This window comes from Helianthus annuus, chromosome 15 (assembly GCF_002127325.2).
Source record: "Helianthus annuus cultivar XRQ/B chromosome 15, HanXRQr2.0-SUNRISE, whole genome shotgun sequence".
Taxonomy (NCBI): Eukaryota; Viridiplantae; Streptophyta; class Magnoliopsida; order Asterales; family Asteraceae; genus Helianthus; species Helianthus annuus.
The window spans coordinates 47529552-47601640 of NC_035447.2; the positions used below are offsets into that span (position 1 = coordinate 47529552).

Below are 72089 nucleotides of genomic sequence, written 5' to 3' on the forward strand. Positions count from 1 at the left end.
TAATTAGTTATTTCAAAACACACACACACACACTTTGTATCTTCCTGCTTCCTTTGTTTAAAACAAAGATCCATGAAGTATTCTGAAAGCCAAACATATAAAAATTGAGAAGGAAAGTGGATCTCATTTCAACATACATGAAAAGCAAACACAAACCCATTGTTGGCATAAAATATATAAAAACAAAATGCAGCATGAGTTTATATTTGTAGATCAATGCATAAAGGGGTATACCTGAGTGTCTTTTGCTTGATCGGTAGAGAAAATGACTGGGAGGATAAGGTTATGAGATTTGAAAAGCACAGGAGGAACTCCAAGCCACAAGTTATTATATCATAGTACTTGCAAAGGGGAAGGGTTGTGATTGTAAATTTTTGTTGACTCAAAACCAAAAGTCTTTTTATACCATTATTTTTATATTAATAAATAATTAATTTTAAAATCTAAGCACATGAGAAAATGAGATAATAAAATACAGATTGATTTGGTTATGTAATAAACTAGTTTTTTCCCGTCCACGTTGCGGGGCAATATACCCAATATTTCTCTCTCATAACATGTATGTCTGTATAGAGGGCAAAATCGTAATTATATTTTGAGTTGGAGGCGAAATCATAATTTTAAACTGATAGCAAAATCATAATTTTGAGCTTGGGGGGGGGGGGGGGTGGGGGGGATCATAATTTTATTTTGAACTGTGGGCAAAAAAGTAATTTTGAGCTGAGGGCAGAATCGTAATTTTAAGGTAGAGGGAAAACCAAAGTTTTATTTTGAACTGGGGGCAAAACCGTAATTTTAAACGAATGGCGAAACCGTAATTTTAAACTGAGAACAAAATTAAAGATGAGTTTTTGAACCGAGGGCAAAAGCGTAATTTTGAGCTAAGGGCAAAATTATAATTTCTTTTTTGAGCTGGGGGCAAGAACGTATTTTTAAACGAAGGACAAAAGCGTAATTTTAAATTAGAAATAAAATTAAATTAAAAAAATGTTGGTCCAATGGAGGGAGTGCCAGGCAGCTGCCTGGCACTATTTCCCCATCTTCTAAATGTATATGTAGGATAATGTATTGCTTTTTAGGTGATAGTTTTAAATTCTTTTTACCAAGTTAGTTTCTCACATAAATGGCGGTACACCGCGGCAATGGAGGTTATGTCGCCCCATTGGTATTTTTTTTACTCATTTTTATATATTTATTTTTATTTTAAAGTACATCACTTGTAAAACTTTTATACTAAATTTTATATATTTAATTATATTTAGGTATATGTCAGTTATATGAAAAACGTTATTTGAGAAATCCCACTTGGAACGACATTCAACAAATATACGAGGTGCATCTAGAGAAGCATGGAATACCCGGCGTGATTGGTAGTTTGGATTGTCGTGAATGTCGTTGGTATAATTGTCCAACCGCATGGTGAAGTCAACATACACGCGGTGACCAGAAAGGACGAACTTTGGTTTTACAAGCGGTTGCGTCATACGACCTTTGGGTTTGGTCGGCTTTCTTTGGTGTAGCCGGTGTATGAACGACATTAATACCTTCGAGTGTTCACCATTGTTAGAGAGCTACATTTCTGGAACGATACCAAAGGCCGGTTTTCATGCAAACGGGAATGACTACGAGCGTGGCTACTATTTGGGCGATGGTATATATCTGGAGTATTCGAATATTGTTAAAACGTTTTCTAAAACGCTCGATGTGAAAAGACAATATTTTAAAAAACTACAAGAGTCCTCGCGAAAGGACATTGAGAGGTGTTTTGAGGTTCTTCAACAACGATGGCATTTTAGCAGAAATCCTTGTCGTATGTGGCATAAGGATAGAATTTGAATGATCATGTATACTTGCATCATTATGCATAATATGATCATAGAGGATGATGGAAAAGCGATATGCCACAACTATTTTTCGGAAGATGTAGTTGAAGGAACCCAAGCAACAATGGAAGAGAGAATCTTAAATACTCAACTATTATGATCTAAGGATATACATAACGCGTTAAAGGCGGATTTGGTCGAGCATGCTTGGGCGATTCTCCCAATTCGACACGGTGGTGACGTCGAAGAAGATTCCGAGGAAGAAGTTGAGGAATTCGAAGCCGGGAACTTTGCAGACGAAGGTTTAGATGATGGAGAAAACGAAGTGGAAGAAGGAGATAATGACGATGAAGACGAAGAATACACGTATTGCTTTTTTATTGTAATGTTTTTTTAATTTAATAAAAGTGTTTTTTTATATAATTTAGAGATTAAATGAAAAAAATAGAAAAATGTTTTTTAAATAATTAATAAAAATGAAAATTAATGATTAGGTAATGATGGGTATGGGCTTTATGACTACACGCTCTAGTGATATAACGCCTCATAAAGCCCCCCTATGACGTGGCGTGCCACTTTTCGCATAACGCCCCCAAAGGGCCTTTATGACTACACATGGCCTAATAAAGCATTCTTATAAATGCCACATGGCATTCTAATACTATTAAAACATTCTTATTAATGCCACATGACATTTTCTCCACTAACTTAGTTAATATTGCTAATTATTATATCTAATATTTAATATATGCACCCTCTTCTAGGGATGGCAATCGAACCCGAACCCGATGGGTAAACCCGAAACCCGACACATCTGAGATGGGTTTAGGGTCGGTTAATCGGGTTTGGTACTAGTTTTTGTTTTTTTCGCAGGTTTGGGATAAGTTTGGGATTTGGTGACATACCCGTTTACCCGATATAATTTCTTTTATATTTTTAAATATGTAAATATATAATACATCCTTTTTTCTATACACATAGATATTTTATCCCGTATACATTATAGTTATTTGATATATTCTTTAGTAATAATACTAAATGTAACTCATTAGAAGTTACCCGATGGGTTTTGGGTCGGGTATACCCAACGGGTAAACTTTTTAAAATTAATGGGTTATTCGAAACCCGGCATTATACCCGATGCCCGATGGGTATTTACCCGCTAGAAACCCGATGGGTTTTGGGACAAGCATATCTAATTGGGTTTGGGGTTGGGAATACCTAAACCCGTCCCAAACCCGACCCATTGTCATCCCTACCCTCTTCTTTAATATTTGAGTCTTATTAATGTCACATGACATTCTTTCCACTAATTTAGTAAAAATATTGTTAATATTACTAATTATTATATTAATTTAATATCTAATATATGCACCCTCTCCTTTAATTAATTAATTAATAATAATATTTGATATCAGATTAATAGAAATAAATTTATTATAAATATTTAAATCTAAATTTACATTTATGTTTAAAGTATATATTGCAACATAATTGAATTATAAACCCAAAAAACATAATTAGTTAATAATTTACCATTTACCATTTACCATTTACCAATACATTAAAAAGAGAAGTGAATGAACAGTAATAATAAATAAATATTAAAAAGAGAATTGAGAATAGTATCGGGTACGGGTACCGGTATCAGATTTATCAAACTGAGTGTATTTTCGGTATATGTTCGGCACCGGTATTCATCGGGTTTTACCCTCAAATACCGTTGTCGTACCAGTACCGACCGTATCAAGCCGTACTGTACCAGGTATATTCGGTACCGGTACCCACTTTTGAGGATTTCGGTACCGGTTGGTACCGAGCTCATAAAATCCTATAGCAATGCAAGCAATTGCACATTTTAGATTACTTTTCATTGTTGGGATTGAACCTTATCAGAGGAACAGATAATTAAAGCCAAAACTAGGTCATAATAGTGGATCCAAAATAAGCAGTAGTTATGTATACAAGTCTCTCCCCTTGAAAGTGGTTTCAACATCTGATGACCTCCAATCCACTGATCTTTACAAACTGCTGACCTACAACTGTTGATCAAGTCAAAGACTAATGAAGACTAAAGCTCTGCTGATCAATTTACTGCTATGGGTCAAGCACTGCTGAATATATCGAGTACTGCTGGAGTCACAACAGTGGAAGGATAAAGCAGTAGTTTAGCTTGTTTTATGTAATGTATTGTAATCAGTAGTTAGCACAAGCAGTGTTTGTTTTAGATCAGTTGTTAGAGTTTGTTAGGAGGTCAGATGTCACTTTCATGGTGACGTCAGCAAAGATGCCACAGTGGTTTGGGCGTGCCTATAAATAGAACAGTACCCTGTACTGTTCTATTAGCTCTCTTTATCACTTTCATTCCTGTACGAATAATCACTGTGAGCTCAGGATGAGGGGGAGTTTGTTACATACTTGCATATTGTAATTGAATCTTGTAATAAATTCAAGCATTCGGTTCAATGTTAAACTTGTATGTTGAAAGCATTTCTCCTGTTTGATTGTGTGCAAAGTTTGTTTCCATTTATAATCCGCTGCATTACTTGTTCATCTTTAATCTTATTTCAAACGTAAAACACAATCAATCCAAACTCAGATCCTAACAATTGGTATCAGAGCTCGGATAGTCAAATTTGATTTAACAATCATTTTGACATAAATAGTTCAGCTCACAATCGTTGATACTGATAGTTGTTCGTTTTGTTGAAAAACAGAGTAAGGTTTAATCACCATCAAAGTTGATTAATCAGTGCCTGTAAAACAACCAGGAAACGTCACAATCACAAGATGATAAGAATAACATCGGTTCACTTTTCAAACCACCCATGCTTAAACGTAATGAATACAACATCTGGGAGAGAATGATGGGTCACATCCTTGCTCAACAGAATACCGGATGTTGGAGATCTGTTGTTTTTGGACCACATGTTCCAATGGTGCCAAGTGTTGAGGATACAAAGAAGTTTGAAACTAAAAAACCTGAAAACTATACTGAAACTGATTTTCAAAAGTTCGAACTCGATGCCAAAGCATTTAGCATCATTGCATCTGCATTACCCAATGAAATTTATGCTGGGTTGTTACACTGTAACAGTGCCAAGGAATTATGGGATGCACTTAAGGAACAATTTGGGGGAACTGAAGAAGTAATTGAAAATAACAGGGAAATTCTGAATCAGCAGTATGAAACCTTTTGTCATATTAAGAGTGAATCATTGACTCAACAGTTTGAGCGATTCAGTTGTCTCATTAGTGAGCTAAGGCTTGTTAAGGTTGTATTTGCTAATTCTACACAAAATAACAGGTTCCTTAGATCACTACCAGAAAAATGAGATACAATTAATTTTGTAACTAGAAACTCTGCTGAGTTCAAAGATCTGACACTGACCCAACTTCATGGTAGACTCCTGACCTATGAAAGGAGTTAAACCAGAAAAAGAAGTTGCAAGAGTCTGGAAAAGTTGCTGATGACTATTCATTTGTCAGCACAGCTCTTTTTGGTCAGGAAGAATCTGGTAGCAGTAGTAAGGATCAGAGTTATGATCATTTCATTGACATAACTGCTGGTGGTAACTTTAATAACTCTGATTCTCACTCTGCAAATTATGATTTTACTGCTAATTGTGAAAACCAGATGTCAGATAACTTGAGCTTTGAACTCAATGACTTACAGCACTTTGATCCAACTGATCTTGAAGAAATAGACATTTTGCACCAATTGGCTTTGCTTAGTGTAAGAACAAGCAAATTCTATAAAAGGACATGGAGAAAATTCCCAGGGTTACATGGGAATTTAAAAGTGGGGTTGGATAAGTCAAAGATCAAGTGCTATAAGTGCAATAGGCTAGGACATTTTACTAGGGAATGTAGGAGTCAAACCACTGGTCCAATTGTTACTCATCCCAGCTCAAACCCTAGACCACAAAACCAAAGCACTGTGCACTATTCCCATTATACCCCTGCTGCCCATGTAAACACTACTCATTATGCAAACCTTGTTCCTGTGCATTATGTTCAAACCACTGTCCCTCAAATTCAGTATGTCCAGGCTCCTGTACCTCAGGTTCAAGTGCAACCAGTTGCACCACAACAAGCTGCACCACCAGCAGTGGTTCAACCAGATCAACAAAGTTTTTTCACCCAAGGCTTTGTTGACTGGAGCAGTTTGCCAGATGAGCTAGGTGATGAAAATTTTGCTCTTTATGCTATTAAAGATGCTTCTAATGATGAATTTTGTCTTATGGCATTAGAGTCAATACTAGAAGAGCTGGATGCTGAAGAAGGGCAAGCAAGTGCTGAAACAGTGGATGAAGTTGCTGAAGCAGTGGTTACTGCTGTTGCTGGTGAACTACTGCTGGGAGAAAATTCAGAAACCCTGATTGAACCACTGTTTGACCCCTGGTCCAAAGGGGAAGAAGAAAAGGAAGAAAAGAAAGAAGGTGAGAAAGAAGAAAGAGCTGATGAAGAAAATGATCATCAATTTGATTGTGCTATTATGGCTGCAGCTAGGGTATCATCTCAGGTTCTTGAAAATCTGTGTTCAGGCAAATGCATCATAGCATTTGCTAACATTAAAGAGGTGAATGAAAACCTTAGGGATAGAGTGTTGAATGATGAAGTCAAATTTGAAAAGTCTTTAAAAGAACTTAAAAACAAATTGGCTGAAAAAGACAAAGAAATTTGCAGTCTCAAAAAAGAGCAAAGCATAACCAAGAATCAACACCAAACTATGGTAGAAAAATATCAGGTTTGCAAAAAGGAGTTTGAATCCACCCAAATCACTTGTGAGAAATGGGTGGAGTCTTGCAAAGGTTATGAGGTCATGCTTGAAAAACCGATCAAAAGCAATGTGAAATTTGGTGTTGGTTTTAGAAAACATGATGAAATTGAAAACAACGCTTTAAAAGAATCTGTTCAATCCATTGTTGAAATTATTCCCACAAACAAGGATGGCCAAGAGGTTAAAATAACTGACAAACTTGGTAACAAAATAACTCTGAAAAGATCTGTGGGGTCCTCAACTTTTGAGGAAATTGAAAAATACCAATTTAAACCCACATAGTCTGATGAGTGTGACATCCTTGAAAACTTCAAACCAATGGATTTCACAACCACTGATGGTGTAAAAGCTCCCAAGGAAAAAGTTATTCCTCTCAAAGATATCCCAACAGTGGTTCAAAACTCTGTTGCTAAGGAATCTGAAAAGAGGAAGAAAAAGGAAAAATTAAAAACCTGTTTTGTGATTTCAGTGAAAAGAAGAATCATCTCACAAAAGACTGTTTTCATCTAAAAGTATATGATATCAACAAAACAAGTGTCATTGCACCTGCTGAGAGCTGCACCATCTGTGGTAAAACAAACCACAAAACTCAAGAATGTGTGTATCTCAAAAACTTTGATGTAAAAAAGGATGAGTACACTGCAAAAACATCCTTAAATTCATCAACATCATCTGTCAAATTCACCAAAAATCAACCACTGTTTCTGCCAGTTCAAACAGCTGTCACAAAACAGCTGAACCAAACATCTGTCAAAAGAGATGTTCAGGTGACTGATGCACCCCCCTGCCTGTCACACCCCCAAAATCCACTCGCGGAGTATCACCGCTTGGAGGCGTGACTGACCAAGATCAAGCCACCAATCATTTTGAACATAACGTATAAATAAAAGTAGTTTATGAAATCCAACACAATACAATTGGTGTCCACACAATACATAGTTTAAGTTGTAAGCGGAAGCATAATGTTTAAAACCATAACATAAGTTTAAGCGTTTCAAATGTTTAACATGGCACACAGCTGTCCATGTCCCACAACGACTCTTCCCACTCCGATGCAAGCTCCATAGATACCTAACGACCTGCAAGGCATGTAACAGAGAGTCAACAACAAAGTTGAGCGAGTTCACAGGAGGTGTTTGTTTAAAGTAGTTTCTCAAGAACTAAGAAGTTGTTTGCAATATGGTAATCAACTTTCCTGGTTTTCCAAACCATGATCAGTGGGGGCTACCCCATGTTATAAATCGCTAGACTAGATGCATATAATGGTGTCCTTCCCAAACCGAGGACAGAAGTATGTACATGAGTACATAGGTTTATCGCAGGCGTCCTTCCCAATCCGAGGACGGTGTACGTATAAGAACACGTAGGTTTTGCGCAGGTGCCCTTCCCAAACCGAGGACAGTGGTACGTAATGAGTACGTAGGTTTAGCGCTGGCGTCCTTCCCAAACCGAGGACGGAGGTACGTATAACAATACGTAGGTTTAGCGCTGGCGTCCTTCCCAAACCGAAGACGGAGGTAAGTAGTCTAGTAGTGGCGAAAGTACAAGTTCCGTTCTAACTATTTTATCCCATTCCCAATCCACCGGGAATCCCATGCCTTAAGAGTGTGAACTCACATTGGTTTGCTCGGTATGCTAAATTACGTGCTCACAAATAATCAGTCAAGGTCGAGTTATGGATTTCGAGTGAGAATGATCGAACAGGGAGGATCTAGCTTCCAAGAGAAGGGCTGCCGTCACACAGAGGATAGGGAGAGACTCTAGGGTTTGCAAGAATGACAACTCACATAACCTACGTCCCTTAAATACGTAAACTGTAATTGTTGGGCCTTAACTGGGCTTCGGAGAAACCCGGGCCGGCGAAACACCCTGTTTCATCGAAGTGTAGACGGTGAAACACTCCTGTTTCGTCGGAGTGTAGATGGCGAAACACTTGGGTTTCGTCGAACCCATTCAAGGTGTAAATAGTAGTTTTTCAAACAGGTTACATGTTATATCACCAAACACCTTAATCACATTAAATAGATAACATATCAAACAAATATCTCAACATATAATCCCACGTATACAATTACAAGGCAAACAAGTCGTGTAAGCAAACAACTAACAATTAACGTGCAATTTTCGTGAAGATGGAATCTTGGAAACTCGAGTTGTCACATTATCCCCAACTTGAAAGAAATTTCGTCCCGAAATTTAGCATACGGTTACTGAGGAAGCTAGTTAAGTTGCGTGGTTTACTGGTTTTCCTGGGGTGTCACATCATCCCCCCGTTGATTTGGAATTTCGTCCCGAAATTCGGCAGTAGCTTCAGCCTCAGTAGTAATTTGCATTGTTCCCGAACTACTGGGGATACTTGAGTTTCATTTGGTCTTCTCGTTCCGAGGTGAACTCTAGGCCACGACGGGAGTTCCAACGAACTCGAACAAGAGGTATTCTGGTGCTTAAGAACCTTAACGTCTCGGTCCGTGATTTCAACTGGTTCCTCGACGAATCGCAACTGTTCGTCAATAGTGAGCTCCTTCAAAGGAACTACGAGGGTCTCATCTGACAGACACTTCTTCAGATTTGACACGTGGAAAACGTTGTGAACTCCACTGAGTTCTGTGGGTAGGTTTATCTTGTAGGCCACCTTGCCTATTTTCTCTATGATTTCGAAAGGTCCAACGTATCGTGGGTTAAGTTTGCCTCGTTTGCCAAAACGAACTACACCTTTCCAAGGTGAGACTTTGAGTAGCACTCGATCCCCAACCTGGAACTCGAGTGGTTTCCTGCGCTTATCAGCATAGTTTTTCTGACGGTCACGAGCTGCCGCCATTCGTTGTCGTATCTGAGCAATTCTTTCCGTTGTGTCTACCACAAGTTCTGGGCCAGTGATTTGGCTGTCGCCAACTTCTGCCCAGCAGAGAGGTGATCGGCATTTACGCCCGTACAATGCCTCAAATGGAGCGGCTTGGATGCTGGTGTGGTAGCTGTTATTATACGAAAACTCCACTAGCGGGAGATGCTTTTCCCAGCCGTTACCAAAGTCGATTACACATGCCCTAAGCCTGTCTTCAAGGGTTTGGATGGTGCGATCAGACTGCCCATCTGTTTGCGGATGATAAGCCGTGCTCATGTCTAGACGTGAGCCAAAGGATTTGTGCATAGTTTGCCACAATTCAGAAGTAAAACGTGCATCACGATCGGAAATAATAGAGGTTGGCACCCCGTGCCTCGAAACCACTTCTTTTAAGTAAACGTCTGCTAATGTAGAGAACTTATCTATTTCTTTGATAGCCAAGAAGTGTGCAGACTTTGTGAGTCGATCCATGATCACCCAAATAGTATCATTCCCACGTTGAGATCTAGGTAAGCCAGTAAAAAAATCCATGGAAATTTGTTCCCATTTCCATTGTGGTATCTCTGGTTGTTGGAGTAGGCCCGATGGTTTCTGATATTCCGATTTGACCCTTGCACAAGTCAGACATTTGCTAACGTAAGTTGCTATGTGGGCTTTCATGCTAGGCCACCAATACGTAGTCTTCAAGTCGTGGTACATCTTATCCGAACCAGGATGTACCGAGTAGCGAGACTTATGTGCTTCATCCATCACAAGCTCACGTAATTTTCCATAGAGCGGGACCCAGATGCGTCCTGTTACATAGTAGGCGCCGTCTTCCTTTTGTTCTAACCGTTTCCTTGATCCGCGTAGGGCCTCAGCCCTGACGTTTTCTGGTTTCAATGCTTCTACCTGAGCATCTCGTATCTGGGAAGGAAGACTAGACTGAATGGTGAGTTGTAACGCACGCACGCGTTTAGGCGTAGTATCTTTTCAGCTGAGGGCGTCGGCCACCACATTGGCCTTGCCCGGATGGTACTTTATTGCACATTCGTAATCATTCAGTATCTCGACCCATCGACGTTGTCACATGTTCAACTCCTTCTGCTTGAAGATATGCTCGAGACTCCTGTGATCGGTGTAGATGGTGCACTTGGTACCGTACAGGTAATGTCTCAATATCTTAAACGCGAAAACAACAGCTCCCAGCTCCAGATCGTGTGTAGTGTAGTTCCTTTTGTGAAATTTAAGTTGGCGTGACGCATAAGCAATGAATTTATCCCGTTGCATCAACACGCAACCCAGACCCTGAATTGACGCGTCGCAATAAACCACAAAATCGTCTGTGCCCTCTGGCAATGAAAGAATCGGTGCGCTACAAAGTCTATCCTTTAGGTGTTGAAATGCAGATTCTTGTGTCTCACCCCAACGGTAGGTGACTCCTTTCTGAGTTAGTGAAGTGAGAGGTTGCGCAATCTTGGAAAAATCCTTGATGAACCTTCTGTAGTAACCTGCCAAACCCAAGAATTGGCGTATTTCCATTGGTGTGCGAGGTGCAGGCCAGTTCTTGATTGAGTCTACCTTGGATAGATCAACATGAATCCCATCCTTGTTTACCACGTGGCCTAGAAAGTGGACTTCACGAAGCCAAAAGTCGCATTTCGAAAACTTAACGTATAACTGTTCTGTTCGAAGGAGTTCTAAGATAAGTCGTAGATGATGCTCGTGTTCCTCCTGACTCTTAGAGTAGATCAGGATGTCGTCGATGAATACAATAACAAACTTATCCAAGTAAGGCTTGCACATTCTGTTCATATGATCCATGAAGACTGCAGGTGCATTTGTCAATCTGAAAGGCATAACCAGGAACTCATAATGCCCATAACGAGTCCTGAATGTTGTCTTAGAGACATCCTCATCTCGAACCCTCAACTGATGGTAGCCTGACCTCAGGTCAATCTTCGAGTAGTAGCTCGACCCTTGCAGCTGGTCGAACAAGTCATCAATGCGTGGAAGTGGATAGCGGTTCTTCACAGTCACCTTATTGAGTTCACGGTAGTCAATACACATTCTGAAGGTACCGTCCTTCTTCTTCTTCACAAATAACACTGGAGCTCCCCAGGGCGAAGAGCTAGGATGAATAAAACCCTTTTTCAAGAGTTCTTGTAATTGCGTGGACAGCTCTTCAAGTTCTGATGGGGCTAAACGATAAGGTGCACGAGCTATTGGCGCTGCTCCAGGAGCTAGCTCGATTTGAAATTCAACTTGACGATGGGGTGGGAGACCAGGTAATTCCTCAGGGAATACCTCAGGAAAATCATGTACAATCGGGATATCTTCGATCTTCTTTTCTTTCTTCAAGGTGTCAGTAACAAGGGCTAAAATAGCAGTGTGACCCTTTCACAAACACTTCTGTACCTTAAGAAAAGAAATGATGCCCACCACAGCACCACTCTTGTCGCCATGAATCACTAAAGGTTCTCCATTTGAACGAGGAATGCGGACGATCTTCTCCTGACAGAGGATCTCTGCTCGATGACGCGATAACCAATCCATACCAGTAACAATGTCGAAACTACCCAAAACAATAGGAATGAGGTCGATAGAGAAGGTCTGACCAGCTAAGAAGAGATTGTCACACCCCCGAAATCCACTCGCGAAGTATCACCGCTTGAAGGCGTGACTGACCAGGATCAAGCCACCAATCATATTGAACATAACGTATAAATAAAAGTAGTTTATGAAATCCAACACAATACAATTGGTGTCCAAACAATACATAGTTTAAGTTGTAAGCGGAAGCATAATGTTTAAAACCATAACATAAGTTTAAGCGTTTCAAATGTTTAACATGGCACACAGCTATCCATGTCCCACAACGACTCTTCCCACTCCGATGCAAGCTCCATAGATACCTAACGACCTGCAAGGCATGTAACAGAGAGTCAACAAAAAAGTTAAGCGAGTTCACAGGAGGTGTTTGTTTAAAGTAGTTTCTCAAGAACTAAGAGGTTGTTTGCAATATGGTAAATCAACTTTTCTGGTTTTCCAAACCATGATCAGTGGGGGCTACCCCATGTTATAAATCGCTAGACTAGATGCATATAATGGTGTCCTTCCCAAACCGAGGACAGAAGTATGTACATGAGTACATAGGTTTATCGCAGGCGTCCTTCCCAATCCGAGGACGGTGTACGTATAAGAACACGTAGGTTTTGCGCAGGTGCCCTTCCCAAACCGAGGACAGTGGTACGTAATGAGTACGTAGGTTTAGCGCTGGCGTCCTTCCCAAACCGAGGACGGAGGTACGTATAACAATATGTAGGTTTACAAAAGGATCCCACATGTTTATGAGGTTTACAAAAAGACTTCTAAACCAAGAGTGAACAGGTATCCTTTTGGCTATCAACATGTGATTGGTCAAGACCCCCAACAGTGGTTAAAGAAAAACATTCCCAAAAACGTTCAAACCCCTGAGCTAACCACTGTCCATCCACCTGAACTCATCCCAGACACTGTTGAGACCCCATCCAAAGCCTTGTTGGCTTTGGAGACCCTAATGAACTAATCCTTTTACTTCATGTGCAGGGAGCTTCTACATTCTTAGACAGTCTTTGGTATGTAGACAATGGACTCCAGGCACATGACAGGATGTAAAGCCCTACTCAAAGATTTCAAAATCCATGGAGGGGGTGATATATCCTTTGGTAATAATAGTAAAGGGAAAGTTCTGGGGTCTGGTACAGTACAGTCTGGTAATGTAAAATTTGAAAATGTCAATCTAATAGACAATCTAAAGTTCAACCTCCCGAGTGTCTCTCAAATGAGTGATAAGCGCTATGGCTCATTCTTCACAAAGGATTGTTGTAAGATTGTTGGACCAGAAATGGTTGAAAAGATTGAAGCAATAATAAAAAATGGAAAAACCAAACTTGTTGCTCAAAGAAGTGGCAATGTTTATGTGGTGGATTTGTCAAAAGAGAGCCCCAGGACTGATGTCTGTCTATTCACAGCTGCCTCAAACAAAGAGACAGAATTATGGCACAGGAGACTGGGGCACACAAATCTCAAGACAATCACTGCTATTTCAAAACAGGGGTTAGTAAGAGGTTTACCTCAAAAACTGTTCACCTGTCCTGAGCATTGTGTTTCCTGCCTAAAAGGAAAACAACATAAAAGCTTATACAAATCAATTGAAGAGTCCAAAACAACCAAATGTTTGCAAATGCTTCATATGGATTTGTTTGGCCCAGTTAAAGTCATGAGTCTTAAGAAAAAGAGATATTGGTTGGTTATTGTTGATTATTTTTCTAGGTTTACATGGACTTACTTTACACTCAAAAGATGAGACTGCATGCATTCTGCAAGACTTTGTGAAACAGGTTGAAAAGCAGTTTGACTTGCCAATAAAAATCTTTAGAAGTGATAATGGCACAGAGTTCAGGAACAAGGAGTTAGATGATTTCTGTGTGTCAAAAGGAATTATAAGGCGGTATAGCATTCCAAGGACACAAGAACAAAATGGGGTTGTTGAAAGAAAGAACAGGACTTTGATTGAGGCTGCCAGAACCATGCTTGCTGATTCAGGTTTGCCATTAACTTTTTGGGCAGAGGTAGTAAACACTGCTTGCTATGTCCAAAACAGAGTTTTAATCAACCCTAGGCATCAAAAGACTGCCTATGAACTGCTGTATAAAATAAAGCCATTGATTTCATATTTCAAATTTTTTGGCTGCCCAGCTTCATTTTAAACTTAAAAGATTCTATCTCAAAGTTTGCAGCCAAAATTGATTGTGGTTATCATCTGGGATACTCAACCACTGCTAAGGCCTACAAAGTGCTTAACACAAGGACTAAGACAGTGGAAGAGACTTTGAATGTAAAGTTCAATGAACTTTCATCAATTAAAATCCTAGCAAATCCTGCAGATTTATTTGATCTTGATAAATTCACATTTGAAAGTGTTGTTGTCAAGCCTAACAATGCAGGTTCGTCAGAAAATTCATCATCAGACTATGGATATGAAATCATCATTCCACAAAAAAAGTCTGCATCAAGTGGAAGATCAGCAGATGTTCAAAACAGCTGTCAAAGTTCAACCACTGCTACCTCAACAGTTGTTGACCAAAGTAGCCCATCAACCCCTGCTTCCACATCATCAAACACTGTTGATAAAAGTCCTCAAACAGTGGATCAAAGTCAGCATGTGACCACACCATTACCTCTTATTCCACCACCTTTTGAAGCCACTGCTGGATCATCAAAGTCACCAGCAGTGGTTAGCTCAGATGATTCACATCTGCAGCCCTCCCCACTTAATGTCATTGTTCCATACCAAGGAGATCTTATCTTCTTGAAATCTCATCCACCTGACCAAATCATTGGCAACATCAATGAAGGGGTGCTCACAAGAAGTCAATCCCAAAACATTTGTCTTTTTGCTGGCTTCCTATCTCTCCATCAGCCAGTCAAGTACCAAGAGGCACTAAAAGACAACAGCTGGGTAGAAGCCATGCAAGAGGAGCTCCAACAGTTTAGAAGACAACACGTTTAGAAGACAGCAGCTGAGTCCTATTGGCACAAAATGGGTCTTCAAAAATAAAACTAATGAAAGGGGTATTGTTGTCTAGAATAAAGCCAGGCTTGCGGTTCAAGGGTTCAGACAGGAAGAGGGCATTGACTACGATGAAACATTTGCCCCTGTAGCAAGATTGGAAGCTATCAGACTATTTCTGGCCTTTGCTGTCAACCACAACATCAAGGTGTATCAAATGGATATCAAATGTGCATTCCTCTATGGTAAGATTCAAGAAGAGGTTTATGTCTGTCAACCTCCAGGCTTTGAGGATCCATTTAATCCAAATCATGTCTACAAGAAGCTTTGTATGGCCTGAAACAAGCACCAAGGGCCTGGTATGAAACTCTTTCCACCTTTCTACTTTCCATTGGTTTCACAAGAGGTAAAATAGACAAAACACTGTTTCTAAAATGGAGAGCAAAGGATTTGATGATTGTCCAGATTTATGTGGATGACATCATTTTTGGAAGAACATGTAACAAAATGTGTGAAGAGTTTAGGAAACTCATGACAACTGAGTTTGAAATGAGTGCAATGGGTGAACTCCAGTGCTTTCTTGGTCTCCAAGTAAGGCAACTGTATAATGGTACTTTTATCCATCAAGGCAAATATGCCAAAGAACTTTTGAAGAAATTTGAGATGGATGATTGTAAGCCATGCAGTACACCCATTGCAACCAATAAAATAGTCATGTTTGATGAAAAGGATGATTTGGTTGATCAAACTCTGTATAGAAGCATGATTGAGTCTTATTGTACCTAACTGCATCTAGGCCAGACATCATGTTTGCAACATGTGTTTGTGCAAGATCCCAATCAGTCCCTAGAAAGTCAAACCTTATTGCTGTAAAAAGGATATTCAGATACCTAAAAAGTGCTCCCACACTTGGTATCTGGTATCCAGCTGATGGTAAAATTGAGCTTTCAGGTTTCTCAGATAGTGACTTTGCTGTATGTGACAAGACAAGGAAGTCGACTTCGGGAGGGTGCCAATTCCTAGGCTGTTGCTTAGTGTCTTGGCAAAGCAAAAAGGAAGCAGCTGTTTCCACATCTACTGCTGAGGCAGAGTATATAGCTACTGTAAGCTGTACAGCCCAACTGCTTTGGCTTCAAAATCAGTTGCTGGATTTTGGTATCACTGCCCTAAAGACACCTCTCATGTTGGACAGGCAGGCAGCAGAAAATATCATCAAAAATCCACTTTCCCATTCAACCACCAAGCACATTGACATCAAACATCACTTTGTGAGGGATTGCTATGAAAAAGGTTTGATTTCTCTGCACCATGTTCCAACTAAAGATCAGCTGGCAGATGTGCTAACCAAAGCATTAGACACATCCACCTTTGAAAGCTTGATCTCTAGGATTGGCATGCTAAACATGGAATAACAGGTAAAATCCTGTTTTTCTATGAATAAAAGCATTAAAATGTTTTCAGAAAATCAAAAATCCATCCTTAAAAATAGTTAAAAATGAATTTTTCATTAAATCCTTAAAAGTCTGCCATAACCACTGTCTTGTTTAAACATCTGTCCTACTTAAAAATCTATCCACTGCTGAAAGTCAACCCTTGCTCTCTCATTTCCTTGATAAGCACTGTTGTTCAAAATCAGTGTTTTATCCACTGATAGTAAAAATTACCCACTGCCTTCATTATTACCGTTACAACCACTGATCTTGTTCCATCAGTGGTTTTCATAAAACACTTGTCCTTCATTTCATCAGGGGTTGGCACGTGGACAGTACATAGCGGTCAGATCTTTTGTAACCGTTGCCACGTCAGCATTCACTTTTTCCTTTATAAAACCCTTCTCAAAACCCCCAAACAGGGTTTTACTGTCGAAACGAATTTACAAAAATTCCTTTCTCAAAGCAGTTTCCATCTCTTTCTCTCAAATCCTTCATCAATCTTCTTCTTCAAAATGACAAAATCAAAGTCATCTGCAAAATCCACTTCGAAATCATCTTCTAAAAAGGCCACTCAAATGGCTACCACAACCATTGAAATTCCATACAAAGCTCCTCACAACTATTTGGGTCTCCTCACAAAACCCGGCACCATCGATACCTTCGATTCCATTATTGACACTATGTCGTCTTCAAAGTACAAAACTTTGTTGATAGCAGATGCTCCGATTTTCCTGAAAACCCAGAGATAATTTTGGAAAAATGTTACTCTTGAAACACAAGGTGAAGACATCATAGCCATTAATTCTTCTCTAATGGGTAAAACAGCCAAAATCACACCACAATCCATCTCAGAGGTATTCGAACTTGATGATCAGCAAGGTAAAACCTTTTTCCCTAAAAACGAATACCAAACTGATTTTCTTGAAAGGGGATATGCAGAACAAATGAAGAAGGATACCTTACAAAAGGGTAACTTCCCTCCTGCAACAAGATTTTTATTTCATACCCATTTGATGTGTGCGTCAAACAAAACAACTTCTTTTAGTGAGATACCATTGAAGATTCAATACCTGGGATATGCCATTTTACAAAATGAAAATTTTAACTATTCCCAGGAAATCTTTGATGACATGGTCAAAAATGTTTCAACAAAATCATTTTTATTATTTCCAAGGTTCTTAAGTTATTACTTTCAAAAGAAAGTTGGAAAGGATGATGCACATGTGCTCACCCAAGGTGATTCTTTTAAAATAAACAGCTTAACTACTGAGACTTTCACAAGAATGTCAACACCTTGCAAAACACAAGCAGAGGTGCCTGAGCAGAATTTAGCAGCTACCACTGCTCCTCAAGTATCTACTGCTGAGCCCACTGCTCCAGGTGATCACAATAGCAAAACAAATGTTGTGAAACCCACACCTAAAATCATTAAAAATCCAAGACAAAAGAAAACACAAAAGCCCCCCAAACCTACAAAAAAGGCAACTCTGGAAGTGTGAGATCCCAGAGCAACTGCCAGTGACCACACAAAAGTCACAAGAAACCACTGCTGCTACTTCCTCACAGCAGATGGTAGAAAGATCTCAACCCATGCCTGAAACTCCTCCTACTTCTTCTAAAAAAGAACAGGTTGTACATATAGGGACACCACAATATGATGCTCTGGAGTCACTTGTCTCCATCATCCACAGCCCAATGCCCGGGGCAAATTCGCTTTCTACACCCAACCTCACCTCCACAATTCCCCCACAAACAAAAGTATTGTTGGATGCTCTTGATTTGAATCAGGCACAAGCCAGTCCTTCTCAATCACCTGTCAATGAGAATATACCTCAACAAGTGACTGGGTCTGATGTTTCAGTCATTGCTAACCCACCAACACAACCTGAGGAGGTTACACCCCTTGAGTTACAAGTAACTCTTGGTGGTAGTACAAGTGAAGCAGCCACTACAAGTGCTGAACCCACTGGTTTGCATTTGGACAGTGGTTACATCAATAAGACTTCCTTGGAGGCAATTTCTTCTCTGGGAACTCTTGTGTATCCAATGTTCACTGGTTCACTAAAAAGTGTTTCTCTTTTTGAAGGAAGAAGTCCCCAGTTCCAAGACAAAAGGGCATCAGCAGATGATTTCTGGAGTACACTTCCTGAGTCAACCACTGTTAGTGGGAAATCAGATGATCCCATTAAGTTGGGTGATGGTTTAATGTACCGAGGATTGACGGAGAGAGTTGACAAACTAGATACCTCTATTGCAGAAATTAAAGATATGCTGCAACAGCTGTTGAAAGTTCAAAAGGTACCAACCACTGCTGCTCCAACTCAAGCACCTGCACAACCTGCACCTGTTGCAAATGAGTTATGGAACTTATTTCAACCACTGCTCATCCATCAAAACCAAGTAGCTGATCAGCAACATGAGATTCAGATCTAAAAGTTCAGAAATCTCATGGAATCAAGGTTCAAAGATACCCAAGCTGATATCAAGGCTATAAAAGCCCACATGCTGAACACCACAGGCATTGCTCCTCCCACTGTTGTCTTTGTGGATAATCCACCAACAGCTAATGCCAAAAAGGGGGAGAAAATAAAGCAGTGGAAGAAAAAGGGATATGAAGATGGGTTGTACATTGATGGGTCAAATTCAAGCATGCTCAAAGACATCCCTTTGCCAGATGGGTTCAAAAAGATTGATGTTACCACTAATGCCATTTCTAATGCAAAAGCAGAGATAAAAAGGGATAGGGAGGCAAATGATAAATCCAAGTGGGATGAGGAGAAAAGAGCTTTCTTGGAGCTGAATGAGCAGGGTATTTCTGTTAGTGCATGCATCTGTCGACTTCGTCTTGTATCGAGTCTTAGATTACACTGTATAGATCAGGGCACGTTTTACGAGAAAATAGGAAAGTGTTAGTGAGTTTAATGCTGATTTCGCTCCTAGATTCACATTTAGGTGATTTCGCCCGAAATCACATGTTTGTGATTTTGCTCCTGTTGTCCTGTGTCATCTCGGGCGAAATCAGGTGACTACATATATGTCACCTGGAGCGAAATCAGTAATGATTGCCTTGTATTCCATACCGAACTGTTGCCGGTGTGAAGACTGAGTGTAATTGTTGTCAGATCAATACAATCAGTAGTTAAAGTGAAGAATCAGTTGTTACTAAGTCTATTTCTTGTTTTCCGCACCTGAAATAGACCAGAACCTCTCTGAACGACTCATTTGGGTCAGCCACACGATCCTACAATTTCTGAGCCAAAAGATGTTCAAAATCCTGAGCCAAAAAGAAAGAATCCCACTAGAAAAGTGAGAGAACCCAAACACACACCATCCAGACCTACAAAGCAAACTCCTAAACCTACCAAAAGCCTCATACATCAATCTTCCACCCAAACAACTGATGTAACTCCTACTGTATCAACAACTGTTGGTACTTCAGTGGTTTCAGCAGTTGTTAAACCAAATATCACCACTTCAACCACAACAACTACTCCCACTATAATCACTGCCCCACCAGATATTCCATCACCACCAAAACTACCATCACCACCATCACCTTCGGCCAAAAAGCAGAAGATAGCTGATGACACAACATCAGTTGTAATGGCAACAGTGGTTGAAACACCAGTTGTTTTAACAACTGTTAGTCAGCAACCTCCCACTTCAATCACTCCCACCACAATATCAACCACTCAAATCACCACCACTGAACCATCCAAAACATCATCAGCCTCTCCTCAACCAAAAAGGAGAAGGTTAATTCTGAAAGATGATGATCCTTCACCTCCACCAACATCTTCACAACCTTTACCACTTGTTACTATACCAAACCATGTTCCTCTCTCATCAGCTCAAGTTCAAAAGCCAATCACTGATATTGCTCCTGCAGGTGTCCAATTTCCTCTAGAGCTTATAGCAGTCAGAGAAGAGATCAAATCCTTCTACTATGAGGATGATCCTGCTAAAAGGAGTTTGCCATCAGTTGGAGGATATCCCATGCCTAACAATGTTGAAGAATATTTGAAAATTAAGGCTCTACAAGCAGAGGATATCTCCAAAAGAGATTCACAAGGGAAGACTGACAAAGAAATTCAACAGCATTATCAATTTCTGCTCACACAAGTTAGATCTTTGGAGCAGTTTACAAAGAATATATGTCAGCAATTGTCAGAAAGAGCAGATGAATCCCTGAGAAAAGATTACATTGAAAACATCATGGCTTACAAGAAATACAAGGGAGAAAAATACATGTACAAAGAATGGACCATTCCTGAGCTTGAAAGAAGCAGCCAGGATTCAAGACATGATCAAAAATAAAGTTAAACATACTCCCCCTGTTTGGGTAAAATACAAGAAGGATATACCTGATAAGGTACTAGAGCTGAAGAGAATGAAAGAGGAATTGATCACTCTAGAAATCAAGTGTTAAGGTGGAATGAACACAAAGTCAGGGCCAGCTACAAAAGGTTGGAGGTATTAAGAAATAAAAATCCAAACATTCCACAAAAACCTGACTATCCTGAAGCAGAGGTTTCAACAAGAGCATCAAAGCTGCAAGTCAGGAGATCCATTGCTCCGGCTGGTGCTGTCATCTATAAAAGAAGACAACAAAAACAGTTGGATGCTGAAACAGTGGAAGAATTGATGGCAGGAGATGACCTTGTAAAGGGAATCAAGAAGATGATAGCAGAAACTCTTGGATTAAATCAACCTGCAAGCACTGCTCAGTCAGTCATCACCAGGCCAGCATCTCCAAACTCCATAAAAATCTCCCAAGAAACCCACCAGACTCAAAAGTACTAAAGTGGAAAACTGACAAACAGACCCATGTACTAACTGTGATCAAGTCTAGTGGAGAAGGGAAGAAAATAACAAGGGAACAATCACTTGGCATAAGTGTTGAAGATTTGCAGGATCTGCTTGATCTTCCACTTTGCAGGGATGAAGATGATACAGATGCCTTAGACTTTGAGTTACAACTCAAAGGGAAAATAAGGGAAGTGTTGATGAGGCAATAAAGTTCCACAATAATGAAGGGTTTTGGCATTATCTGTTCCAGGGGGAGATTGTTGGGATTGAACCCTATCAGAGGAACAGATAATTAAAGCCAAAACTAGGTCAGAGCAGTGGATCCAAAATAAGCAGTAGTTATGTATACAAGTCTCTCCCCTTGAAAGTGGTTTCAACATCTGATGACCTCCAATCCACTGATCTTTACAAACTGCTGACCTACAACTGTTGATCAAGTCAAAGACTAATGAAGACTAAAGCTCTGCTGATCAATCTACTGCTATGGGTCAAGCACTGCTGAATATATCAAGTACTGCTGGAGTCACAACAGTGGAAGGATAAAGCAGTAGTTTAGCTTGTTTTATGTAATGTATTGTAATCAGTAGTTAGCACAAGCAGTGTTTGTTTTAGATCAGTTGTCAGAGTTTTTTAGGAAGTTAGATGTCACTTTCATGGTGACGTCAGCAAAGATGCCACAGTGGTTTGGGCGTGCCTATAAATAGAACAGTACCCTGTACTGTTCTATTAGCTCTCTTTATCACTTTCATTCCTGTACGAATAATCACTGTGAGCTCAGGCTGAGGGGGAGTTTGTTACATACTTGCATATTGTAATTGAATCTTGTAATAAATTCAAGCATTTGGTTCAATGTTAAACTTGTATGTTGAAAGCATTTTTCCTGTTTGATTGTGTGCAAAGTTTGTTTCCATTTATAATCCGCTGCATTACTTGTTCATCTTTCATCTTATTTCAAACGTAAAACACAATCAATCCAAACTGAGATCCTAACATTCATACACACAGTAAGTAAACTGTATTTCTTTTGAATGAGGTTTTATATACACAACAACTTATTTTGCTTTATTTTTTGTCTTTTTACATAATGAATGAATTGTAGTATGTAAAATTAACTTGGATATTTAGATTATTGATGAGCAAATCGTATCAAATCATGTAATCAAACCGGTACCGAATTTACTATACCAAATCATTTTCGGTACCAATTTGGTACCCACCTTTTGGCGTTTTCAGAATCGTTACTTTCAGTTCGACACCGGTCTAGCACCATACCTATATTTATTGCATACCGTATTGTACCGAGAATTTTCGGTGCCGGTACCTAATTTCGATGATTTTCCGGATCGGTACTTTCGGTGCCGTTACAGGTATCGAGCTCATCCATATTTTAACGTGTTAGCACCGTAATAACTGAACTAAAAACAACCGAATTTCCAACGTGTAGGACGTGTGGGTCCTATTATTATATATTAGGTTATTAAAATCGCTTTTCTTAGGACGGATTGACTATCCTTTTCACAACATTTTTATTTATGTTTTGATATGCGGTGTCTGCTTGCCGTTACTGACACGCGTTTTGCTGTCATTGGGTCCCCACCGCAACGCGCAGGCGGAAATTTTACTAGTATTATTAAATATCATATTAAGAGATGTAAATTTATTATAATACCTAAATCTAAATTTTGCATTTATGTTTACTAGAAATATTGAAACATAATCCAATGAATTATAAACCCACAAAATTTATCATCAATAAAGAAACATGTATCAATACACGACTTAGCAGTGATATTTGGATTTATAATTTTATATTTTAATTGATTTTTAAATAAATACTAAAATCCATTTTGATTTTAATTATTTAAGCCAGCCATATATTTTAGGTATTATTTTATGTTGATTAACCTAACACATTATAGATAAATTTATAGAGGATTAACAACATGCAATGAAATTAATAAAGAATGTGTATTTCATGTGTTGATGATAAAAATTATGTAATGTTAAAAAAATGCATACCTGAATTATTTTTCAAACATACAACAATATAAAATGAAGAGTAAAATGCACGGATAGTCCGTGTGATTCGGTGAAATTTCACCTTTAGTCCCTAACTTTTCAAAATTACATTCTTAGTCCCTGTGGTTTGACAAGTTGTTACTCAGATAGTCCCCAAAGTGGATGGAAGTTAGTTTTTCTAGTTAAGTGGGTGTGAAATGACAAGGACTATCCGAGTAACAACTTGTCAAACCACAGGGACTATCCGAGTAACAACTTGTCAAACCACAGGGACTATCCGAGTAACCTTCATCCGCTTTAGGGACTATCCGAGTAACAACTTGTCAAACCACAGGGACTAAGAGTGTAATTCTGAAAAATTGGGGACTAAAGGTGAAATTCACCAAATCACAGGGACTATCCGTGCATTTTACTCTAAAATGAATGTACAATTACACCAATCTCTAAATACTTCTTTGTACACGATATTTGTTGTTTTATTCATAATTTAATGAAGATCAAATTTTGTTTATAACAATTTATTCTAACAAATGATTTTAAAAAATTCCATGTGTATAACCATTTTTTTCTTAATAAAATTTCCTAATTTTCCATATACAAATTAATATTTTTAAACAAATATAATAATTATTATCAAATTCTTTGAGATAGACATATGCCTCCTAAGTCAAGTATATTTAATTTAGATCATTTATATTTTTAATATAAAAACCTATACTTAAGAATATCCCTATCCCTAATTGTATATATTGTAAAACACCTATTACTTACCATATAACATAGCTATTCAAATTTCGAGTTAATACTACAAATGCTAAGTTTTATGGATTAAAACATAAATGTTTATAAACTAGATTATGATATGACACTTAATTATTATTTGCCTATAATATAGGATTTAGAAGTAGTATTAACTTATTGTTTTAGTGTATATATATATATATATGTATATATATATATATATATATTGAATAATAGGGATGGGTTAAGCAGTTCAAAGTTGATAAAGACGATACAATTAGAAAAAAAAAAACAATTGTTGTGCATAAAGAATTATTTAGAAATTTGTGTATTCTAATTGTTTTTTTCTTTTTCTATTGTTGTACATAACAAAAATACTTCAGTTTTATAACTTTTTATACATAGTACAAAATTATATAATTTCAATTAGACACGTTATTGTAAATTCCGTACATATATTATATTTTTATTTTTTTATTATACAACCCCATATAATACATGGGTCTATAACCTAGTATTTAATGTATTACCTGCCAATTAGAATAATTGGATGGAAATTTGTTTGGATTATTGATCTAATTTCGTAGTTTTTTTTCACAAATACTCTATAAGTATGCAGGTACCATAGCAAGTTTGATGTAAGTTGTATGCCGTGACATGTAACGCCTCGCTTTTTTAGAACTTTCCTTATTTAGAAACTTTTGTTTGTATTTCTATTTATGGAGACTTGTAATCCTTTGTATTCGTCTTTCATTTCCAAGCATTATAATCCGAGACTTGAATCATAATAAAACTTGATCTTTTTATACATGGTGTTATACTTATTTCATACATACTTGTTATGCAATACCTGTTATCATGGTTGCAAAAGTCGCTAGGCGCTCCCTAGTCGGATTCGGGAGTACTCGTCTTAGGCGGAGATTACTCAGGGAGTAATTGGCCTGGGAGACCAGTACTCGTGCCTTGGCAGCCTACCTTGTAGCGAGTACTCGGGGAGTACTCGGAGCCTAGGCGGGACTTTTACAACCATGCCTGTTATACGTGTAAACTTGATACATTCATACGCAAACACATACTTGGTTTACATGCAAATTCAGTTTATACCTACTTTTATTCATACATTACACTTATACATTGCACTTACACGTTTAAAACGCTTAAAACCGACAAATTATACACGAAATCGGTCAAAACCCAACCTTCAGAGTGATTGGACCTCTCGTGCAAAAGGGCTCCCTTTCGTGCGAATGGCCCATCCGCCCGAAGCCCATTCGCCCAATCCTATTCGTTCGTAAGCCCATTTAACCCTATAAATACGAACCCTCACCCTCGTTTCTCACCTTCAACATTCCGAAAATCTCTTTTAACTACTGAAATCGAGCATTATCAGCTGAACACTTCCAGAACCATTCTAAGTGAGTTCTAAGCTCACTAACTTTACTTTTCTCTTATTTCCTTCTACTTTTCTATTACTTTCTTCATCTTTCAGCTACCTATCCTCTTGGGAGCATTCACAGATTTGCCATGGGAGTCTAAACAATGAAGCTCACCATTGTTGAGGTTTAAGCTAAGGTTGAAGTTCTTTATTTCAGAAATTTTATAAACAACAATCTGACATTGGCAGAATCATGAACCTACCGAACTCACAAGCTAAGTCTATAGTTGTGGGTTAGTGTTGAGGTTGATTCCAGCCAACAAGATGAACTGTTCAAACAGGACCATTGGCACGAATGGCAAGCCATTCGCACGAAGGGACACACCCTTCGCGCGACTGGACCAGCCATTCAAAGGAAGGGTACTGTTTCCATCTCGTTCCGAAAATTTTCTAAGTGTTGAATGCAACTCAGATCCCCATTTTCAATGTGGACGATTCTGTGTTAACAGAGTGTGAACCGTGGAAGCCTTGGCTTCCAATCTATTTCCACCGCCTCACTTAAACCTGCAAACAAACACCCAAACTGTTTCCTAGACCTAGAACGAGTTAACCCCGTCCAGCCTCCAACACTTGGTTCATTCCTTTCATGTTGAGACGACACACCCGAGTTATCCTTGTTCAGCTGTTTGGTATGTAAATTCTATTATTTACTTTCTGTTTTTCATAACCAACCGTTTTGTTAACTTAGTTAACAAACTTGTGCTTTGGTGAACTTACGATGAGGTTATTACCTCCATACATGACTTCTGTGATCTATATGACTATAGGACTATTACTATACTATATGATACAATATAAAGCATAACTGGACTCACAACGTAACTATTTAATAGTTAAAAATGTTTGAAATGAAGTTCTGTCGCACAAACAGCCCCCATTCGCGCGAATGGAATTCCCACTCGTGCGAAGGGTACTGGCCATCTGTGCCAACCATCCATTCGCCTGAACTAGATTGTGATGTTCGGTTTCCGTTTATTTCAGTTCTACGTTCCTCGTTACTGATTCTATCGGGCAAATCAAGACCCATGAAATCACTATAACTTAGTGTCATAACGAGTGCCTAGACGAAATATAATTTGTGTTTAATCATACTTTCATACTATGTACTTATGTACTTTTTATTCCAAATCCAATTCCTCTGATCAAACTCCAACAACTCACACCTTTCGTTTTCCCAACTATAGGGTAACCTCGGTGTTCCAGCACTCTCGTCAACTACTCATCAACTCGCGGGAATAACTAACGAAGATTAGCAAAACTGTGAGTATTCTCAAACGCCCTTTTTCATTTTACACTTTTAGGTGCAAAATGTTTACTTATCAACCTACACAGTTACACTTACATTTTATGCAATCACACAAATAATCCAACCATGCATGTTAATACTTTATACTTGATTCGTGTTTCTGGAACATTCTTATTTAATAAACTTATCATTAACTTCGTACGAGCCTCCACTTAACATGTACAACACTATAGGAGTAACGCACCACCCGTAGTCTTGTGGTCATGTTAAGTCTTTAAAACAGAACGGTCCAATTGTTGCTACAGTAGGATTACGGTAGCGGTAATCAGAGGGGTTGACACTTTAATCGCATGACAGTTGTACGTTAATCTTGATAATTAAGTTTGCCATGTGGATTCGTTTAAATCATTTTTATATTTATGCTATATTAAACTTGTATACTCGCCAATACATTTTGTATTGAACCAAACTTTAAAACACGTTGCAGGTTGATGACTTGATAAACTCGGAATCTAGTAGGGATGTTTTACAAACACCTTTAGATATACTTGATTATGTTGTTGCACTTGTTGTATTTTGTTGTATTTTTATCGAACATGTTGTATTTCGAATTTCAAATGTTGTATTTGATTTCGTATGTTGTAATATGACAATTTGTTATCAATGAAATGAAATCAGTTTTTGGATTAAATATTGTTGCAATAGTATTATGAAGTCTCGAACAATCTCGTTTTCGTCTCACTTCGATGTTTCCGACATCAGTTGGGTGTGACAGGACAAGTGAAACAATATACAATCTTCCTAATTTAAAATGAGAAAAATGATATTGATTTTGTAATATTTGAATTTTGCTAGTGATCTCATTCACTATTTTTGTTAGTAGATGTAAAAATTGATCAGTTTGGTTATGAGTCAAACTCGTGTTGGGAAAGTATCTGGTTTTTTGGACAATAAATAATTGCAATTATATATATGAGTCATATAGATAAGTATTTATGAGTTTGTGTTTTATGATAGAAGAGTATCACAAACGAACCAAAACACGTCTGTGCTAAGATTAATGAGATGTCGATGCTCGAAATTGAATGGTTGAATTGGATATTTCTCAACTTTGATGACTAGTAGAATTTTTGTCTTTATGGTAAAACGGTTGTTTTATTTAGACTTTTTCAAAAATCATTATGAATGTTTTGATAATGGCTCATGTTTATATTTAAACTGAAAATTAATGTTTTATTTAACTAATGAAATTAATGTAATGGTTTTTAAATAATGAAAATTAAATATGAAATTTTGGTTTTTAAATATATAAAAAGAAACATATGATTCATTTTTTGATAGAGAGGGAATATGTGTGCAATAGAGAAGAGAAAAAGAGAAATACAAGAAAAATAACTTTGTCAAAAGGTTTTATAGTATTTAGAGGAGAGTAATCTCTAATACTTCTCCACCATCATCAACTTCATCTTTATATTTTTTTTCACATAAATCAAAAAAAACTTTAACTGGGTGTAAGCTTGGGCGCGTGAGCCATCTTTGGCAGCACACACATTGTTCCTGTCGTTGTATCTTGTAAGACAGACGTGTCCGTCTAAGAAGAGACGCGGAATATGTTTTTAGGGACTCGTGTCAAACACAATCCACAACCATTCAACAATCTCGGTTTTTTAGTTTTTGCGGCCAATGATTATTCAAGTAGCTTGGTTGAAGTCCTTGTAAAATACTACGCTTAGAATCATTTTATTTACATAAAGTTGTAGTTTATGTTAATTTTCTTTGGGACATTTATATACAACTAGTTCTGAGTTTGAATTGATTCAAGCATATTTTGACAAATAAATCAAAAGGGGTTTTGTCAAATCGGTTTATGAGGAAAAGTTAATGATTATTGGACGGGGTTTTTGTCAAATCGGTTTATGAGGAAAAGTTAATGATTATTGGACCAAAACAATTAACAAAGATATTTGTTATTAAAAAGAAAAACAAGGTATTAACTATTTGATTATAAGCTAACCCGGGTTTATTTATTATAATTAAGAAAACACTTATTAAAACTAATTAAGTAGTTCAATGTCGGCCTCTTGCCGTTCTCGACGCTCCACTTCTCTCTTTTTCTTTATACAAACACACACACACATATATATAGGATAAGTATCTGTTAGGAACTACCATTTATTGCGAGAACCTTGGTTTTAAAAAGCATATAGGCGCACAAAAGCGACGAGGTCTAAAATTGAGGCGCGAAGCGCAAAAGCGGTGGGCTTTTCGTACCTAGGCGCAAATATACAACATTTTACTTCCTTTAACCAAAATATAGCTATAAATAAGGCTTTTATACCATTTTACTTGCATGTACAAGTCAAAAAAATCCAAGGTACAACATTTTTCTGCAGTAAAACGCCTCAGATACATGAGGTGCGCGCCTCAGGCCAAAAAGCCCCCCAAAAAACCTTAAAATCTGCGCCTTTTGGATGCTTCTTGTAATTACACAAGGCGCTGAGCGGAAAAGCCTCAAAAGTTGCGCCTCAGGCGCGCATTTTAAAACCAAGACGAGAATCGCGATAACCAATGTGAACACAACCAAAAATACCTAAAAAATAAAAAAAAAACACACAAAATAATTTTTTTAATTAAAAATCGTTAATTTTCGTATCTAAAAAAATTGACGAAATTAGCGATTTTTAATAAAAAAAAAAAGAATTTTTTTTAGCATTTAGTTGTGGGTTTAGCTTTATGGTTTAGTTTTTAACATTTAGGTTGGGTTGGGTGGGGTGGGTGGGGGGTTTAGGTTTTTTTAGGGGTGGGTGGTTAGGTTTTGTGAGAGTTTTTTTTTTTTTTTTGAGGTATAGTTTTTTGTGGGGGGAGGGGGGGGGGGTGTTTAGGTTTTTGGGTGGTGTTGGGTGTTCAGGTTTTGGGTGGTAGTGCAGTGGGTTTATTTTGTTGTGTTCACATTGGTTCTCGTGGTTCTTGCATTAAGAGGGGTCCTCAAATGAACCCTACCCGGGTTAGGATAAAATGAGAACTAACTTGAGTTGTGAGAACCATGAGAACTATGCCATTTAAAAGGTTTTTCCAAAAAAAAATCGCAAAAATCTTAAAAAAATCACTTGTTTCAATAAAAAAATTAAAAATGTTGTATGCACAAATTTACACGAGGTGTAAAAAAAATTCATTGCCGTAACAAAATTTATGGCAGCGCGTAAACAAAATTTACATCAGGCAAAACTACCGACTCGACAGTTTTTTTTTTGTTTTTTTACAGATGTGTTTATACGATTTTCATCTACGTTTGTGCAAAAATTGTGGTCCAACTCACTCGTAAAGTAGGAGTTCTCATAGTTCTCAAAACTCGTGATGGCTCTTAATTGAATCGAAATATCTCTCTCTCTATATATATATATACCGCAATGCGGCGGGGATTCATTAGTTATATATCACGTTAGATGAACGGAAAATGTTTCTCACGTGACCACGAGCCTATGTGTAAAACCGATAAAAAAAATAATTAATCGCACGTTGCGACAAACCTATCAAACGGAAAAAAATAGACGCGCTGCGACGGACAGGTCAGACAGGAAAAAAATAGATGAAAAAACGATGAACCCCACACGCACGTTACGACGTGTTAACTCGGAAATTTAGAACGACACGTTAAACGGAGAACTTATGAAAGATGAAAAGTATATAAGAGACTAAAGTTGAAAGTAAAAAAAGTGTTGAGATTAAATTGCGAAAGATGAAAAGCTTTGGATTGAAAGTAAAAAAATTAAAGGGGTTAAATTGCAAAAGATGAAAACTTTTTGAATTTTAAGTGAAAAATCAAATTAATCAAAGGAGTTAAAATACCAAAGATTGAAACTTTAGACTTAAATTGCCAAATGTTGAAACTTTAGAGTTAAAAAAGAAATCAATTTCAGATTATGAAAACAAAAGAGATAAATAGATTTAGTTAAATTGATATTTAATATTATTATTATTTAATAAAAGAGATAAATAAAAAAATAAAGATGAGAAATTACTAGAGAATGACACGTGTTCAAAAAGAATTTTTGTTTATTAGTATAGAAAGATATATATATATATATATATATATATATATATATATATATATGTGGGAATGATGTATAGAAAACCCACTTTAATTTAGAAAACCCGGGAAACTCAAAGCTCCCGATGTTTTTTTTTTTTTTTTGAAAAAATTTACACATGTTATATACATGTTTTTAAGGGTTTTGGGCAAAAAAAAAATCAAAAAAGCGCCGAGTAGATATTTAAAAAAAAAAAATAAACAAGTTTTGGTGTAACACATGTTACATTCATTTGATATATTTGTAACATGTGTTACACTAAAACTTGTTTATTTTTTTTTAAAAATATCTACTCGGCGCTTTTTTGATTTTTTTTGCCCAAAACCCTTAAAAACATGTATATAACATGTGTAAATTTTTTCAAAAAAAAAAAAAAAAAACATCGGGAGCTTTGAGTTTCCCGGGTTTTCTAAATTAAAGTGGGTTTTCTATAGATACTTACACTATATATATATATATGAGCATTCACATCCATCCCACCATATTTTCATCCAAAATTACACTAAAAAACACTACATTTTCTCTCTCTTTTTCAATTAAATAATATTCTTTTATACTTTTATCATTACCTTTTCTCTCTCCTCCACTCACAACCACTTTCAAAATATATTAAAAAATTATAGAGGGTGAACAGTGTCCCTCTAAATATACAGATGAACAATAACATTTTCTCTCTCCTCCACTCACAACCACTTTTTATACTCTTTATATTTTAAAAACACCTCACACAGAATTTGATGCCATGGATGTGAATTCTCTAAGGCTCATTCAGTCATTCCCACACCCAGATCTATCCTTTTAGACCCATCCTCACACCCACTTACATAAACACTTACGTAACACATCATTGAGAACTACCCTCATCCGAACTTAATAGCCTTAAAAACTCTTTATAACACCCGGCCCCCGCCGTAACACATAAAAATATACAAAATTCGATGAATCACATGCAAATAACAGTTGTATATACTACTTACTATATAGTTGGTAAATGAATATGATGTTCCATATGATCCCACAACCCCCTCTCCTTAACCCCTTCACCTTTATTTTCTTCATCTCAACTTCTCACCATCTTCCCTACCTTTCAAAAAAACAAAAAAAAAATAACATTTCTACCTCCACACTCACCATGACCTCCATCTTCCACACCACCAAATCTCTCCCACTCTCCCAACCCACTACAATCCGCCACCGCATCTCCGCCATCCAACCACCGACAATCTCCTCCACCACCGCGTGGGCGGTACGCAGCTCCAAATCAGTCTCTTCTATCGGCGAATCAGCTTCTAATTCCGTCAGAAGCTGGTGGAATCTCGGCTGGGAATGGATCCTCTCCAGAAAACCCGGTTTCGCATTAGATCTGGAGATGAATCAGGAAGAAATAACCGTTCTCGGTTCCCATAATAAAGGTAGTTGGAGACATGTTATCTATAAGTTTAGATCTGAGATCCGGAAGCTTGTCGGGTCGGATCAACCCGGACTTCCTCAGACGGTCCGTTACAAGTCGTCTGCCATTTAGGGTTTCTGAACTTCTTGTTGTGGATTTGTATTCGTATTTTTTTTTTTAATTGTTTACATTGGTTGAATATTTGAATCTATTGAAGAGAAAGTTATATTTTTGTTGATGATTTAATGTATAAAATAACAGATCAATAGAAATTCTGATTCTTGGTTTATAATGTTGTAACTAAGTGTTTACAAGAATATGAAATATTTTTGTTTCCAGTGATTGAATCTATTGAAGAACAATTAGTATTTTTGTTTTTTTGGAAGCTTTATTTTTTAAATAATGGTTAAGTACATAAATGATTGGCACAGAGAATTTTGTAATTTAAACAGATCAATAGAAGCAAACCCATGTTACTTTTTGCCTTTCAGGTTAAACAATTAAGCTTCTTCTTGGTTTATGATTTAATGAAGTACTTATAAATAAATGTTTCCAAGAATATTTCATATTTGTTTCCACTGATTGAATCTATTGATTAGTTAGAGGTTGTAGGGGTCATGGTTGACAAGATTCGTCACATAAGAACATGAATGAAAGGTTACACCACCCTATTATCTCATTCATCATGGTTTGCATGGATTAAACGACTACCATGGTCTTCCTTTCCATTTTTTAAGAAATCATTTTCTTTTTCTTTAGATAAGATAAATTAAAATAAATAAGGGGATAGTGGTTTAGGTAATGATCACAACAGTGGTTTTAGATGGTGGATTAGAGGTGGGTGACATGACACTGACATGGAAAGTCATGATCACACCTTATAGCTTAAGGGGATACGGAGTGGGAGCGGCGAAGCAGCGGCAAATGAGTTTGCCGCGCGGCAAACACCGCCGCCGACCAACATTGGTCGCGGCAAAACATTGATCGCGGTGACCCTTTGCCGTCTTGAGAAAATGAAATGGAAAAAGGGGGGGGGCACTCCAACGGTAATATGACCGTTTAAAAAAAAAAATTTTTTTTTTAAATTAAACTATATATATATATCACAAACCATTTAACCATATACTTTCCAATTGAGCTATACTCATACAAACCAATTCCTTCTAAAAGTTTACCATACAAAATGGCGGATGAACTCCCGTTATGGTTCCCACCCATGAGTAGCGACGATTCATCCGATAGTAGCATTCTTTTTTTTCAAAATCTCATCGAAGAAGCCGAACTTCAAGATACCGGCACATCTAACCGAAGGAGATATATTGAACGTCAACGTGAGGAGGGGCATGAGACACTCATGGCGGATTATTTTGTCGAAGACCCGAAGTACAACGAAGATATCTTTCGGCATAGGTTCCGTATGTCGAAACGTTTGTTTCTAAAAATTGTGTCCGATGTGGAAGAGAACGACCCGTGGTTTGTAGAGGCCCCCGATGCGCGAGGTAGGAAGGGCTTTACGCCCTTGCAAAAGGTGACATCGGCTATTAAACAGCTCGCAACTGGAAACACTCCAGACGAGAACGACGAGTACTTGCATATGGCCGAAAGAACTTCCCGCGAGTGCCTAGAATATTTTTGTGACACGGTTTGCAAAATATATGGTCCAGAGTTCTTACGTAGACCGACAAGCCACGACATGGCACTTTTATACCAAGCTCATGAGGAAAAACATCACCTTCCAGGTATGTTCGGTAGCCTTGATTGCACCCATTTCGTTTGGCGTTTTTGTCCGACAGAGTATCGAGGCCAATATATGCGAGGAGATCATAGATACCCGACTATTATGCTCGAAGCGGTTGCTTCTCAAGACTTATGGTTTTGGCATGCTTTTGCCGGTCCACCGGGTTCTCAAAACGATATCAATGTTCTACAACAATCTCCGTTATTTTTAACGGAACGAAATGGAACCGCGCCAAAATGTCCATTTTACGTTAACAACCATTTATACAAACGTGGTTATTTGCTCGTGGATGGAATCTACCCTTCGTGGTCCGTGTTTGTGAAGTCGATCCCTTACCCTCACGAAGTAAACGAAAAGAAATTCAAGAGGCAACATGAGGCGACAAGAAAAGACGTCGAACGGGCTTTTGGTGTTTTGAAGGGGAAATGGGGTGTATTGAGTCGACCGATGCGAGCAAGATCGGTTAAAAAAATTAGGAATGTCGTGTACACGTGTATTATTTTACACAACATGATTTTGAAAGACGATGGAAAGGCGATAGCACCGGTGCACATTCGGGATCCTCCGGTCGAGCCGGCTCTAGACGATACGGTGTTGGGCGAGTTGTTGAATGAAGACACCCATTGGAGACTCAAACACGATCTCATAGATCATCTCGCAAGTCAAGATTTACCCCATCTTTTGGCCGATTCCGACGAAGACTAGTTTAAATTGTTTCATGCTAATGTAATTTTATTGTTTTTTAATTTAGTGTAACTTTGATGTTTTTAATTTAATTTATGAAACTTTATTGTTTTTAATTTATTTATATTAAATTAATTATTGCAAAAAAAAAATAATAATAAAAGTTTACCACTTCAGCAAGTGTTTAAACCATTGCCAACACTTTTCAGCAAAGTTTAAACACTTTTGCCTAATTGACATGGCGCGCTCTGATTGGTCGGTTTTTTGTTTTGCCACTTTAAAGTGTTTAACCACTCCTTATACCCTAACAACTAGTAATTAAACACCTGAGTTTGGGAGGGGAATGTTTTAGGTTAAGTCCCACAAACAACGAGATTAAAAGATTTTTTTTTTCTAAAAAAACAATTAGTATTTTTGTTTATTTGTTTTGTTTTGTTTTTATTTTTTTTTTTTTGGGTGGGGGGGTGGGGGGGGGGGATTTTTTTAATGATGACTAAATTTAAAAATAAATGGTGCAGAAAGAATTTATAGAGGAATAGAAGCAACTCCATGTTACTTTTTCCTTCTAGCTTAAACAATTAAGGTAGCGTTTGGTATGAAGTAATGAGGGGTGGAATGGAATGGACCATTACGAGAGAATGAAAAAAAGTGTGTTTGGTTGGTCGATGGAATGGAATCGTCCATTCCAAAATGCATTCCATTCCCTCAAAATCATTCCATCCGTACCCCCTGTTTTTTTTCCATTCCATTCCTTTTCCACCCTTCATTAAATACACCACAACCCACCATCGTTGTCACCACCCACCATTACCACCGCCATTCACCACCGCCATTCACCACCGCCGTCTGCCGTCGTCACCCACCTCCGCCGCCACCCACCCGCCGCCGCCAGCCAGCTCCGACCACCACCACCACCTCCCACTGCCGCCACCCGCGACCCACCAATAACACCACCACTGTCACCGCAACCATCGCCACCACCACCTTCGCCACCACCGCCCCCACCCGCCACTGCTGTTGCTGCCACCCACCTCCGTCCCCACCACCGCCACCTATTATCACCACTGACACCTATCACCGCCGCCACCCACCTCCGCCATCGCCGTCGCTGCACTACCGATCACCGCCGCTACCCACGTCCACCACCGCCACCCACCATTGCCACCTCTGATGACCGCCGCCACTCACCTCCGCCATCGTCGTCAACCACCACCGTCGCCACCCACCCCCACCACCGCTGTCCACCGCTGCCGCTACCACCCACCATCACTGCCGCCACCACCGTCACCACTGCCGCCACCCAACTCCGCCGTCACCCACCTCCGCTTCCACCACCACCGCCGGTACAACTGCCACCTATCACCACCCACCATCATCGCCCACCACTGACCACCGCCATCCGATTTTATTCCTTCGTCTTTTCTTGCCAACCAAACAACAAAAAGTAATGATTGATTCCATTCTCACATAGTAACCAAACAAGACATGGAATGGTAATGATCAATTCCATTACCTCATCCATTCCATTACCTCGTCGATTCCATTCCACCATCCATTCCATTACCACATACCAAACATACCCTAAGATACTTGGTTTATAATTTGGGGAAAGTGAATATGGGGCTGTTACGCATCTAACTTGTATGTGAAACCCATCAAAACTACGTAGTTTTGATTAAATCCAATTAAAAATTAACTTTCACAAAACTATTTCCAAAAGTATCTTATCTTTTTTCCACTCATTCAAACCTATACCTAAATTTGTTTTTTTAAGCAAATATTTAACGATATTGCTTATCCCAGAGCCATCATCAGTATTCTTCATTGGTTAAATAAGAAAATTTGTTGTACATCTACAAGATTAATAGCGCACGTCCATAAAAAAATCTAAAAAGCTAATAACGAAGATATGAAATCATAAGCTTTTTTATATTTTAATATTATAAATCTATAAATTTAGTGAATGAAATCATGTGCTCTTTCATATTTCAGTATTAGATGGCTGAGATAAATCACACTGTATACTATTTTGAATGGAATTTCAATTCTTTTTTTGTCGATAGCATCATTTGCAAAACTTTTTAAACATGATAAATAAGTGAGTATTAATTAATACTTCAACATTTCTGATTTGAATTCCCAAAAAAATATGGTTATGGCAGATAGTAAGAGACGAATTTAGCTTCGTACAATTAGATATAGGTTTGAACTTAGGAAGAAAGTTGAGATAATTTAGGAAATAGTTTTGTGAAAGTTAATTTTTAATTGGATTTAATCAAAACTACGTAGTTTTGATAGGTTTCACATACAAGTTAGATGCGCAACAGCCTCATATTCACTTTAGCCTTATAATTTATATGTTAATAAGTAAGTGCTTAAAAGAATGTCTCGTATTTTTGTTTCCATTGAATGAATCTATTGAAGAACATTTTTTTATTTTTTTAATGTTTTTTAAGATTAAATATATAAAATAATTGGTACAGAGAATTTAGTAATTTACAGAGGAATAGAACTACAGATTGTAGAAGCAAACGCATGTTACTTTTTGGAATTTAAAACATTTAAGATGATTAAAATATGGATAAAATAATTGGTACACATAATTTAGAGAGGAATAGAACTAATGAACTGTTGAAACATCACTTTTATATGTTTTCTATCGTACAAGTATTTTGCTTATATTATGTTTTATGTTGTTTTGTGAGGCTATTAAGTTCTGAGTCGGATTGGGCTGAGTTGCTGGGCTTTATGAGTTGCTGGGCTTTATCAAGATGAGAGAAGTGGGCTTTACAAGGTTAATGGGCTGGACTAGAAAGCTTGGCTGCTGTTGAAGATATTTGAAGACCGGGTTGTTATAACAACCCGGGTAACCCGCATGTGCTCTAATATAAAAACCCAGCTGGTCCGTTTCAATTGATATATAGCTGGGATATTTTCTTTGTTCTCGCTCTTGCGGCGAATTAGGGTTTCAAACTGTGAATCATTCGGATTCACAATTGTAGTGATTCTTGATGTTCGTTTTGATAGGAGCATCTTGTAGATGATCTCAGACTTTTCTTCTCTCTTCTGTGTCATTAGCTTCTCCTGTACGCACATCTGTTTCTAGGGTTTTTATGTGTAAATCTCTTAGATTCAAGAGTTTTGTAAGTGTAGATCATCATGTTGGTGATCTATTTTGAGAGCTTGATTGTATTTGAGAGATTAGTAGTATATTGAGTTGTAATCTTGAAGTTCTGTAACATAAATCAATATATACCATTGTTTTTGACATGGTATCAGAGCCTAGGCTCTTTATTCTTCATCTTCCGCTGGTCTAGTTTTTTGTGTTGATTCAAGTCCATACGTCTGATTGTAGTCAGAATCTTAGTTCTGGACCCATGGTTAATGCTGTTCTTTGAAGGTTTGGATTCGAAACCCTAACCTAGGGTTTGTCGGTTCAAAAACAGGTGTTCAACAACACACAGATCTAACACAAACAAAACACATCTTTCCTTTTCACTTTCTCCGATCGCAACAATGTCTTCAGGCTCAGGATTTAGCGGTGATGAAACCACCCCCTTCTTCGGTTTCCTCGGCACTGATGCCACCCTCGTCTTCTCCTTTATGGGGGCTGCATATGGGACTGCTAAAAGTGGTGTAGGTGTGGCGTCGATGGGGGTGATGAGGCCGGAGCTGGTGATGAAGGCGATTGTTCCAGTTGTTATGGCTAGTGTGCTTGGTATTTATGGTTTGATTATTGATGTTATTATTAGCACTGGGATTAACCCTAAGGCGAAATCGTATTATCTGTTTGATGGCTATGCGCATCTTTTGTCTGGTTTGGCTTGTGGTCTTACTGGTTTGTCTGCTGGAATGGCGATCGGGATTGTTGGTGATGTTGGTGTTAGGATTGAAACGTACAAGATCTGGGGACAAGTGCTTGATTCAGATCTGATGGTCGGGTATTATATTTGTCGACATGTGAATGGTTTTTTGAATGGAAAAGTGTGAAGCCTAAGATTTGGTATGTTGAAGTCTGTTCTTGCTCTATTTCTTGATGGAATTGAAGAATCTACAGACGAGATTTAGGGTTGCGATCAAAACCCTAGCTATGCTTCTTGACGAGTTTTTTCCTGGTATTCATATATTCTGATTATTATCATCTAAATTTCATTTTAAGTCTTCTAAACTCGATTCTGCATGCTGGAGTCTTGTAAGTCTTCTATTCTCTGATATCTTTTAAATTTGTTGTTGTCACTTGAATTAACCTGTTAGGCATGTTGGACTAGGCTAGATGGACCAGCATTGTTGTTTGTTTTTTGGTGTAGTGACATCTCATCGAGTTTGTGTTACATTATCTATGCAATGCATCTTTTATGTGTTCATTGTTTGTTTTCAGTCATCCAGATCAGAATATATCTTCACTTCTCTCAAAGTGTGTGAAGAACATTGTAGATCTATGGTGTGTTGTATCACAAACAAGTTAGATCTGGTGTTCTTGTAGACAAATCATTAAGTTAATGATCCGTTGTGTGTATTGGGTCCGATTTCTTACACCATTCACTGTGTGTGTTCTTTTGCCTCCGGAGAAAATATGAGATCTGGAGTTTCTCTGTGGAAAATACTTGTTAGATCTTTTAGGTTTTTTATATCAGATCATCATGTTTTGATCTGATCCGTAGAGGTTGTAAAGTTCTTGTAGTGTTGAATTGTTTGTAAGATTTCTGGTTAAATTCTGGTTAATAAAGATTTAGGTGTTCTTCGTTTAAAGATGTATTAAAGTTCATCTAAATTGTTGCATAAAGTTATGTGCTCTTGACTGTTCTGTGAGGTCTATTCGTTTAATCTTCTTTATGCGATTTGATTGTGTGTTTGATATAATTGATTACTTTTGATTATCCTTTACAACATGTTTATTCAAGTTTCTCAAATGGGTTACAAGCTTAAAATTTCTAGATCAACTTGTCACTAATCCTTCAATTATGTAGTTATGTTTACCAATATCTTTAAGGTCCTGATTTTGTATCAAGATTTAGAAATGACAAAGACATTTATCTTAATTTCTTGGTTATTCGTTATTTTCTCAAATGGTGTTATTTGTACATTCTCTACTAGTTGATGTGATAAGTTATTTCAGTTGACAAGTGTTACCAGTGATTCATATGACTTGTTTTTTTTTGCAATTTTTTAATAAATTGAAAAATGTGTTAGTCATGTTTAAATGCTATAGCAGGGAGTTTCATCTGGCAATAGGTTGTGTGTTGTTTCCGGTTCAAGTTTTTTTGCTGATTCTTATTCTCTTGTTTTGGTTGCTTTCAAAAGTTCTTCGCATCTAGGGTTTTGTTCTTCATTGAAGAACGTTTAGATCTGTTAAAGTGCTGTGCAGTATGGGATCTTGAGTGTAGTTTGTACATGTGAGTTTTCTGAGATTGGTATTGATTCGAGTTGAACCCACTTTGGATTGACACGGTTTGTGTAAATCTTGTTCTCAATCATTGATTATCATGTTCTCTCTTCAGTACAAAATTTTTTCCGTGACAAATTTTTAGTTGCTGTTGTGTTGACTTTGTAGGTTATGCGTGCTATCATGAAAAACAAAAGATGTTACATATATTGCAGTTGAAAATTGTTATTTTTCATATATATGAACTTGTCATATAGGGTTGCATCTTGTGTTTTAAATCAAGCTTGTGTTGAGAATAATTTTCTTTTCTTGTATGCCTCTCATGTTTTGTTCGCATGATTGTACGAGCTTATGTTTTGGTCATAAAGGTTATTTAGACTGAAAGTTTGTGATCTGGTTAATCGAGCCGTGTGGTTCACATGTTTAATCAGTTGTATTGTCAAGATTATTCTTGAATCTTATTTTACAGCCTTGTGTGTCTTCTCTTGTGAGAGTTGTGGTTTTCTCTGATTGCAAATTGTATATTTTGTGATAATCAAGAGTTGTTATGGTTGTAAATTTGTTATCTGATTTGAGTCATGTGACTATGTTATCAGATGTGTATTTGTATCTGATGTTTTTTTTGAACGATCATGTATTCCTTTGGTTATTGGAATCGCCGTGTGATTGTTTTTTTTGTAAAGGTTATGCTATCTTAAAGTTGTATTCTTCGATAGTTTTTACCTTTATCTCACTGGTCTAGGATTCTAAAAGTTTTGAGTCTGACCGTAGTGAGGCTTGTGTAGGATCACCGTGTTGGTGACCTTATTTGTTTCTTAATCGTCTCTTTGAGACTTCATCGCCGATCGTAATGATGTTTATTCAATGGTCTAGGTGATGCTTGTTTTTCCTCCTCACTGGTCTAGGGTTGTTTGTAGATTCTTCGTGTTGTTGAGTCTAGTCCCATTAGATCGTAGTGTTGGTTTCAATCGGTTCTTCGTGTTGTTGATCTGATTTTTTATAGACTTGTTCTGTAGCTGCACTGGTTAGAGCTATCATTAGATTCTTGTATTGATCGAATCTATGTTCTCAAGATCGTAGTGCTGATAATTGTAATATGGTCGTATGTTTCTTTGATAATTGGAATATATTGTATGATTGTTTTCTGATATTTTATTGAATCATGTGATTAAATTTTTCAGATGATGTTCTTCTGTTGTTCTGAGGTTCTAGTCTTGTGACTATTTGGTTCTATGAGATATGTTTCTCATATGGCTAGTGAATCGAGTGAGTCATCGTTACTCATATGGTTTTGTGTTTCTGGTCATTGTCAAAAGTTGGTATATGTCTAATGATGTTATTTTTCCTTGGTTTTGAATTTAAAATTCGTTATCCAATTAGGGAAAATTTTATTGGTAGTTGTGTTCAGTATTACGATGTTATACGTCATTGTTTTCACTTTTTTTATCAACCAATTTTTTGTAGGCTAAGTGGCTTGTTTTTTATATAAAATGAATATATGTTCTTGAACTGTTTTTCTTGAACAAAATATAAATGTTAAGATCCATCCAGAAATTAGCAAAGGTTTTGACTTAACTATACAGTTTAAAACAATTATACTTCAGAATGGCAGATACTTTCTTGACTTAGGTCTATCTTTTCTCTCGTTGCATTGTTTCTCTCTAGAATTTCATATTGAAACTGAGATTTAGGGTGTATCTTGATCTCGTATGTTCAGGTTTGTGGTGCTCGTTAAGTCTTGTTGAGAGTTAAAGCAGATCGTCGTCATGTTGATGATCTGTATGCATGAGATTGAGTGTAATCGTGTAGATCTGGTTGATTGTGTCTGTTCTTGTAAGGTTTTGTGTAATCTTTGCATTAATAAAGTGTTAAAGTTTTTGTTCCATGAAATTTAATATGTTTGTTTTTGGGGTTTTGAGTCTTCTTGAAAAAGGTTGGTTAAAAAGAATGTGCAGGATGCTCTGATTATTATGAACACTAAACTTTAAAGAGTTCTTTGCATGGAGTTCTGATCGCGTCATCATACAGATTTTGCTCGAGTTATGGGTTCTTGTGAATCTTGGTGTATTGTTGAAGATCTTGAATAAATTTCCACTGCTGGGAAGTTTTAGTTGTCTATCGCCTGTAAGGAGTTTTACCAGATGAAAATTCGCTCATGGTATTTTTTATATAGACTCTAGGTGACAGTTTACTTTCTTCCTTGGTCTTGGTAAAAAGAAAATGCACTGTAAGTTTTCTTAACCTCTTTGGCTAATGGAGTAAACATGGTTGTTGGGTTTTGGTTATAAAAGTGAGGGGAGGTGTTGAAACATCACTTTTATATGTTTTCTATCGTACACGTATTTTGCTTATATTATGTTTTATGTTGTTTTGTGAGGCTATTAAGTTCTGAGTCGGATTGGGCTGAGTTGCTGGGCTTTATGAGTTGCTGGGCTTTATCAAGATGAGAGAAGTGGGCTTTACAAGGTTAATGGGCTGGACTAGAAAGCTTGGCTGCTGTTGAAGATATTTGAAGACCGGGTTGTTATAACAACCCGGGTAACCCGCATGTGCTCTAATATAAAAACCCAGCTGGTCCGTTTCAATTGATATATAGCTGGGATATTTTCTTTGTTCTCGCTCTTGCGGCGAATTAGGGTTTCAAACTGTGAATCATTCGGATTCACAATTGTAGTGATTCTTGATGTTCGTTTTGATAGGAGCATCTTGTAGATGATCTCAGACTTTTCTTCTCTCTTCTGTGTCATTAGCTTCTCCTGTACGCACATCTGTTTCTAGGGTTTTTATGTGTAAATCTCTTAGATTCAAGAGTTTTGTAAGTGTAGATCATCATGTTGGTGATCTATTTTGAGAGCTTGATTGTATTTGAGAGATTAGTAGTATATTGAGTTGTAATCTTGAAGTTCTGTAACATAAATCAATATATACCATTGTTTTTGACATGAACTACAGAAGCAAACCCATGTTACTAAACAATTCAGATTCTTGGTTTATAATAATAAAATTAATTAATAAGTTTTTACAAAAATATTTCATATTTTTGTCTCCACTGATTGAATATATTGAAGAACAATTTGTATTATTTATTTGTTTGGATACAGTTTTTTTTTTCTAATTTATGATGATTAAATAAAACATAAGTGGTACAAAGAATTTAGTATTTACAGAGGAATAGAAGCAATCCCATGTTACTTTCTCCTTCCAGCCTAAACAATTCTGATTCTTGGTTTATAATTTAATAAAGTATTTATAAATAACTACTTGCTAGAATATTTCATATTTTTTGTTTCCACTGATTGAGCCAAACAAAACATACAATTACTTGAACAACAAGAAACGATTATCAAACCGCCTAGACTGCTCTCGGTGAATCTCTCATGCTAATGTTCACACTATTCCTCATCGTTCGTCGACCGATACCTGCATTTCCTTTCGTCATCATCGCCACGAATTCCCCGTAATCAATCCTTCCATCCTGAAAATTAAACACATGTTATTAACTAAGGAGATATTTCACCTAATAGAAATCACATTTCTAGTCAGTCACACTTTTTTTCTAACTACAAAAAGCATTCAAACCTTAATATTATTCTATTGTTGATAGTTTTTTTTATAAGTGACAAAAAAACTATTCAAAATTAAGTGACATATATGGAACAAATATGAAACTTGGTTACTATTTAGGGAATTTGTTTTTCAAGTTTAACATGAAAGGATAGGTAAATTGTGAAGAAAAAAAGTCACTAAAAAATAACCAAGTTTCATAAATGTTCCATTTAGGTTAATTCAAATTAAACAATTGTGAAACTTGAGTGGTTTTTATAGTTAGAAAAAAAAAGTATTAGTGACTTTATTGAAATAATATTACTTTGGTTATTATTTTATAATTCTACCCCTACAAAAATTTATTTAATACTATTCTGTTTCAAGTTCTCAACTCACATTATCTTGATCAACTTCTTTGATAATATCCTCCACAAGAAAATCAGTCATGTTGTGATCCGTGCACGCCTGTTGAAGCTCATCAACTGTAATATAACCGCTTCCGTCTTTGTCAAAATACTGAAACGCAGCGACCAAATGTTCCTCTCGTTCCAGTTTGTTCAGATGAATCGTGGCTGCTACGAATTCTCCATAGTCGATTGTCCCACTGTTGTCCACGTCAGCCTGCAAACAAACGCCGTTAGCTATTTTTTTCCCACAATTTTGGGTAAAATAAGATGGTTATGTTTAATAATAATCTTACCGCATCCATTAGATCGCGTATTTCTGTATCTTTTAATGTAGAACCAAACTTTCGTAAACCGGCTTTTAGTTCATCAAATGTGATTGCACCGCTATTATCGGTATCCATTGCCGTAAACATTTCCCTTAAACCAGCAATCTCTTCTTCTGATAAGCTCTCAGCTATAACCTAAATTCACAAAAAAAAAAATTAATATTGTTGCTATTATGGGCCAACTAGGGATGGGCTGGAGCCCACTGGACTGGGCCCAAACCAGTTCTGAGTAAATGATATTGTCCCATATGCCAATCTACGGGCTTTACGACTAAAAAGATTTATCATTCACATATTAAAATAAATTACTACCACCGTTCACATTTCGATGGATTTTATTAAAAATTCTTGGATCACTATGGAATAATTTTTTTATATTTTTTTCATCCTATGGTTCTTCATTAAATCGCGGGCATAGTTGAATGTTAAGTATTTTTTTTAAGCATATATCTACATACCCTCAAAGCCATCTTCTTTAACTTATTCATCGCTGAAAATTGCTTCAAACGAGAAAGAACTGTTGGATCCAGTTCTCTATCGGGAGCAACTCCGTTTTCACATATCCAAGGATGACCTGCACATGTTAATCATATATGAACCAGCAACAAATACTAAATAATAACTAATATTATTTATAATGGGCGAGTGAGCATACATAGAACTTTATGAGCAGTTAAGCGATCAGAAGGCCGAGAACATATCATCTTTCTAATAAGATCTTTTGCACTGTCGGATATGAGGGGCCACGGGTCTGATTCGAAGTCAAGATTTCCCTTCAAAACCGCTTCAAAGATTCCCTGTTGTGTTTCTAGATAAACGGTTAAAATTAGAATCCACAAAACTTACTAGAATAAAATCATATGCATATATCTTGTGACTTTATAACACATACCGGCCCAGAACGGAGGTACACCGCTTAAAAGTATGTAAAGTATCACCCCTGCTGTCCATACGTCGGCTTCGGGCCCGTAACGCTTCAACAACACCTCGGGGGCAACATAATATGGGCTTCCTACCACATCTGTGAATATTTGACCTATTTACAATTAAAAAAAAAAATCCAATTACAATTTGAAAGCAAATATAAACAAAGATTAAATCTTGAAACTTAAATCTTAATACCGACTGTTTTAAAAAGATTTACCTGGTTTGAAGAACACCGAGAGCCCAAAATCAATCGCCTTTAACGAAAAGTCATCGTCTTTGTTAATCAACAAGAAATTTTCGGGCTTTAAATCGCGATGAATAACTCCAAGTGAATGACACGCTTGAACGACATCAACAATAATCTTGATCAATTCGGCTGCTTTCCTCTCGCTATAATTCCCCTTTTGAATAATCCTATCGAACAACTCTCCACCATTGCAAAGCTCCATTACAATATGAACGTATAACGGATCTTCATACGCACCTTTAATGGTGACAATGTTCTTGTGCCCGGCCAAATGGTGCATGATCTGAATCTCCCTCCTCACATCCTCCACATCTTCTTTCGATATCAACTTCCGTTTCGATATTGATTTACACGCGTAATCTATACTGGTCGAATTCTCTTTGCATAAATATGTTGTCCCAAATTGACCCTGGCCTAGCTTTTGACCCAATGTGTAAAGATCACGAATGTTTTCGGTCTTATGCCCGATCACATAGAAACCTTGATTCGCAGTGGCGTTGCGGTTCATGGTTTCGTTGTTTTCGGGTTTCGGGTTGCGGTTCGAGTGCTTGGATGGTTCTTGGGATGTGACCTTTTGAGGGTGGTTCAAGTTGTCAATCCGGCCGCCTGAAGACGGTTGTTGATCGGGTAGTTCACCGTTATCGGATCGGTTTTTGGGTTGATTTAAGCTCTTAACTTCTTTGTCTCCAAGAGATCCACGGCATGAATTGCCCATAAAAACAATCAAGATTTCTTTAAAACCAATAAACTAAAAAACCCCTCTTTTATTCATCAAATACACTGCAAACAAATATCATTTCCAAACATTTAGCCATCAATCATAAGTTATAAAGTTAATAACAGGCATGAAGAACAAGACGACGACGTTTTGATTAAAAAAAAAACAGAAATTGACAGAAACTTGTCACAGATCGGACTAATAAGGCAATAATCGTGTGTGTATCATAATTGCATCATTAATAAGAAGCATATAACGTGTTTTTTTGGTGATCAAGACAAAACCCATATGAAAAGTTTGCTGATTTGAGACAAATTAGTGACGGGGATATTAAATTAAAGATATATTAAAGCTGTAAAAATTAAAATGAAATTAATGAATTAGTGATGGACCTTTTTCATAAATAAGCAGGTGGAAAGAAGATGAAAGTGATGATGGATTTTTGATATTTTGGTGATGAATTTGGATGTGAAAATTTGAAAAATTGGGTTCCCCTGTTGTTGACGAGGAAAAATCGGATGATGGGGTTCTTCGTGGTGCTTCTACTCTACCCCACTTTTTTTTTCGGTTTTTTTCTTTTTTGAAGCAAGTACAAAATCCACCTTTACTTACAAACCTAGTTGCACTATTTTCTAGCCAAACACACACAATATCGTTTACCGATTTTGCTTACCAATTTCGTTAGTGACTATTCCACAATTTCGTTTACCGATTTTGCTTACCAAAAGGGTGGTGGTGAAGTACCAGATCGGGTAGTGGACTAGTGGTACCCGAACATGGGTTACCGAATACGCTCTACCCACCCATATATGATTATTTAAAGTGTTTTAAGTTTGAAACTTATTTAAGAAACGAGCGGGTCGATCTTTACTAGCATTGCTAGTTTAGTTGAGCACGTTATTTTGTAAACATAATATTATATAGGGTAAAGTTCTTGTACAAATAATCTTAACATACTAAGGGGGTGTTTGGGGTTGCGTTTTCAACTTGATTATTTGATTATTGTGTTTTGAAATCGCAAAAAATCTATTTTGAATGTTTGGTAAAAAAATAATAAAAAGTGATTTTTTACGTTTTGTAGAGTTCAAAACGTGATAATCCATAAGTAGGTCACCCCTTGCTGCAGGAAAACGTGATAATCCAAAAACTGATTTTTTACGTTTTCACTTATTTATTTTTTTAAACTATATATACTTGCCAAACACTCAAATAGTTGATTATCTGATTATTGTGATATCAAACAACATAATCAAATCCAAACAATGTTGATTATCTGATTATTGTGATATCAAACAACATAATCAAATCCAAACACTATCTTTCTGCAGCACGTTTTGTTACAGCTAATTATCTGATTCTGATTATTCAAAACGCATAATCTATTTTCAAAACTCAACCCCAAACACCCCCTAAACATACAAATTGAAGGAAAACTCAAAAAGACAAGGTGGCATTTTTGTAATTATCAATAACTATCAAAGTTACTCTACAAATACCTTTAAAAAAACCTAACCACTCCCCCCACCCCCCCCACCCCCCAAAAACCTAAAAAAAACCTACCCCCCCCACCCCCCAAAAACCTAAAAAAAACCTAACCCCCCCCACCCCCAAAAACCTAAAAAAAACCTAACCCCCCCCACCCCCCCAAGCTAAAATGCTAAAAACTAAACCCCCAAAAAACCTAAAAAAAAACCTAACCCCCCCTCCCCCCCCCCCCCCAAAAAAAACCTAAAAAAACCTAACCCCCCCCCCCAAGCTAAAATGCTAAAAACTAAACCCTCAAAAAACCTAAAAAATCTAAAAAAATAAAAAAAAAACACACAAATTATTTTATTTTATTTTTTTAACATTTTTTATTAAAAAATCGCTACTTTTAGTAGCAGCAAAAAAAAAAAATTTTTTTTTTTTTTTTTTTTTTTTGCTAACGAAATGTAGCGATTTTTTAATAAAAAATGTTAAAAAAAAATTGTGTTTTTTTAGGTATTTTTGGTTGTAACTTTGATAGTTGGTGGTAATTACAAAAATGCCACCTTGTCTTTTTGGGTTTTCCTTCAATTTGTATGTTTAGTATGTTAAGATTATTTGTATTTGATCTTTTGCCATATTATATATTTGTGTATGGTATATAGAAAAAGTGTATCGTACAATATGCCTTAAAGTACGAAGCGTATGCAATGTCAAATTCGCACGTTATAACAAAAAGTTGCATGTTGTAAAAACAGAAGATCGCATGTTTATAAAAAAACATATTTCGCATGTTATTAAAAAACAATTTCGCATGATGTTAAAGAATACCAAAATCACATGTTATAGACCAATTTTTGCATGTTGATACTGAATCTCGTACACTTCGTACGTTAAGGTATTTTGTACAATAACTGGCCTCATAGTATATATACATAATAAATTATTATTATATATAAAAGTATGTTGAAAATAATTTTAAAAATATGTATTTAGTTATATATAAATGTAAATAAAAATAATTATAAGTGGGTTTGTATATAAATAAATAATAATAGATCTACTAAATAAAAAAATAAGTTGGGGCTCAAGTTTAAAAGGTAATTGACAAGTCAAACTCGAGCTTAATAAAAATAATTATAAGTAGGAATGTATATAAATAAATAATAATATTGAGTTGAGGCTCGAGTTTAAAAGGCAATTGACAAATCGAGTTGATCTTTACCAATGAAGATGGGAATAAATATCATTAACATGTATTTAAAGATGAAAGATTTTGGGAGAATTTGACACTTACAAGATTAATCATACTTACATTTCTCTAATAAAAGATGATATTTTTCCATTCCATTCATATTCAATACTTCAATCGTATTTACTAAAAATATAAAGTTGTTCATGTTCATTTGTATCCGTTGCATACTTGCATTCACGAAAAGTATAAAGTTGCTTATGTTTATTTATATTCGCTCATTAATTGCTAGCCGAGCAAAAACAAACACATATATAAGTTTTTTTTTTTGGAACAACAGATTTTTACACCAATCCGTTTTTTTGGTAGGGCTCGAACCCTTGACCTTAAGGGGAGCAACACCTTAACTCCAACGACTGTCGTTTGGACCCAACCCCCACCCATATATAAGTATTGATTGACCCTTATCAGAAGAGATAAGATTGTTTAACAAGAAAAAGTGTTTATGTTCATTCATTTATTAAATAAAAGACATTGGAGATTCTTTTCCGACCCCCATATATACATAGCAAACCATCCAAACACAAATGAATCGTGTAATATGTAGATACTGATGAGCACCACCAATTAAGCAATGATTCTCAAGTTTACACCAAAATCATCTCAAAACAGATGAAAGATATTATCATTTTCTATATCCAGATAAAGTAAACCCTTTTGCTTTCTCTATATCTAATCATCTCAACTACATGCTGCTATATCATTTTCAATGCAAATTGTTGTTTAATCAATAAAACGCGCCCATCAAATCGTGGCATCAGAGATAAAATCTTGATATGAAATACAACCGGTATCTCCTTATTAACAGTTATAGCTTGCTTCATGCACCACTTTCTACACCTCTAATGTGTCCTCCACTCGTAGGCCTATAAACAAGATACAAAATCACAATGAGCGATACGATAATACATCATAGCTACAAATGATATGATTTAAGGGCTATCAACAGGTCTCAGGTTCAAATCTAGCTTCCACTGGTTTCCTGTCTTACCCCTGAAGGCCACCTGCCCACGCAAAGCGCACGCTTTACCTGGTCCAAGTGGTTCGCAGGGAATTGGTGGGGCCTGTGAGTTTTCTCTAACAGGTTCTCATGGTTAGCAGAAAATATATATATGGACATGATACTTACAGCCCATTAAGCACTTTAATGGAATCATAAAAAAACCATTGCAGCGTCAAGACAGGGCCCACGATTGCAACGCGTATTGGAAGACTTCTTGTGAACAAATTTACCAGCCCAATGTTCCTTGCAGCCTGAAAATAGTACTCGTATCAGAATCTTGAACAGCTAATAACCAATTTGTTTGATAAGGAGCATACCTGTAGCACTGTGTTGGCCTTTTTGTTATATAAAGACGAAACTATATTATCCGCTGGATTTGAAGCTATGGTACCCACAGTGCCAGCTGTATAACCTGCTACGCACGTCACTCCTAGCTGTTGAGTCCTTGAACATTCTTCTTTTCTTCTTTGAAGAAATTTTCGGTAGATAAAATCAGCTGAATGCTCAAACGTTGTAAACATGATCATCGAAACTGCCAAAAGCCCACAACGTTATGCAAAGTTAACCTTGATTTGAATCAAAATATCACCAAAAAACAAATTATAAACATATATTACATGGAAGATTACGCCCCCAAAGTGGAAGGAGTCCTTTGTAAAACCTGCAATCATTTTAGAAACAAGCTGTTCATATTTTATAAGAACAAATATGTACAAGATCTTAAAATGATAACCATTAACATACCCTGATATTCCTTCTCGTGCATATAGTTTTGGGAAGCCATCGGACAAACCTTTTGCAAAATTGGGCTGCGTTTGTACGCGAACTTTCACAGCTTCGAACGGACAAAGAGCCACGTCAGCGAATACTTGAGCGGATGCGCTACTGAGGAAGAATACGACACTCTGCTTTTGATCTACCAGCGTATTTGTGTATCGGCTTTTGAAGAATTCGTAGAGACCAAACTTGAGTCCACCTTGAACGCCATATCCGAATAACTTTCCGGACCAACCTCTCCACAAAGAAGATGGGCCTTCTTCTTTCCAAAGAATGTTTAAACCAGACGCAATACTGTGAAACTTGATTGGATTCACCTACATAAATAAAATTGATACAACTCAATTACTATGATTTATGAATGCTAGAACAAAATTCTAACTTTGAACAATATGTTTCCTGAATCGTAAAACTTAAGAACATGGGGTCAATGTATATTGGTCAGTGCTAAATAAACACCAGTGACACACTACCCAAACACCACAGACGTATCATACAGGTTGTATGAAGGCCAAATCATAGGACCCGTACGACGTGTTTGATTGACAAAGAAATGACTGATGTGCCCACTGACATACGGCCTGTATCACCATTTTTCGCTCTATCATACGACTGTATACTTGACAAAGAAAAGACTGATTTTTCTACTCATACAACTCAATTATTATAATTTAGGAATGCTAGAACAAGTTTATAACTTTGAGCAATGTTCCTTGAGTTGAAAACTTGAGAGCATAGGGTCATTTTATTCGTTAGCGCTAAACAAACACCACTTACACACTATCCAGACACCATTGATGTGTCATACGGGTCGTATGAGTGCCATATTATACGACCCGTATGACATGTGACTCACAAAGAAATGATTGATGTGACCACCAACAAAGTCATACACAGGACCAAGCTTTCATCTTAGAGATGACTTATTTGTATAGGATGACACTGTATACTAAATCATCATTGATAGTTGATACCAATAAACAACAATTCATTAAAAAGCCATTAGCATACAAACAACCCTAACCCAGCAATTCTTACAAAATGGCAAAATGGTAAATCACAACAACTTGATCAAAAACAAAGAACTCATGTGCAATTAACCTGCATATTAACTTTCAACACATCAAGAGGAGTGACGGCAAGATGGGTAGCACCAGCACTAAACATCCCACCAGCAGCACATATTCCATAATAATAAAACCCACCTCCATCAACCCCCAATTTGGTTCTAAAATCACTCATTTCCGTTTTTCAAACAAAACCCATATCCAAGATTCTATAAAACTCCCAAAGATCACAGCTTTTTTAGGGTTTATGATTAAAAATATGGGGAAAAAGCGGCTGAAGAAACAGGGGTTTAAGGTGAGAAAAGGGGAAAAATCTCTTGATGGAAGAACGACCACGTTTGGAGTTGCAAATGCAAGAGAAATAGACACGTAATAAAGTCAGAGGTGGATGTATTTTGCTCCAAGTTCGTGGGAATTGGATGCGAGTGTGATAGCGACTGTAACCAATGGGTTTGAATTTGATTGATTCTAGAAACCCTTGATAACAAAGTTAAGAATCGACGTGGGTTTGTTCGCCCATTGGAAGTTACTGGATCGCAGTCAAATTCAAACCGCTGGTTTAGGCAAGTGATTTGAATAATTGATGGTCTCATTAACTAGGGATCTCATTTTTGTCAAACCAAACTAATAAATTTCCTAGCGCTATGCGACAGGTTTAAATGGAAAATAATTTGGATTTTTGCTATAAAGACCAAAGTTACTTCAACTGAAGATTTACATAAAAATAAGTACGAAAACGTATTATATATGGTCCAACTTCTTTTGCGAAAGAAATTTACTTCGAACATCAACCTGAATATATATCGACACATACATAAAAATAAGTAAAATAATATGTTTTTTAAGTTAAAAATGGTACCGTTCGTTGCGATGGGCCCGAAACGTAAAGTAAGTTGAATTTGTAGAACAAAATTTATGCCAAAACGTATATCAACTGAAAACGTACAAAAAAGCAAAAAAAAAAAAAAACATATTATATCTGAGCTTACCCATTTTCAAAGATACGTAATCAAATTGAATTTATACGACACGTAACTAAATACAACCACTTAAAAAATGATTATAGTTTTTTTAGAAAGTTGAAAGAGTTGTAATTGACAATATTAAATGTTGAAAGGTAAAGCTTTTAACGAAAACTTACCAAAAGACAAAAACAAAAAAAACGTAATCAGATTGAATTTATACCGACACTTACATATATATAAGCACGTAAAAATGATTATGAAGTTTTTAGAAAATTGAAGGGTTATAAGTGTTAATACTAAATGTTAAAAGGTAAATGCTAAAATAAATAAAAGAGTAAACTGCAATTTTACCCCCTGAGGTTAGGGGTCATTGGCACCCTTACCCCCCTAAGGAAATAATTGCAATTTTACCCCCCACTGTTTGCTGTTATGTCGCAATTTTACCCCCCGGCCTCAAATTTGTTGACTAATCTGTTGACTATAACTTGAAATGACTATAATGCCCTTTCATATTACCCACTGTGTTTTGTGCACTCTGTGATATTACCCCCTGCCACCACTGCCACCTCCAGCCACCACCCTCAACATTATAAAACACCCCTGTCTCTCTCTTTCTATCTCTGCATTAAGAACACCACCACCATCATTTTCCCCCAGTTTTGGCACCTTCACCGACCACCTATTTCATTGCCGGTAAGCCCTCAAATCGTATTCAAAATAACACCAAATCCACCGGAGATGTTGAAGTTATGTGTTGGTCCGTCTCCACAAAGATCTAGGCTGTGAACAAACCATCAAAGATTTGGGGTTTTCACAAAAGCAAATCCGTGGGTAACTTCAATAGTGCTTGAAACCCCCGCCACCATCACCTCCGACGAACCCATATCCATCTCCAACGTGTTCTTCCAACACCACCATTAAGTGAACTCGCTGCCACCACAACCATCTGATTTTCCGGCAGGTTCTTCCACCATTATCATCGCCAAAGTCCCTCGTCTTTGGGACACCATCACCATTGAAAATCGTTTTTCCGGCACACAATAGACCATAACCATATCCGACCCTAAATCCATTTGAATCGATATACACCACCACTAGTTCTAAAACCCAGCTGGTTCTAAAACCCAGCTGACAAAATGGCATATCCGGTTGTCAATTGTAACAAAAAACTTTATGAATAGCATTTGGGACGCTTGGAATCCAAGGCTCACCTAGGTTTTTCCTGTCGTCGAACACTTGAGGCATGTTTGAGGTAAGAACAAAAAGAACCATGAAACCACCATGAAAGAGAACCCATGAATCCCCATGACCCAAAAAAATGAAATTTATGATAGAAAACAAAGTGTAGTGAATTAGATATGAAACAATGATGATTAATTGGTGCTATTCATTTCTGTGAAATTGGGTAAATTTGATTAATGAACGTTGTAGATTCGCATGAAATTGGGGAAGATGATAAAGTAATTTAATTGCAGGTAATGAAGATAATGGAGACAAATGAGAGATAGAATTTGATGATAATGAAGTCGAAAGAAAAGGAAAAATCTAAGGTGGGCTTCAATTTTTTTATGCGAATCTAATGTTGAGGGGAAGATGATGGTGGTGGTGTTCTTAATGTTGATGGTGGTGGCTGGAGGTGGCAGTGGTGGTTGTGGTGGTGAATGGCGGTGGCAGTGGTGGCAGGGGGTAATATCACAGAGTGCACAAAACACAATGGGTAATATGAAAAGGCATTATAGTCATTTCAAGTTATAGTCAACAGATTAGTCAACAAATTTGAAGTCGGGGGGTAAAATTGCGACATAACAGCAAACAGTGGGGGGTAAAATTGCAATTATTTCCTTAGGGGGGTAAGGGTGCCGATGACCCCTAATCTCAGGGGGTAAAATTGCAGTTTACTCTAAATAAAAAGTTACTGAAAAACAAAAGAAAAAGAAAACTTAAAAAAGGGACTAATGGGCAGTAGCTTACCACTGCTGATCCCTCTTCTAATCATATGCTTTATAGAATATATCAATGCAACTAGGGTTAGGCTAACGCTGCATGGTGTAGGGTTTTAGGGCATGTGTAGTGGGGGTTATACGATACATGTTAAATATGTAAGAAAAAAGGGTTACAAGGGGTTATATAACTTGAGTGTGTAGTGAGAGGTTATGTAGATGTGAGTTACATATGTATGTATATATATGTGTGTATGAGAGAATCTTCCTGTGTAGCGCCGTTATGCTCATCACGCCCACCAATTTCGACAACCCATAGCACCCCGGGGGGTATGCTCGGGTCCTATGGGGTGTTTTAGATGATTATGGCGCCATATGCGCCACTACGGAAGCTCTTAGCATATCATATCAATTATCATCGTCACTTGAGCAACACATAAGTGGAGGTCTCTATTGTTAACTTGACCAATGTGAAATAAAGCTCCTTTAAAACTATATAAAAAGAAGAAAAAAGAAACTAAAAAAATCTTATTGGTGAGAATCAAGTGGGCCTTACAAACTATCATGTTTGCAAGGCTTTCAGTCACAAACATATAAAACAATACACAAATGATGTGGAGACTAACACGTCTTATACTTTTTGTATTATTAAATTCATCTTCATAAATAAAATAAAACTGAATACATAACTCTTTATAAACTGATCCTAAATATACTAAACAGTAATTAAGTAAACTCATTAGATACATAATTCAAACTATTTAAAATAGTTAACCAAACCATCTTTATCTTGAACCTACTAAAACTTTAAAGATAATATCCAAATCAAAATAATCTTTCATTGACCCCTTAATTCTGATTTGGATCCGCTTCACGTCCGCATCATTAACGAAAACTTCAATCATTTGATCAATCTTAATATTTTCATCTTCCCGGGTCACCAGGACTACATCGATCTTGACCACCGATGAAAGAAATAAAACAAGTCCGTCGCTTCTTTCGTTTTCTTCTTCTTTTGCTAGACATGACAAGATTCAAAGCGCCCTGGTTTGATGAATCTTCTTTCGTCTATCTACTCGTAAATCCGATCAGATACTTCTGTAAAAGAGAACAACCTACATTGGTTACTCTTGTTTTATCCTTGGCTGGAAAGACTGCGTCTTGATCTTACCAGGATTGAAAGTTGCTAATTCCAATAAAGTTTATCACCACGCAACCGAACTGAACCTCCTATCACCATCTTTTTCCCAACGATACTCCATGTGACGCCAGCTGATCCGAACCACCGTCTGCCGCCATGAACCCACCAAATACAGCCGATTTCAGCCCTGATATCATGCTTAAATCACCCAATGTTGATGTCTCGTACGCCACCAATTGGTTTCGAAAAGTACATCACCACCGTACAACACTTCAAGACTGTATCCGTCCAGCAACCACCATACCAATATGTCGTATTTACCCATTCAAAATTCACTCAGTAACTTGTTGACCAAGCTCCAAAAATAACTTCAGTTAAATTATTAAATAAATTCCACCGACCCATTACTCCACCAACTTACGTTTTTTTTATCGTTCCATCGTTTGGATGTGATCTTCACTGATCCACTAACCAAATAAATTTCGGTGACACCCCTTCGACATTAGTAAGAAATTGAAATCTTCGATCTTCGTCAATTTATTTAGAATAGTTCTCTATTTCTTACGGGTGCCCCCTTTTTCCCATTTTCTTCCGTATTCGAAATCGAACACAATTATTAACTTGTCGATCCACAATTATTAACTAACTTGTCGATCCTTCATTCGTCTTTGTATCCCCTCATCGAGTTCGGCTTAATAGATTTTGAAAGTGTGATAGAGCCTTGCTTCGGGTTGTCTTATTCGACTGACACGTCTCATACTCTTTATATTATTAAACTCATCTCGACAAATAAAACTTAATGCATAACCCCATATTTATACTAAACATAAACTAAACCTAAACATACTCGAATATTTACAAAATATAAATTAGCAACATTTTGTTGTTATACATTGTTGTAACCTATGCATTGGGAATTTTTCAAATTTTTTTTTGTATTTTTCATTTTTAACCTAAAGGTTTTTATCTTTTAGATTTAAACCCTTTGACTTTTTTTTATTTTTAACCAAAAACTTTTCAACTTTTACAACTTAACCCCAACACTTTTTATTTTTAACTTTCGCCCCCCATACTTTTCATGTTTCGTAAGTTTTTCTTTTTACGTTTCATTCTAAATTTCGCGAGTTAACACGCCGCAACGTGCGTGTGAGATTCGACCGTTTTTCGACTGTTTTTTCCCGTTTGACAGACCAGTCACAACGCTTATATTTTTCTTCGTTTAGCAAGTTCGTTGCAACGCACGGGTCCTAGATCGACTTAGTTAGTATTTTCAACGTTTAACGTTTATGGCTAATTTCTTCACATTAACACGTCGCAACGGGCGTGCGTGGTTCAATGATTTTACGTCTGTTTTTCGTGCGGTGTTATTTTTTTGCTTTTTTATTATATTTTTACGAGCTCTTCTAAATTCTAATGTTGGTGGTCGTCGTTAGTTGTGTGGCATTGGTGCTATTTGTCACGATTTTAAGAACACATTTAACCTATTAAGTTATTACCAATAATTTGTTTCGAGTTTACCACGATACCCCTTTACTTAAAAAAAAACTATTTTTTTACGTGCATATTTTTGTGTACGTATCAGTATAAATTCGATTTGCTCTACATTTCGACGTAAATTGTTTTTGGAAATGATTCAGGTTAAATATAATATGTTTTCATTTAACAAAAAAAAACTTTTTTCGTGCACATTTTTATATACGTTTCGGTATAAATTCAAGTTGGTGTATGCTTCGACATAAACTGTTTTGAGGAACGAGTCAGATCAAATATAATATGTTTTCGTGATTATTTTGTGAATGTTTTGTAAATTTTGTTTAGATCGGAGTAGAGTCAAATTGTGTTATCTTTTTTCCCTTTTTTTAAAGCTTTAATTAATCTCTTTTGAGTATACGTGTCAACTTTTCCATTATACATGTTACGTTTTCTATGTATGACTAGGGTCACATGTAATACGTTATGATTGTACGATATAATTTTGATTTACTTTATATTTTGATCCAATCACATTGTTTATGTAGGTTACATTGAGTTCAATCGATTACTTCTAAATGTGTGTTTTTATATGGTTATCACATAACATAACACTTGGACTAATTCATTTGATGTTCGCGATCTACCTGCGTGTAACACCCTTGATATTATTTTACGGTTTTCGTATAGTTTACGAAAACAAACATGTAATTTAGATAATTAAGGTTAGTTAAAACTTTTTCAATTTAAGAGAATATACAACTTAATGTAATTGAATTCGTCGTTTAAAAGATACGACGAAACGTCGCGCGTAAGCTTGTATTTTATCATGTTCGGTTCCTCATCGAGCTTGATCTTCATCCGGGCACTCTTGGCGATCACCTATGATCAAAACCAACTTAAAAGTTAGTTTTGATAGTTAAATAATAAGTTTAAACAAGTTACATGGGTCAAACAAACAAAATTTAACAATTTTTCGGAGTTAGGGGGCGTCGCGCTACGCCTAGGGGCGTCGCGCAACGCCTAGGCCCCTTTTTCACAGATTGTTGCTTAAACAGTTGCTGCATATTCCCAGCATGACCCGATTTCACGGAAACGAGCATAACTCTCTCGTTTTTAATCCGTTTTACTCGATTCTTTTTCCTACGCGTCCATAATTTAATTCTCTATCATATGGAGTTAAAATCAACATCCAACATGTAACAACTCTCACCAAAACTATTAAATTATTATTTTATTTGTCTAATAAGAAACCCTAATTGAGAAACCCAAGTAATTCTGCATAAACCCTAAAATTTTCAGAACAATCGGAATTAGGATCAGAGCCCCTAAAACTCAAGGGGGGTAAACCCTAGTTGATAATATCTAAACAGTTTTACGTGTGAAGTGAAATTGCATGCGAAACCAACTCAGCTGAGCTGCCTAGACACGAAGCCAACCTATGATAGACTAGGGTCTCTCGCGCCACGCGACGCGCACAAGGAGATCTTTCGCGTGGCGCGAGGGGGGAGAATTTGTGGGTATAAATAGAGGGCAGTGGGACTTGGTACTGTGCGTTTGTTCGACGTTCAATTTCAATTTGTACTCTGAGTTATAGTCGAAACAGTCTTAAAACACACACAATTCACGAAGTGCTGCCGCAAAACAGGGTAATAACTCGATTGATGCTACGATTCAACGTCCGATCGATTGAAACTATCCAACGAATGTTTAAGTGCTGCTCAAATTGGGTTTATACTTTGTCATTCGTCGTGATTCGGACAGGATGTTTGAGTGCTGCCCGGACTCGGGCTATACTCTGTCATTCGTTGTGAATCCGCTGGATGTTTAAGTATCGCACTTTGTCAATCGTTGTGAGGGTCTAATCTCGTGAATTGTCGTAAATGCTGTATTAGTTACTAACCCAGTTTGTGTGCATTGTTATTTAAATTAGGTTAAACAAAGGCTATTCAGTAGGCTTATACACTGCTCGTTAAATCTGCAATGTGAGACATTCTCTTTTTATCAACTGTTTTACAATACTCCAAGTTATTTTCCAAAGTTATAATTACAGGGATTAAGTTTTTCTAGTCTTCAACTACAGCCGGTATGTGGGGTATTGTGCACATTACTGCTGTTTTATCACTTTAGGTGGGCGAGCCTAAAATTAGTGATATTCGTCACTATTGGGTGACAGGTCCCAATAGTGGTATGACCACAGTCACAGAAACGAGTCGAGTGACAAATATTGTGGGTAGTTGGTTGACATATAAACATTGTAATCTCCCTTAATACTGTAAATTATAACAACGTGTCATTTTAATAAAATGAATGATTCATTCAGTATTTCCCCGCTGACAAAATATTTTTACAACATGTTTCAGGTGACCTACTGTGAATCAAGTACAAGTGCTACGGAGCACTCCCAAGCTTGAAGTAGTGGCTCAAATTAAATAAAGAAATAAACATATTTTGTAAAATAAAAAGGGAATTCCTATGAGATTCCTCTACTGTAAATTACGGGATTTATCCCGCATTATTAAATAAATAATACTCGGGCATTTTCAAGTTTAAACCGATCCTACTAAGATTTCCACTGTAAAATATAAATACCACGGGTTTTCTGTCCCGCGGCTCCTAGACCGGGTCAAACCGGGCACGGGGGCCGTGACAGAAAAAGGTGGTATCAGAGCCACTGATTTAAGCCAATTAAGTATTTAAAAATACTTAATTTATTTGATTGCCATTCTGTGATTTTGGGAAATTTTAGTTTACAAAATTTTAATTTAGGATTGTGTGTGTCTTCGTGTGTGCTAACATCATGAACGAACAATCAGAAGCCCTACAGAATATCTCAATCCATAGTACAGATATGGATATCACCAGTACTACTACTGGATACCAGGCAGATGTGGAGGAGCCTATGGTATTTAAAGCCCAACCCCAGGAAAAACCTAAAGTAGTGAAAAAGAGACATAGGTGGGCAGGTTGGAGGCGTGTGCGCAGGAAAAATCCAGCAACTCAAAAGACCATGAAAAAGGACGACCCAAAAGACAAAGGGAAAGGCATAGAAACTGGGGAAAGTTCTAGGCAAAACCAGGAACCACTATCTTGGGAAGAGGAACTAGACCGTAAACTGTCACTAGCTGATATCATCGGACCTGCCGATGAAACTCTCTTTAACTACCCACCAGAAGCCCTACTACCTGTTAACCTAGAACCTGCCATTCCAGACCCTATTATGCACCCTAGACCTTTACCAGGAACACTAGAAGAGTGGTGGACTGCCGACTAGCAATTTCAAAACATTATGAATAGCCCTAACACTTTTCTCCCTCAATTCGACCCGGAACCTGCACCGAACCCACCAATGAGTGACGAAAACTTAGCTGAACTCCGCTGTTATGGTGAGGAGTTGGTGGATGCTGGAAATAGGATTCGGGAGGTAGGAGAGCAGATGTCCTGGAAATACGACGAGAGGGAACGTCGTTTCTGAAAAACCAGTTAACAGGAATTGCATGGGGTGGTGTAGTTATAGTGTATAATAATAATAATAATCATAGTAAAATATCAATCCTGTAAAATAGTCTAAAAATAAAACGTTGTAAGATAATCAGTGTGTACGGACGCATACTATTAAAAATATATAAAAATCGAATAGTCGCAAAGTCGACAGTTTTGGCTGTACATGTTTTTGTGATTATTTATTTCTTAATTTGTCTTTTCATTGACTACTTGTTAATGTACAGAATGGGTAAGCAAAAGCTTTCGGATATTTACCATCAACTAGATAGTGCCCAAAAGACTAAGAGAACCTCGTCCCAATCAAATTCCTCAAGATATTCAGTAAATACCAATGAAGGAATATTTATTCGTAAAGCATCCTATGAAAACCCACTCTCTCCCGAGAAGAGAGATTGGATTATTAGAAAAAGCCAGGAGAAAGTAGGAACGTCCAATTCAAAAGAAGTGATAATTAATAAGGAAATAGGTAAAAACCCGCCATGGGAAGACGAATTAAATGAAAAATGGTCAGACCTTTACATGTTAGCCACTACTGCAGTGAATCTTGATCCATAATTAAGATAAGTAGCCAAACCGAGACCAACCATGGTAAATAAATAAGAAAAAGGGAATAAAACAAATGTAGGATGTAATTGTCATAGTAGTATTTTTTATTTGTTTTTTATTTTTAGTTGTAATAGATCTATAAGGTTGCTATGTTTGTTATTTTAAATAAAGTTTGGTTGTAAAATATATCAAAGTGTTTATATTAAATAATAGTTCGTAATTGATATACATCCAGATGGAACACGCCGTAAATGAACCAGTTAATGAAGCTAACCAGTTGGAACATAATAACGAGGATCACTTCCTAAATCGGCAAGACATAGAAAATATCTGTAACACCTCGAAAAAATTTCGTCCAATAATGTCTTGACACGTGTCATAAGGTTCCGTTATGTGAAAACATACTTTAGAGGGACTAGAAGTGACAAACAGTGAAAACTATGGAACGTAAGGGTCCAAAGTGTCAACAATGGATAAATAGACTCTATGATAACCCTACATAATGTTCATAACCTTTAACGGATGGTTCATGGATCATACGACGCGGAAATTGCACAAAAGTGAAGTATTTCAAACTATAGGGGCCAAAAGTGTCAACATGTTTAATTTATACCTCTGAGTGAACTTTTGGCAGACCCGAAGCTTTGTATAGCTAAAATATACTCACTAGAATATGTGGTAAAAATTTCATGAAGTTTCGTCAACGTATGAGAAAGTTATGGCCAAAACCGTACTTAAGGGACTAAAAGCGTCAACGTCGAATTTCAGGGCTTTTCGGTTGAGCGCAAAGTTATCCGAGGACATTACCATGTTGGTAAAAGTCCTAAGGTTCTTAAAAACCAAGTTTGGGGGTTTACGGGTCGAGAAAAGTAGCCGAAACATCGCGTACAAGCTCAGGGGCCAAAGCTGTCAAAGTTGAAACTTGTTTTGGCTGAACCAGGGTCAGGCGACCCGCCTGGTAAAGCCCAAGCGGGCCGCGTGGGGCTGCCAGCGAGCAGAAAATCGTATTTGGGTGATTTGGGTCCGAAAATGAGTGGGAAACAGCTGGTTCTTGCCTCCTTTTGCACCAATTAGAAGCCATGCATGGCTAGGCAACAGTAACCCACGAATTTGTGGCTTTAAATCAGATTTTGATCATATTTCTTGGACATTCTCAAAGTAAACAAGGAGCTCTCTATCAAGAACCTTCAAGGCAAGCCTTCTGGAGGAAATCTGATCAACAAGGCCGACTTCTAGTGTTCATTAAACACCTATAGGACCTTTGTAAGCTTTCAATTCGTTCTATAATCCGTTTTTGCTTTGATTATTAGTAAAAGTCAAACTGGGTGTTCATAAGCTTTGACTTTTTGATTAAACGGATTTCTTTCAGTCATTTCTCGAATTGAAACCTGTTATAGATTGGTATTTATGTGGGAAACAAACCCTCTAAAGGGCACTATCAGAATCCCACTATATGCATGCTAATTGTCGAGTCAAACATGTTTCTAAAAAAAAAGTCAACAGAATTGATTTTCGCAAAAATAAGCTTGAATGTTAATATATTAGACATGCAATCTGATTGATCATCATAAATAACTTGTAATACATATAAGAATGTGTTTTAATCATCATCAACTCGACAATCTATAGTATAGCCACGAATCGGAACCGAAAGTCTTGTAAAACGATTAATTCGTAGACTATCGATTCGGATTCGTACATGCATGTTCGAGATCTGTATTGGAAAGTATTTTTGACTATTTTTATTTTAGTTAAACTTTCTGGAATTTTCTTTGATTGAGTCTATGCTTAGCCTATTCGAATGCATGTTTCCGATTTATGCATAAAGTTGACTATTTTGCCCTTTTTGATTTAAAACGGGATTTTTGGAAAAATGAAAGGATAGAAATCTTTATTTCTAATATATGAACTTGCACCGAAAATTTCGGATCAGTTGGTGGTCCAGATTGTGAGTTATGGCCATTAGCGTAAAACTACATTATAAATTTACATAAACGGTCCTTTTCGCGTAGAACCCGTTTCTGGCCACGTTTTGATACGAAACTCTTTACCAACAGAAGTAATATAATATTCTGGGAATTTTGATGATTTTTAATTAATTTTTGGCTGAACGGATCCTAGATCGCCTAGTCATTTCGGCTTATGTCGGTTTTGACCGTTTTAGCCATAAAATGAGTTTTACACATCCTTTTGACCCGAAACCTTTTTCTACTGATTTTATATGATGAATAAATTATTTTAAGTATTCTGGAAATATAAAAATCTCAGATTTAATTTGAAAACCCGAAAACGCCCTTAAATCGCATATTAGCGTTTTAAGCGCATAGTGAGCGTTATACTTGTTTTAAACATATAAGACCTATACCTACTGATGTGTTTAGCATATTTTCATATAAAAACAGTAAGTATAAGTATATGAACTCAGACTTCCAGTTTTGGCATTTTTAGCCCTTGTGAAATTACTAAAATACCCCTACGGTGCATAGTTTGATTTTAAATGGTAAATTTGATATATGGGTCATACCCTACTGATATAATATGTTATATTAAGTATATTTACTGTATGAACCAGACCCGAAACTCAGATTTCTAATTTTACCCTTTTATTATCTTTTAAATGACCAAAATGCCCTTCTAAGGCATAAATTAGGTTTAAAATTATTCCGGGCAATATAGAACATAACTTACTGATATAATATCATATTTTGAGCATATTACATCAGGGAACTTGCATTTGAATCATTGGTCTACCCGTATCGCCCCTTTTCGCGTTCGGTTCGGTTTACGTAACTAGTTTGCGTAAATTGACCGAAACGGGTCAAACGATATCATTTTTATTTCAAAATCCAGAATGTATTTAGTATACCCATATTATACAAGTATTCAAACTTGTCGGGTCTAAATCACATTCTACCCGGTCTTTCGCTTAATCGTGCGTAAACCGTATCATTCTTAAAACTAACCGGTCAAAGCTTAAGCTTAAATAAAAGGCCGTTAGGAATCTAATAGGTTAATTATAAACCTTTGTTCCAGATTAGGAGGCCCGGTAAAAGCTACCAACACTTATCATTTGTGACTTATACTTGCTCAGGTAAATACATTTTGACTTATTTTCCCTATACGGGCTTGGGGTACGGTATTTAAAATACCGCTTGATCGGGCGCACAAGTCCTGCGCCTTATAGGTGTACAGTCTTGAATAGCTTGTGCGACTTCGTTTAAACAGTTTTGTCTTACTTAAAGGCTTTGGGGGGTTATTGACCATGTCCCGGATATCCTTGGCATTATCTTACGAGATGGCCACGACCAGAGCACGGGGTGTAGGCGTACACCCGACGTGTATAACTCTTTAATGTGGTGTGTCATTAAATCTCTAGCCCGGACAGCAGATCCCGGGCCACCAGAGATATAAGTGCATGTAATTCGTTCACAAGTTTATGTTATATAATTATCCCATGTTAATAAAAATATTTATGCCTTGTGCATTTAAATAAATTTTCAATCATTTTCAAAATGAGTCAGTCGATTTGTATTTACCAGTGTAAACTGACGTATTTTTCCCAAAAGGTTAAGTGCAGGTACTATACGGAAATAGGCTGGTTGTTTCCTAAGAGCGTCCACTATAGTCTCGCAAGCTCGGACGACAATATATCTGTTGAACTATTTATTTCTATTTTTATTTGATCCGCCTGTGGATCCATTTCAACTACTGTGATATTTATTATTGCACTTTATTTAAAGTTGAAATGTTTCTATTCTGCTTCCGCTGTGCATTATTATATTGTGTTGATTGTCTACGACGATGCCAACTACGTCACTGTACCCCACACCGGGCCCACCGGTGACACGTGGAAATCGGGGTGTGACAATATCGTTGCTCAGGGAATAGTTAATGCTATCCCAACTATCGTCGCTGCAGTAAAAAGTCCTGTTGAGCCTTTGCAAGCTCACCCTAGTAAACGGACGCACGACGATACTGCCAGTAATAGTATCAATGGAGGCGGTAATAATAATGACAAAATTCAAACCCCAATACATAAAAGGATGAAAGCTGCAACACCTGGTTGCACTTACAAGGAGTTCCTTGCCTGTAAACCTGTGGAGTTCGCAGGCAATGAAGGGGCGACTGCGGCACTGCGTTGGTTAGAGAAAACCGAGGCAGTGATCAAAATAAGTAAATGTGCCGAGGAAGATAAGGTCATGTACACTTCGCACCTTTTCAAGGAAGAAGCGTTAGAATGGTGGAACACGGTATTACAAGCTAAGGGAAGTGACGTGGTTTATGCCATGAGTTGGGAAGAATTTAAGCAATTAATAGAAAGAAAATTCTGTCCCGAATATGAAAAAGAACAAATGGCAAACAAATTTCTGAGCCATCGAATGGTGGATGTGGACTGTCGAGGGTATACTTCCAAATTTCTTGAGTATGCCAGGATTGTACCTACTCTGGCCTTGCCAGAACCGGTACTTATCTCTCGCTATATTTGGGGTTTGATTAGCGAGATTCGTGACATAGTTAAAGCTGCTAGGCCTCGCACGATTGACGATGTGATAGAATTAGCCCACACTTTAACTGACGATCTGGTACGCACTCGAGAATAAAATAGAAAGAAGGATTTGGCCCAAAAAATTTCTCAAGGATTTCGTGTGGGTAATAGTAGTAATTTCAAGAGAAGGGGAACAGGGCAATTTTCTGTTCCGCCATTTTGCAAAAACTGTAAGAAGAAGCATTTTGGAAGATGTAGGGAAACCTGCAACTTTTGCAAAGCTGTAGGACATCGTGAAGAGAATTGCAGAAAGAAAACCACAGTCTGCTACAACTGCGGATAAACTGGGCATTTCAAGCCAGATTGCCCTAAATTAGTCAAACCAGCAGACAACAAGGCTAAACTTGCCGAAGGAACTACCAGGAAGAAAGCAAGAGCCTTTCAATTGACTACTCAGGAAGCCGAACTAATTCCTGACGTCATAGCTGGTACGTTCTTAGTTCACAATGTTTATGCAAAAGTATTATTTGACTCTGGTGCGAACCAAAGTTTTATAAATACTTCATTCTGCCAAGCTCTTAATTTACCTCTAACCAACCTTAGGCAGACTTTTACAGTCGAAACGGCAGATGGAAATTTTGTTAAAATAGATAAGGTCTTGCAACAAGGAAAGATAGAACTCCTAGGTCATAAATTTTCTGCAAACCTATTACCTATGAATCTAGCCGGATTCGATGTCGTGTTAGGAATGGATTGGCTTGTAGCCAACCATGCTCGAATTCTCTGTGATAAAAATTCCATAGAAATCCATACACCCATAGGAGAATTAGTAATAATTACCGGAGATAAGCTACAAAAGCCACTGAAATTTATTTCGGTAATGAAGTTGGCCAGTTATTCAAGAAAACAAGGAATAGCATATATGGTTTCGGTAGTTGCTAACATCAAAAGTAAGAAACTGGAGGATATTCCGATAGTATCCGAATACCCAGATGTTTTTCCAGAAGACCTACCAGGATTATGATGTAGACTAGGAAATGGGATACGAAATCGGACCTGTTGATTCACACAGAATACCAGGAACAATTCTTCCAAAATTCGTTGATTCTTGTGGAATACAGAAAATTGGGGGTTTCACACTCAAGACACTCACAAGTGAATTGGGAGAAACAAATGACTTTTCATAAAACTCAAAACTGATTATCTTCCTCCCATTACATCCATATAAATAACAACGTAAATTCAAAACGGGCCTCAAAACACACTTGGGCCAAAAGCTAGAACCAAATAAAAGTCCACGGAAAGCACTAAAAAACATAAAAATATAAATAACTCATAGGAATACGCGTTTTTGGGCCTGAACGTTGACCCAAACCACCCACGGTGTTTGTAGAAAGATGGGCTTCGTTCTCACGATCGTTTCGCCTGGTCGCACGCCCAAAACGGACACCTGTAGCCCAAGTTAGAGCCATTTCAGTGAAGCCCCTTCTGTCACGCGATCTTGGGACTCTAAATACAAGATGGCCCGTTCTTCAATACTTGGACAACTCTCACCAAAACTATTAAATTATTATTTTATTTGTCTAATAAGAAACCCTAATTGAGAAACCCAAGTAATTCTGCATAAACCCTAAAATTTTCAGAACAATCGGAATTAGGATCAGAGCCCCTAAAACTCAAGGGGGGTAAACCCTAGTTGATAATATCTAAACAGTTTTACGTGTGAAGTGAAATTGCATGCGAAACTAACTCAGCTGAGCTACCTAGACACGAAGCCAACCTATGGTAGACTAGGGTCTCTCGCGCCACGCGACGCGCACAAGGAGATCTTTCGCGTGGCGCGAGGGGGGCGAATTTCTGGGTATAAATAGAGGGCAGTGGGACTTGGTACTGTGCGTTTGTTCGACGTTCAATTTCAATTTGTACTCTGAGTTATAGTCAAAACAGTCTTAAAACACACACAATTCACGAAGTGCTGCCGCAAAACAGGGTAATAACTCGATTGCTGCTACGATTCAACGTCCGATCGATTGAAACTATCCAACGAATGTTTAAGTGCTTCTCAAATTGGGTTTATACTTTGTCATTCGTCGTGATTCCGACAGGATGTTTGAGTGCTGCCCGGACTCGGGCTATACTCTGTCATTCGTTGTGAATCCGCTGGATGTTTAAGTATCGCACTTTATCAATCGTTGTGAGGGTTTAATCTCGTGAATTGTCGTAAATGTTGTATTAGTTATTAACCCAGTTTGTGTGCATTGTTATTTAAATTAGGTTAAACAAAGGCTAATCAGTAGGCTTATACACTGCTAGTTAAATCTGCAATGTGAGTCATTCTCTTTTTATCAACTGTTTTTCAATACTCCAAGTTATTTTCCAAAGTTATAATTACAGGGATTAAGTTTTTCTAGTCTTCAATTACAGCCGATATGTGGGGTATTGTGCACATTACTGTTGTTTTATCACTTTAGGTGGGCGAGCCTAAAATTAGTGATATTCGTCACTATTGGGTGACAGTACCCAATAGTGGTATGACCACAGTCACAGAAACGAGTCGAGTGACAAATACTGTGGGTAGTTGGTTGACATATAAACATTGTAATCTCCCTTAATACTGTAAATTATAACAACGTGTCATTTTAATAAAATGAATGATTCATTCAGTATTTCCCCGCTGACAAAATATTTTTACAACATGTTTCAGGTGAACTACTGTGAATCAAGTACAAGTGCTACGGAGCACTCCCAAGCTTGAAGTAGTGGCTCAAATTAAATAAAGAAATAAACATATTTTGTAAAATAAAAAGGGAATTCCTATGAGATTCCTCTACTGTAATTACGGGATTTATCCCGCATTATTAAATAAATAATACTCGGGCATTTTCAAGTTTAAACCGATCCTGCTAAGATTTCCGCTGTAAAATATAAATACCACGGGTTTTCTGTCTCGCGGCTCCTAGACCGGGTCAAACCGGGCACGGGGGCTGTGACACAACATAATAAATTTTTGAGACTTCTAAGCCTTCCACTCGTTACCTTTTTACCGAATTTTAACCCGTTTATGCATTTTATCAAACAAACGTATTTGTTTGATCCCTATATCACATACACTTCTTCAAATTAATGTTATCTACCATTTTAGGTTCTAATCACAGGTTTATTACACAATTTAAACCCGTTTTCGCTCGTATGCTTATTTTGACCCGTTAAGGGTATTTAAGCACTTTCGAGCCTAAAATCGCTTTCGATTGCTTCTAGCATTCCATCACCACATTTCTTATCCTATAATCTCCCACCACAACTGTATTTATGGTGGGTTTAATGTGGTGATCTATATAAACCCAAATTTTACCTCTCGAATCATTATTTTACGGCAAAAACTTAAATAGTGCCATTTGACTAATATAATACCTCTTTCAGCTTCTATACTTATTCTAAGTATTTACCGAATCATAAAACTCGTTTCCAAACAACCTTTAAAAGTTGTTTGTTCGAATTAGCTAACAAGGGCGTTTTGGTCCTTTTTAGTCTTTCAATTACGATAAGGTCTTTTGAGAGCATGTTTGACCCATAATTCTTCTTTTGAGTTATGATCTTGTTCGAAAAGTCATTATGCTTTTTGAAACGCCACGACCCTCTTTTAAAACATTCGGTTTACCCATTTAAGTAACCCATTGTCTATCTAAGACTTCATTTAATGCTCATTGAACCTTACGTTCTAAATGAATAATTACTCTATTACACATACCTGGCTCGGGTCAATGTATTGACCTGTTTTAATGCCTTGCTATAATAATCACTAAATAATAGCGATGCAAATATCATTTCTACATTTATTCCTGAAATCATATAACTCGACAAGAATCATTAATCGCTATTATCAAAAGGTGGTATCTTCACCCTTTGACCCGTTTTTCATCTCGACTATATGACTCGCTCCGATTTACATCGTGCGGTCATTTTACTTATAATTCATTTCTTAACACTTTCGGCCTATTAAGGCTTACTTCATAAGTGTCTTTTAAAACCAATAGTTATGGTCAACGAGTGACCAATTTACCGTTTTACCCTTATTGTTTGTTTTGGTTTACCCTATAAGGTAACCATTTAAAAGTTCATTTTCCATTTGTCATAAAATGATCGAATTACCGATTTAACTCCTTTTAAACCATCAACATGGTTTCTTGTCATGCTCGACTATCTTGTTCCGTACGTCTACACGCTGCAACATCATACCTCAACTATGTATTTATCTTATTCGTAACTAATACGATAAGAGAATATTCTAAAATATAAGACTAGTGTAAGCCATACTTACCTTACTTCCAAATTATGCTTTTCCGTCATTCTCGCTTCGTTTGAGCCGCTTCGTTCCCAAGCTTTCACCTAGCTTGTTAATCGTCAAACTATCATTGTAAATTGTAAGATGGTTAGATTAGTCATAATTATTCACGACTATTCCATCTCACTTATTTCATAAGTCGAAACTACTATTCGACTTCATGATTAGTTAACTTAGCTTATTAAAGTTAACTACTTTCGATCACATGATTTACAACATTAGTTCAAATCAACATGATGATTAGAACTCTTCTTGTTTCATATTTCATATAACTTGCCATATTATTCAAATACACATTTTCACTCTAATTTCAACACTTTAGTTTTCATTTAGGCATTTTAACAAACACCTAATATGCATACATTTTTACACATTTACAACTAGTTCATAACTAGTTATTTTTACCAAGATTAACATCAAAATTCACCACTATCACTTATGATCAAATACTCAAACTTGCAAATTGTTTAAGTATTTCCAGATTACTTAACATGCATGATGATTCTAATCATAATCATATCATCAATTCCATCTTATGACTAATACCCACTTAGCCTAGTGTGGGAATTCATTCAATCATTCAATTCATAGCATGTTATGTGATGTGTGTAAAATGCAACATATAAATTACATCAAATGAGGCATAAAACTAACCCTTTTTAAGTACTAATGTTGGAAAAAGAGTGTTTTTGTCTTCCTTTTGTATTTTCAGGATTAAATGAGCTCAAATTCACAAAAGAAGCAAAAAGACAGCTAATTCTAACATAAATACAAGAAAAGGAACAAAAGTAGACTGCCCGAACCCTCAACGGCATCCTCCCAAGCAAAGAAGAGAAAACAGAAGACTGAACACGCCCCGTGCTCAGCCAGCACGGGGCCGTGCCCAAGAAGCAGCAGAAAAGACAAACCTGTAGAAGCTTCTATTGCCCACCACGGGGCCGTGTCCAGTGAGCACGGGGGCGTGGCGAAAGTACAGCAGGCGCATTAATTGTAATTGCGAATTACAATTAATGAAGAGAGAGAGTGTCAGACGGGCACGGGGCCGTGTCCAGCAGACACGGGGCCGTGCCCAGCCTTCTGTTCAGCCTATAAATAGGAGTTCTTGGTTTCATTCCAACTCATCCCTTGGCACACCACCTCTCTCACACTTCATCCACCACCCACCACCACCATAACACCATCATCCACCACCATCATCCATTGTTCATCGTAGAGTGTGTGAGTCGTCTCGGGATCCAAGATTGATCGTAAGAGTTCTTGACAATCAAGGCCATGTTTGCCTAAGTCTCTTACATCACTTGGTGAAGACAAGTGTTTAGTATAATACTTTTTATTTTTAATCTTTTGCACTTTTTATTTGGTTTTGTATTAATGACTTTAATAACTAGTTGCTTATGTTGAAGGTGATCTTTCCTTATCGTTTGTCCGTGGTGTCTTGGCATTATTTTACTGTCTATATAAAATAAAAGATTTTCACCATTCATATCTCCACGGTCTATATGGAGGTATGTTGGCTACCTGGTCGGGGGTTAAGGGAATGGTTTGGTAAGGGTCTTGCCCTTGTTCAGCGTTTAAAGGTCCTGCAAGGGACCTGGGTCAAATTTAGTAAAATCTCCTTCAATGCCCATAGGTATTGGATGGCGGGGATCCAAACTCTTTGACCCCCTCATAAGTTAACTACTATTAATATTATAACCCGGCTATTTAGGACTGTATCCCTGCTGACTCAGACTACTTAGCCGAGGGTAACGTCACCGCCAAAAGCGGGGCCTACCACAATTTGCATTAATAACTTAATTCATTATCTTCCAATAATCCAACCCTTTAGGATTGTATCATTGCTGACTCAAACTACTGGGTTGAGGGTAACGTCGCCTTCAAAAGAGGGGCCTACTACAATAACTAAGATAATCTCTTAAACAAGTGCAAAAGTGCGAAAATAATCAAAGGTTATACTAATACACGAGTCGGATCCAAGTGATTCATCTTGTCTATCTGTTTTTATTTTATTTTT

At 37.2% G+C, this 72089-nt stretch overlaps 6 protein-coding genes across 8 annotated transcripts; 3 read left to right on the forward strand and 3 right to left on the reverse strand.

Moving 5' to 3' along the window:
- Window positions 1-31884: 31884 nt before the first annotated feature.
- Window positions 31885-32274, forward strand: LOC110913721. Its single transcript, XM_022158546.1, has one exon. It carries the CDS (start codon window positions 31885-31887, stop codon window positions 32272-32274), a length of 390 nt encoding a protein of 129 aa, XP_022014238.1.
- A 1051-nt stretch (window positions 32275-33325) lies between these two features.
- Window positions 33326-34585, forward strand: LOC110913722. Its single transcript, XM_022158547.1, has 3 exons — window positions 33326-33881; window positions 33936-34063; window positions 34205-34585. The coding sequence occupies exons 1-3, from the start codon at window positions 33326-33328 to the stop codon at window positions 34583-34585; spliced, it is 1065 nt and encodes a 354-aa protein (XP_022014239.1).
- Window positions 34586-35384: 799 nt separating this feature from the next.
- LOC110913723 (heterogeneous nuclear ribonucleoprotein 87F-like) lies at window positions 35385-35761 on the reverse strand. The gene is made up of 2 exons (XM_022158548.1): window positions 35682-35761; window positions 35385-35616 (listed from the first exon to the last, which is right to left on the reverse strand). Exons 1-2 carry the CDS (start codon window positions 35759-35761, stop codon window positions 35385-35387), a joined length of 312 nt encoding a protein of 103 aa, XP_022014240.1.
- Window positions 35762-37195: 1434 nt separating this feature from the next.
- Window positions 37196-42893, forward strand: LOC110911651 (V-type proton ATPase subunit c4). 2 transcript variants are annotated; one of them, XR_004881958.1, is made up of 2 exons: window positions 37196-38756; window positions 41976-42893. XR_004881958.1 is itself a non-coding variant. In XM_022156272.2 (2 exons), exon 1 carries the CDS (start codon window positions 38081-38083, stop codon window positions 38552-38554), a length of 474 nt encoding a protein of 157 aa, XP_022011964.1. In that variant the 5' UTR covers window positions 37196-38080; the 3' UTR covers window positions 38555-38679; window positions 41976-42893. The 2 variants fall into 2 exon arrangements, 1 of the variants encoding a protein (XP_022011964.1); XM_022156272.2 differs by having other exon boundaries at window positions 37196-38679.
- A 155-nt stretch (window positions 42894-43048) lies between these two features.
- On the reverse strand, window positions 43049-46705 carry LOC110911650 (calcium-dependent protein kinase 26). Of its 2 annotated transcripts, XM_022156269.2 has the most exons (8): window positions 46511-46705; window positions 45371-46180; window positions 45119-45262; window positions 44882-45034; window positions 44685-44800; window positions 44194-44361; window positions 43890-44114; window positions 43049-43422 (listed from the first exon to the last, which is right to left on the reverse strand). In XM_022156269.2, the coding sequence occupies exons 2-8, from the start codon at window positions 46113-46115 to the stop codon at window positions 43300-43302; spliced, it is 1674 nt and encodes a 557-aa protein (XP_022011961.1). In that variant the 5' UTR covers window positions 46116-46180; window positions 46511-46705; the 3' UTR covers window positions 43049-43299. The 2 variants fall into 2 exon arrangements, with proteins under 2 accessions (XP_022011961.1, XP_035840453.1); XM_035984560.1 differs by having other exon boundaries at window positions 45371-46511.
- Window positions 46706-49362: 2657 nt separating this feature from the next.
- Window positions 49363-52259, reverse strand: LOC110911652 (mitochondrial phosphate carrier protein 1, mitochondrial). The gene is made up of 6 exons (XM_022156273.2): window positions 51716-52259; window positions 50582-50931; window positions 50455-50498; window positions 50155-50369; window positions 49964-50088; window positions 49363-49700 (listed from the first exon to the last, which is right to left on the reverse strand). The coding sequence occupies exons 1-6, from the start codon at window positions 51854-51856 to the stop codon at window positions 49655-49657; spliced, it is 921 nt and encodes a 306-aa protein (XP_022011965.1). The 5' UTR covers window positions 51857-52259; the 3' UTR covers window positions 49363-49654.
- Between the last annotated feature and the right edge of the window lie 19830 nt (window positions 52260-72089).

Excerpts from the sequence above, each read along its gene's own strand:
- LOC110913721 (XM_022158546.1), top strand. The coding sequence starts at position 31,885 with ATGACCTCCATCTTCCACACCACCAAATCTCTCCCACTCTCCCAACCC.
- LOC110913722 (XM_022158547.1), top strand. The coding sequence starts at position 33,326 with ATGGCGGATGAACTCCCGTTATGGTTCCCACCCATGAGTAGCGACGAT. Across the intron at positions 33,882-33,935 it reads GGAAAAACATCACCTTCCAG|AGTATCGAGGCCAATATATG; the intron begins GTATGTTCGGTA and ends TTTGTCCGACAG. Across the intron at positions 34,064-34,204 it reads GTTCTCAAAACGATATCAAT|TCGATCCCTTACCCTCACGA; the intron begins GTTCTACAACAA and ends GTGTTTGTGAAG.
- LOC110913723 (XM_022158548.1), bottom strand. The coding sequence starts at position 35,761 with ATGGCGGAGGTGAGTGGCGGCGGTCATCAGAGGTGGCAATGGTGGGTG. Across the intron at positions 35,617-35,681 it reads GTGGGTAGCGGCGGTGATCG|GTGGCGGTGGTGGGGACGGA; the intron begins GTAGTGCAGCGA and ends TGGTGATAATAG.
- LOC110911651 (XM_022156272.2), top strand. The coding sequence starts at position 38,081 with ATGTCTTCAGGCTCAGGATTTAGCGGTGATGAAACCACCCCCTTCTTC.
- LOC110911650 (XM_022156269.2), bottom strand. The coding sequence starts at position 46,115 with ATGGGCAATTCATGCCGTGGATCTCTTGGAGACAAAGAAGTTAAGAGC. Across the intron at positions 45,263-45,370 it reads CTCGGTGTTCTTCAAACCAG|GTCAAATATTCACAGATGTG; the intron begins GTAAATCTTTTT and ends AATTGTAAATAG. Across the intron at positions 44,362-44,684 it reads TAAAGAAGATGGCTTTGAGG|GTTATAGCTGAGAGCTTATC; the intron begins GTATGTAGATAT and ends TTGTGAATTTAG.
- LOC110911652 (XM_022156273.2), bottom strand. The coding sequence starts at position 51,856 with ATGAGTGATTTTAGAACCAAATTGGGGGTTGATGGAGGTGGGTTTTAT. Across the intron at positions 50,370-50,454 it reads TTGGGGGCGTAATCTTCCAT|TTTCGATGATCATGTTTACA; the intron begins GTAATATATGTT and ends GGCTTTTGGCAG. Across the intron at positions 49,701-49,963 it reads ATTAAAGTGCTTAATGGGCT|GCCTACGAGTGGAGGACACA; the intron begins GTAAGTATCATG and ends TCTTGTTTATAG.